At 43.8% G+C, this 62,051-nt stretch overlaps 2 protein-coding genes across 5 annotated transcripts in view; both read right to left on the reverse strand.

Moving 5' to 3' along the window:
* The window catches only part of LOC111975030 (ankyrin repeat and BTB/POZ domain-containing protein 2-like), a 28,134-nt gene extending 3,097 nt beyond the window's left edge, over nucleotides 1–25,037 (reverse strand). For both annotated transcript variants that reach the window (XM_024003175.1, XM_024003176.2), the window contains exons 1-13: nucleotides 23,957–25,037; nucleotides 9,630–9,779; nucleotides 7,334–7,541; nucleotides 6,351–6,503; nucleotides 5,177–5,342; nucleotides 4,866–4,955; nucleotides 3,764–3,865; nucleotides 3,384–3,616; nucleotides 2,977–3,251; nucleotides 1,010–1,188; nucleotides 630–735; nucleotides 319–421; nucleotides 52–199 (exon numbers count right to left, since the gene is read on the reverse strand). In XM_024003175.1, the coding sequence (XP_023858943.1) occupies nucleotides 52–199; nucleotides 319–421; nucleotides 630–735; nucleotides 1,010–1,188; nucleotides 2,977–3,251; nucleotides 3,384–3,616; nucleotides 3,764–3,865; nucleotides 4,866–4,955; nucleotides 5,177–5,342; nucleotides 6,351–6,503; nucleotides 7,334–7,541; nucleotides 9,630–9,779; nucleotides 23,957–24,824 (2,781 nt within the window). In that variant the 5' untranslated portion in view covers nucleotides 24,825–25,037. The remainder of the gene's footprint in view (nucleotides 1–51; nucleotides 200–318; nucleotides 422–629; nucleotides 736–1,009; nucleotides 1,189–2,976; nucleotides 3,252–3,383; nucleotides 3,617–3,763; nucleotides 3,866–4,865; nucleotides 4,956–5,176; nucleotides 5,343–6,350; nucleotides 6,504–7,333; nucleotides 7,542–9,629; nucleotides 9,780–23,956) is intronic.
* Nucleotides 25,038–29,743: 4,706 nt separating this feature from the next.
* On the reverse strand, nucleotides 29,744–59,371 carry LOC111975130 (USP6 N-terminal-like protein). Of its 3 annotated transcripts, XM_070447183.1 has the most exons (15): nucleotides 59,141–59,166; nucleotides 55,526–55,599; nucleotides 54,805–54,886; nucleotides 45,449–45,534; nucleotides 45,320–45,359; nucleotides 44,544–44,624; nucleotides 44,210–44,317; nucleotides 38,503–38,612; nucleotides 35,005–35,053; nucleotides 34,671–34,791; nucleotides 34,314–34,408; nucleotides 33,792–33,857; nucleotides 31,637–31,736; nucleotides 30,923–31,075; nucleotides 29,744–30,611 (listed from the first exon to the last, which is right to left on the reverse strand). In XM_070447183.1, exons 2-15 carry the CDS (start codon nucleotides 55,531–55,533, stop codon nucleotides 29,836–29,838), a joined length of 1,875 nt encoding a protein of 624 aa, XP_070303284.1. In that variant the 5' UTR covers nucleotides 55,534–55,599; nucleotides 59,141–59,166; the 3' UTR covers nucleotides 29,744–29,835. The 3 variants fall into 3 exon arrangements, with proteins under 3 accessions (XP_070303284.1, XP_023859081.1, XP_023859080.1); XM_024003313.3 differs by lacking the exon at nucleotides 54,805–54,886 and having other exon boundaries at nucleotides 59,141–59,371; XM_024003312.3 differs by lacking the exons at nucleotides 54,805–54,886; nucleotides 55,526–55,599; nucleotides 59,141–59,166 and adding an exon at nucleotides 54,237–54,382.
* Between the last annotated feature and the right edge of the window lie 2,680 nt (nucleotides 59,372–62,051).

Raw genomic sequence — 62,051 nt, forward strand, 5'->3', positions numbered from 1 at the left:
GACTGTTTGGCTTTGAAGTTCTATCAGTGTACATGAGGATACATTTCTTACCTCCATAGCGTCAGCCTGTGACAGCCTCAGCCCTTCAGTCCCTCCACAGTACAGACAACTCATCATCCTCTGGAAGGTGCTGTAGGTGATGTCAGAGATGTGGATGGTGCTGGTGTCTGACCCACAGAAACTCAGCAGGTACCGAAACCTGAAAGAGACTTGATAACCATCTTGTGGACACAAAAGCACAGGCTGCCCCTGAAAACACTAGAGCCTGCTCTCGAGGTCATACCAACACAGGTGTGAGGAAGGGAAGTGCTAGCTCACCTCCTGGAGGCAGACATGAGGAGAACCCTGTGGGCGTAGAAGGGACGGCCTTCCACTAACAACATTATGTCAGACATCTCTGGGTTGTTCAGGAAATGAGCATCTGGTGGACGAGAGAGACCGAAGTGACGTTTACACCATTGAGAGTCCGAAACATGCATTGAAATGCATGTACACAACGAAGCACGATTTACACAAAAGTTGGGAGTTACACTTTGCTAAAATGAAGTGAAAACTCGGACCCTAAGGATCAGAATAATTAAACAGGCTACAGTTTGTTCCATATAGAGAGAGTATGCCAGTCTCCATACCTAGCTGTGTGGAGAGAGTGAGGTCCATCTGAGGAACAGCGGGAGTAGGAGCTGAGCCATAACAGTGAGAGAAGATGGCTGACAGTCTCTTGGTTATGGCATAGTCCTAAAGGGATATAATCATGTTCAGAAAGAGTCGTGTGATTTTATAATAACAGCCATTGCAAGTTTGCTACCCATTTTATTACAACAGATTTGAGCATTTTTTGATGTTGGATCGATTTCTGATTCATACTCTGCTTTTGGTTTGAGGTTCCACTGAACATTTACTCAATGAAAACTTCTTATGACATACTGTAGTCTACATGGAAAACCCGACACCGAACAACACCGACTGAAGGAGAAATTGGACTGCCAGGTAGCCTAGCAGTCATGGCTACCTTGCTGGTTGCAAGCATGTTAAACAAGAGAGGTAGAGCGGGCGACACCAGCTCCTGGCAGTAGTCCTGTGGCCTGATAGTTGTGAAGTCTCTGAGGAGAGAGAGGGTCACCTCATCCCTGGACAGTTGTTGGGCTACATGAAAGGACTCCAGCCACACATGGAGCTTCCAGGGGACACCTGGGGATCAAATAAAGGAACAAATGAGGGTCCCAAGAGATTATTTACCTACAGATGAAGTTAGACGTTTACATACACTTAGGTTGGAGTCATTAAAACTCGTTTTTCAACCACTCCACAAATTTCTTGTAAACAAACTATAGTTTTGGCAGGTCGGTTAGGACATCTATTTTGTGCGTGACACAAGTCATTTTTCCAACAATTGTTTACAGACAGATTATTTCACTTATAATATACTGTATCACAATTCCAGTGGGTCAGAAGTTACACTAAATTGACTGTGCCTTTAAACAGTTGATGTCATGGCTTTAGAAGCTTCTGATAGGCTAATTGACATCATTTGAGTCAATTGGAAGTGTACCTGTGGATGTATTTCAAGGGCTACCTTCAAACTCAGTGCCTCTTTGCTTGACATCATGGGAAAATCAAAATAAATCATCCAAGACCTCAGAAAAAAAGTGTAGACCTCCACAAGTCTGGTTCATCCTTGGGAGCAATTTCCAAATGCCTGAAGGTACCACGTTCATCTGTACAAACAATAGTACGCAAGTATAAACACCATGGGACCACGCAGCCGTCGTACCGCTCAGGAAGGAAACGCGTTCTGTCTCCTAGAGATGAACGTACTTTGGTGTGAAAAGTGCAAATCAATCCCAGAACAACAACAAAGGACCTTGTGAAGATGCTGGAGGAAACAGGTACAAAAGTATCTATATCCCCAGTAAAACGAGCCCTATATCGACATAACCTGAAAGGCCGCTCAGCAAGGAAGAAGCCACTGCTCCAAAACTGCCATAAAAACGCCAGACTACGGTTTGCAACTGCACATGGGGACAAAGATCGTACTTTTGAGAGAAATGTCCTCTGGTCTGATGAAACAAAAATAGAACTGTTTGGAGGAAAAAGGGGGGAGGCTTGTATGGCCGAAGAACACCATCCCAACCGTGAAGCACGGGGGTGGGAGAATCATGTTGTGGGGGTGCTTTGCTGCAGGAGGGACTGGTGCACTTTACAAAATAGATGGCATCATGAGGCGGGAAAATTATGTGGATATATTGAAGCAACATCTCAAGACATCAGTCAGGAAGTTAAAGCTTGGTCAAAAATGGGTCTTCCAAATGGACAATGACCCCAAGCATACTTCCAAAGTTGTGGAAAATGGCTTAAGGACAACAAAGTCAAGGTATTGGAGTGGCCATCACAAAGTCCTGACCTCATCCTATAGAACATTTGTGGACAGAACTGAAAAAGTGTGTGCGAACAAGGAGGCCTACAAACCTGACTCAGTTTCACCAGCTCTGTCAGGAGCAATGGGCCAAAATTCACCCAACTTATTGTGGGAAGCTTGTGGAAGGCTACCCGAAATGTTTGACCCAAGTTAAACAATTTAAAGGCAATGCTACTAAATTCTAATTGAGTGTAATGTAAACTTCTGACCCACTGGGAATGTGATGAAAGAAATAAAAGCGGAAATAAATCATTCTCTCTACTATTATTCTGACATTTCACATTCTTAAAATAAAGTGGTGATCCTAACTGACCTAAGACAGGGAATTTTTACTGGGATTAAATGTCAGGAATTGTGAAAAACTGAGTTTAAATGTATTTGGCTAAGGTTTATGTAAACTTCCGACTTCAACTGTAGGTCAGTTGTTGAGAACAAAGTCTCAAACAACCTAAAGTGGATCAAATAATATTGCTTTCGTAATGCTTGATTCATGACAAGTCCTTCACAAAACAACGATGATGGCATAAAACAAAAGAAGTAGGCCTACAAATAATCCATACCCAGTGATCGTAGCTCCATGGTGACATCCAGGTAGCCGTGCTCAGCGCTGTAGTAGGCAGCCTGCTGCAGGGCCTTCAWKCTGGCCTTACATAGCCTGGGCATGGGGCTGGAGCTACTGGGGCAGACAGCAGGGCTACAAGGGTCGAGGCTGGGGGGAGGTAGTGAGCCAGCCTCTTCTTCCTCCTCCTGGAACCCCTCAGCCAGTATCTCCTGCAGAGAGAGAATGTCCTCCTTCCTCTGCTGGGGCTGGGTCAGAAGCCTCCTCAGGATGTTCCTGTAGGAGAGTAGGGGATGAGTATCCATTCATTTATTCAGTTCTGACTGAAGGAAATAGACAAGGAAAGAACGACACTTTAAACTATTGAGACATGGCCCAAGCCTGGACTAGTTAGACAGGTGTAGCTACCTGTGTCCGTGTGCAGCGGCGTAGCTGAAGCAGTTCATGTCCTCGTAGAGCGGGGATGTCACAGCGTTCCAATCATGCACTCTGAGTAGAGGGTCGGCCCCGTGGGCCAGCAGCAGGCTCACCATTTCATAGTTCCCAGCAGCAGAGGCCAGCTGTAGKGGAGTCTCAGCAGAACTCTCCTGGCTGGAAGTAACAGCAGTCCCCTCCACGTCTGCACCCACCTCCAACAGCAGCTATACAACACGGAAACCCAGAGGAATGGTTAGTACTACACTACACACACACACAAAAAAAACTTCCCACAGGGTAGCACTATCAAGTCTGAGATGTGTGATTAAGAAACTGTGTTAGACGCTTTCCACTGGGCAGTGAGGACTCACCTGAGATACTGAGAGGTGTCCATGCAGCACAGCGAACGTGAGGGCCACCCAACCACGACTGTCTGGGTGGACTGAGGGCTGTCTGGGGGAGCAGCATGGAACCTGAGAGAAGAATGAAAAATGTTATATATCTAAGTCTAAAATGTACACTACCGTTAAAAAGTTTGGGGTCACTTAGAAATGTCCTTGTTTTTGAAAGAAAAGCAAAAAAAAATGTCCATTAAAATAACATCAAATTGATCAAAAATACAGTATAGACATTGTTAATGTTGTAAATGACTATTGTAGCTGGAAACGGCTGATTTTTAATGGTATATCTACAGTACATAGGCGTACAGAGGCCCATTATCAGCAACCATCACTCCTGTGTACCAAATGTATGTTGTGTTAGCTAATCCAAGTTGATCATTTTAAAAGGCTAATTGATCATTAGAAAACKCTTTTGCAATTATGTTAGCACAGCTGCAAACTGTTGTTCTGATTAAAGAAGCAATAACACTGGCCTTCTTTAGACTAGTTGAGTATCTGGAGCATCAGTATTTGTGGGTTCGATTACAGGCTCAAAATGGCCAGAAACAAAGACCTTTCTTCTGAAACTCATCAGTCTATTCTTGTTCTGAGAAATTAAGGCTATTCCATGCGAGAAATTGCCAAGAAACTGAAAATCTCGTAGAAAGCTGTGTACCACTCCCTTCACAGAACAGCGCAAACTGGCTCTAACCAGAATAGAAAGAGGAGTGGGAGGCCCCGGTGCACAACTAATCAAGAGGACAAGTGCATTAGAGTGTCCAGTTTGAGAAACAGACACCTCACAAGTTCTCAACTGGCAGCTTCATTAAATAGTACCCGCAAAACACCAGTCTCAACGTCAACCGTGAAGAGGCGACTCCGGGATGCTGGTCTTCTAGTCAGAGTTCCTCTGTCCAATGTTTGTGTTCTTTTGCCCATCTTAATCTTTTCTTTTTATTGGCCAGTCTGAAATATGGCTTTTTCTTTGCAACTCTGCCTAGAAGGCCAGAAAGTTACCAGATTTTTTCAACCCATTACATGATATACTATCTATATCATATTATGCTAATATCTTTCGAGTAGTAGTGTTCACCGCCAGGTCCAGGTTGGCTCCAGCCTCCACCAGTATCTGGACTAGAGCCTCGTCTCCACACGAACATGCGTACATCAGAGGGGTCATACCCTGTAGGTCAGAGAATACACATCTTACTCTGAACAGTCTCTACACTCTCTAACACCAGTCAGGGTAGGGCATACAAGCTGAAGACTGACAAGTCTCTTTTACCTTCCCTGTCAAAACCTGTCAGTCTTATGTCTGAATATGTATATTTCCTACCCCTCTCCCGAACTCCCGCCTACCTCTATCCCCACCATGTATCTCCTATTCCCTATCCCCAGTCCTACCTGGTCATCCATAGTGTTAACCCCTGATGGTCCAAGTAGCTGTGTGGCCTGACCAATCAGGTCTGCTCTGCCACAGGTCAGCATGCGGAAGCCCAGGTCCAGCTGAAGCTTCTCTGTAGCAGCCTTAGAGTCCAGACGCCTAAATGAGCTGGAACAACACTCAGGCCTGGGAGAGAGGGGGAGACAAGAGGATAAGGAGAGAGAGAGAGAAGCTACAATGAAAACTTCTAACATGCATAACTCTTCAATAATGACAGTAGGCCTACTGTTATGTACTGGTTTCACAAGTCAACAGTATGGTTCAGCATCTTTCTATTGCATGTTACAGTAATATACACTCACCGGCAAGTTTTTTAGGTACAGCACCCGTTCACGAAAATGGATCGCTCCTACAGACAGTAAGTCATGTGGCCGTGGCTTGCTATATAAAGCAGGCAGACAGGCATTGAGACATTCAGTTACTGTTCGATTGACCATCAGAATGGGCAAAACGAGTGACCCAAGCGAATGGTGCGAAAAACAAAAAACATCCAGTCAGTGGCAGTTGTGTGGGCGAAGACCGCGTGTTGATGAGAGAGGTCGAAGGAGAATGGCAAGAATCGTGCAAGCTAACAGGCGGGCCACAAACAGACAAATAACGGCGCAGCACAACAGTGGTGTGCAGGACAGCATCTCGGAACTCACAACTCGTTGATCCTTGTCACGGATGGGCTATTGCAACAGATGGGTTCCACTCCTATCAGCTATTACAAGAAGTAGCGGCTCAGTGGGCACGTGATCACCAACACTGGACAATTGAGGAGTGGAAAAACATCACCTGGAACATAACAGCGAGTTCAGTTTACTTCAGTGGCCTTTCTGGACTGCGCAGTCCCCAGACCTCAACCCAATAAAGCATGTTTTGGATGAGATGGAACGGGCTGTTCAAAGAGTTAATGTACCACCGTCCAATCTACAGCAACTGCGTGATGCCATCGTGTCAGCATTGACCAACATCCTTGTGGAACGTTTTCAACACCTTGCAGAATGCGTCAAAGAATTCAGGCTGTTCTGGAGGCAAAGGGGGTTCCGACCCGGTACTAGATGGGTGTACCTCATAAAGTGGCTGGTGAGTGTATGTCATTAAACATGCAAGTGTATGTCATTAAACATGCAATGCTCTGTGTGTTTCTACCTCAGCTGTCTGGGCTCACAGTCCAGTCCTGGGAGGAGCTGTCTGGCGGTCTGTCTGACATCATCGCTGTCCACCAATAGGCTGCGGCGGTGCTCCGCGTGCACCACGGCAATCCGTATCCACTCCATCAGAGGGGGAAGGAGCATAAACAGTCTGGGGGGAGGAGCAAAGATTCAAGCAATGAAGTTATATAATTTATTAACTTTCCTCAATGACTCAAAATCCCACAATGCCTTAAAATCTGGCATAAAGGACCAATTCCTCTGCCTTTTGTACAATAACGACTACTTAACCTTTTCCTGCAGTGGGCTAAAACAGGTTCATGCAGGGTGTTTTTTGGTAGTCTTAATGTGTGTTGATGTAGCAACCTCCCATATCTTTTTCCCTAATTGAGAAAAAGGGTATCATTTTACTGTTAACAAAGGACTATAAAGAGAACACTGTTTCCCTGTTATGACGCTTGTTTTAGAACATGTGGTCTCTTCACCTCCCCAGAGCACAGAGGCAGGTCGTTATGGCAGAGATCTGTTTATAATGTCTAGATTCTCATGTCTCCGCCCTAACAATGGGAGTCGTTGTCCCAAAGGCAGAAAAGCAGACGACAAGCTTAGGTCCAAAATAAGCCCATAGAAACACATTGGGCTAGTTTTGGACAGATTTTGGCGAGAGTGAAACCTCTCGCTTCACCTCTTCCTCTCTGGTTATGGTTACTGAGATCACAGGGCTCAACAGAGACACAGAGCTGAGTCTAACTGGAAGCTAACGGGTTAATGGGGCCTGTGATTATAATTGGTACCAGGTGGAGGGAAACAAATATCTCTGTGTGCCTAAGCATACAAGAAGGCACACACAACAACACACAACACACACACACACACACCACACAACAACACAACACACACACACACACACACACACAACAACACACCACACACACCACCACACAACACACACACACACACACACACACACACACCTCTTACCTCTCTCTGCTCAGGGACATCCTGGGGGGCTCTAGATTTGGGTTCTCCAGTGATTCCATCTGTGGGCTAGACAGGAAGTAGTAGAGGGTACGCATGGCATCGGGCGCCCAGAATACCGGATGCTGATTTGCTGGGCAAATAGGGCTGAGGGAGTGGCTAACTGCGCGTAGGCGCTGTATGTGGTGCATGGACCGTGACACCAGGTCACCTGAGAGGAAACAGTCACACACGCATTTAGTATCACACACATCATCATCTGATACAAATCCCTAAAACCTCAGCTATACATGCTCGATTAAACATGGACGCTGTAGTTGTAGCATGATGTACTGCAGTACCGACATTGCTATGTATACAATATTGGTTTCCTTACCAATGCATTTATAATGCAAAACTGTGGGACTTTCAACTTCTGTCAGTACACTTATAGACAGAGCCACATTGCACGTTTTCCCCTTCAGTTTCTCAGATATCACAGGTAGCAGCCGGATGTAACGCTAGTCTCACGTTAATCAATTCTGTGTCTTATTGTATCTCTTTACAACGAGAATGGTTCAATGATCGAGTCTCAGATAAAGCTCATTAGAAGGCAAGTTTGGGAGCAGAGTTGGGTTTAGCTGGGCTCAACGGCACGTCCTTCCTTATAGACCCTTAAAATCAGCAATAGTCGTCCTCGGCTGTAGCTATCGCAGTCACTTATCCCGCAACATATGTGGAAGGCATTAGAAAGAGGAGACGCTAGCTCTTAAACGTAGCAGCCAGAGAGCAGTGAGAGAGAATCTGCTCATGTGAAAGAGATTAGAATCTTAAAACGACTACTCCTTTTTTTAATGATGCTAAGACTCCTGAAGTAGCCACGGTGTCTGTCAAAGTATATGCAGGTTTTTAGTTCATATCATATTTACAGTATGTACTGTATATCCATATGGGTAGATATACTAGACAATGTTTTATCTCTAGTGATAGCAATAAGCACCACAATTAGGATTGATTTTTTCTTTCTACGGTGAAACAAACTGCATGTTGTCCCGTTTAGTTCATGCACTTGAGTTCCAAGAATGAACAAGTGTGTGCACTGTTTTGCTAGGTGCTACTCGACCAGAGAGGAAAGGACCCACATGGAATTTGTTTGGTTTGTGGAAACAAGGGAGTGTGTGTGCGTGCGTGTGTTTGGGGTGTGTGTGTGTGAGGGGCGGGGAGAGCAAGGGGGTCTATAACACCCTGTGGCTGACATGAAAGTGCCCTTGTGTTTTGGGAACACACAGTAGTCTGTTATATAGCCTAATGTGTCAGTGGATACGACATCCCTGTCTGATTCTAATGAAGGGACCCTAGAGACAGACCAWGGGTCAGATTTTTTTAAAAGACAGTGAACAGGGTCAACTTTATTATGCTATCGTCAGACCTGAGACCAGTGTTGTTATCTACACCAACATCGTCTGTCTGTCATCCTTTCTACAATGCTAGCTTTGACATAATTCGTAAAGCTGTGTTCCCTGACTAGTCCCTACTAGATGGTGGGTAAAGAATTAGGCCGGGATTCAAATCGATCACGCTTTGTCGACGATGCGCCATTTAAAGATCATTTCTGATTGAGCCGACACATGCACTGTTTACCATGAATGCGGTCTCTGCGAGCACGGGAACATTGCCTTTAAAAGGTGCATTGTCGACAAAGCATGATGGGATTGAATCCCGGCCTTAGTTGTTGGCTAGAAACGTGTTTTGTCTATTTGAGAGGCTTTGGCTAGGTGGGGCACAGCACTTTAAAATGTTTCGGGAACAACTGACTTACAGAAAGAGATGTCTAAGTAAGTCTACATTCTAACAAAATACATGAGATAGTTGGATGGATTCTAAATTTGAATTTTGGGTGCCATCTTTCCCAAACACTGTTCAGTGCTGCTCTACTTAGGTGCCCTAGTTTTAATGAAGATGAACAACAGAAGAACAAGACAGACTGGGGATGTTGGAGTTAACAGCTGGTACCTCTCTAAATGTGAAAGATGGCCCTCAGAATAAGGTTGAATATGGCCAGTAGGAGTCTGTGCCCGCTACTGTCTCTTTCTCCTGACTAGATAAGGCTGATGAATCACATGCATGAGGACCAGATAGTTCCTCGCTGGCTAGGACTAAAGCGAGAGGAGTACGCGAGTGTTTGAGAAAGAGTGTGTGAGAGAGGGAATCTTTGAATGTAAAATGAAGAGGGTATTGTAATACGTTTGAGAGTGTTTGAGTGAATGTGAAGCTTGAGAATGTGACACACACACAACGACACACACACACACACACTCACTGAGTTCTGTGATGCTGCCCACGCATGTGGCCAGAAGGGACTGTTCCAGGGTGCGTAGCTCCAGATGGGCGTAGGCATCCTCCCTGCTCGCCATTGGTGCCCGGGGATCCTTTGTGTATGGACTGACATGGGCTGGCAGGGATAGCTCACCTGTACATATAAAAGTACACACAAATATTTGTTTGTTTTTTTATATAAAAAGGTAGAAGACATCAAAGGAACATTTACTCATAATGAGTTACTAAATCCCTCAAAGACCTCAAGTTATTTAAGCATTAATGTAGTGTTTCAACCCACACTAGCGCTGTCAGTGTCTGCCACCGTGGCTCGACATCTGCCCAGAAACAACCAGGACCACAGACGGACTATATAAAACGTTTACTTTGGAGGTGAAGGTTGAATGCACTGCTAGTTACCAGGACAGTTATGTAACCAGGGAGAATAATGAGGGGATCATATCGGATTTAGTTTGTTTTATGAACTAAGATTAACTCTGAGAGAGAAAAGACTGAGGAGACATGGGGTGAGAGGGTAAATGTTTAGTTACATACCACCTCTCTGTCCTCTTTTACGAGCTCTCTATATCCCTCTCTCTCTCTCTCTCTATATATATATWTTTTTTTTTCTCTCCCACCTTTAAAATTAGAATTTAGCCTTTCATTTAAACCTTCAGGAAATGAGACAGATAATGCCTTGATGCATGTGATCACATCTTAACCATACCCCAAAATAAAATTGGATTCTCATCTGTAGGGTGCACTCTTAGAAAAAAAAGGTTCTACCTAGATCCAAAAAAGGTTATCTATAGGGACAGTCAAAGAACTCTTTTGGAACCCTTTTATTCTAAGAGTGTAGTAACAGAGTAGTAATGGAACGCTCAACCATTTACTGCCCTGACCAAAAGGGGTTTGAACTAATCTATTGCTTTCTCCCACAGAGAATTACAGCCCTACAAGCCACAAAGTCAGTCATCTGGACAGTATATGACACACACCCACTCCCAAATAGAAACACCCCTTACAGGGAGGGGTGAAACACAAATATAAAACATGCACGCGCACACGCACACACACACACTCCCACACAGGCAAACACACACACACACACACACACGCACACACACACACACACACACACACATTGTGTGAGATGGGTATTTGCTGACTCTCTGACTCTCTCATTTTTACACAATGGAAAAGGCACCAAAAGCCAAGCTAGGATAGCACTGCTCTCTACAGGCTTAGTATGCAAAGTTCCCTCCCCCAAGCCACTAGTCGTACTCAGCTATTTATATGAGTGTGGGAGAGGGCTGTGTATGATGTATTGATGTTGAATGACTAATGGCACCCTATTCTCTATATAGTGTACTACATTTTGACCAGAGCCCTATGGGCCCGAGTCGAAAGTTGCGCACTATAAAGTGAATGAGGGGCCATTTGGGATGCACCTTAGGAGAGCATTCAGAGTGATCCTGACGAACTGAACCCACAGCCACTGTCCACCCTCCGCCCCGTACTAAGTGGATAAGCCATACACATAGACAGACACACAGTCACACAGTCACACCCCACCTATCTTCCCTCACACCACAGTCCCCACACTGGCAACCCCCAAAACGAATCATGTGTCATCAGTGACTCTAGACACAGCCTCAGACTCACCACCAGCACTAAGTCCGCTCTGAGATATGCGTGTATATTTTTGTGTGTATCGTGTATGTTAAGTGCGTGAGAGAACTTGTCAAGTAGATAGGGGTTACTCTGTAACTTTTATCTAACACAAACTGGAGGATTTCATTTGGATGAAAGAAATCCAATATTTATAAACGGGGACTATTGGTAGCAATTGTAAATCACACCAGAAATTCATTGTTTGGTTCACAAACTAAGCTTAAGCCACAACCAAAGATAAACCGTCTGTAACTCCCAAGTGGGTCTCAATCCAACTGATTTAGTCTAGGTTTTCTAAAAAAAAGACTTATCTTGGTTTGAAATAAATATTTTCTTGGTTGTCGAAGCATAATGAAATATAAGCCTTTTGAATAACTTACATGGATTACCCCTAGCTACTTTGTTAGGGGAAAAAAGTAATGTGTGCCATTTGAACAAGTATTTGTTCATATAGTCCATTCATTCACAACAAGAGGCCAGTCTTCAGGCGGTACAAAGCACAACTGAGTGTTTTCCAAACCCTACCTGTGCTTGCTAACTCCCCAAGGCTACGGCTACTGTGTGTGTGAACACAAGCCATGCTTACTTGCCTAATCATGTATGATTACGTTATTTCCTTTACCTCCCTCCTTCTGTGTGTGTGTGTGTGTCTCTGTGTGTGTGTGTGTGTGCTCTCTGTGTGTGTGTGTCTCTGTGTGTGTGGTGTGTGTGTGTGTGTGTGTGTGTGTGTGTGTGTGTGTGTGTGTGGTGTGTGTGTGTGTGTGTGTGTGTGTGTGTGTGTGTGTGTGTGTGTGTGTGTGTGTGTGTGTAAACAGAGGCACAGTCACCTTTCTGTGACACACAACAGGTCCTTTCTGTGGCAGGGCATAATGCCATGACTGTTTGGTCAGACTAAAACAGCAGTATGGATAGAGGGGAGACATAGGGACCAATCCTACCCTGAGTTACACATATGCTACCCAAACTTTACTGAAACCCCCCTTTTGACACAAGCGCATGATTTACCAGATGTCCTGCACATTTCTCAAAATGCATTAGCTCAAAGGGGTTATGCAGTAATGGTAAAATAACCTTAAATTCTTTCATATTTAAAAAGTAAAGAGTGTAGAATAAGAGAAAAAGGCAGCGAAAGGCAGAGAGGACATAAAGGGAGAGAGTGAGAGAGCGTTAGAATGCGGGTTAGAGTGGAAGGAACCTGTTGGAAATGGACACAGGGCTCAGGGGTCAGTCTGCATGTCCTGTCTTGGTGTTGACATCTGACATCTATGGTCGTTAGGATCATTTGCCTTACAAAAGCACAGTAAGGGTGTTTCAATCGTGTCACAGACACTAGGCACTATGATGGGCTTGTAATCAATCATATAACAGTAGGGTTAAATGTGATCTGATTTCATGAACCAATAGTACATAATCCCCTTAAATTCAGAGGTTGCTGCCTACAGGTGCATGGAAATTCCTGGTTGCCCAGCTTGGCAGCTGAGAGTGCCTGGAACCTGGAATCGCTGTCCGACACGTCACTGCACGGAGTATCGGCGGAAGTAACGGACGAGCTTGCAGCCCGGGTAACTACCGACGGATCTCGACTCATCGCCTTGACCATTTGGATCGATGGGCGACTACGGGAACGAAGGAAGGAGATTCGATTTCACTTGCTCGCCCAAGGATTCCACCTGGTCTCCGAGGCATCCCGCAAGTCCACGACAGCTCTGTTGCCGAGAGAATACGAGGCTACCCGAGTTCCCTTGAGAGTCTCCGGAGTCTGCCTATTCACCTCTTCCCGAGCCAATGCAACTTGACAGAGCTAGTCTGTCTCCAGCCGAACGGCTATACAGGCTTCACACTAAGAGTTTCCTGTATTGCGGGACTACTGGTCATTTCGTCTCCAACAGTCCACTAAAAGACCAGGCTCACCGGTAGGAGCGAGTACTCTGGTGGGCCATACGGAGAACTTTTCCTCTCCTCTTACTCGCACTCCTTTTCATGCAATTTTGCTGTTGGGGAACCAGTCAAAATCTCTCCGGGTACTCATTGACTCTGGGGCCAATGAGAGCTTCATGGATGCTACCCTGGCGTCCGAGCTGGGTATCCCCACTCAGCCCCTCTCCATTCCCATGGATGTTAAAGCCCTGGACATGTGCTCTATATGCCGGGTCACCCACAATATCACCCCCATCTACCTCTGTGTGACAGGGAACCACAGCGAGACGATCCAATTCCTGCTCATTAAGTCTCATCAGTTTCCCGTGGTATTTGGTTTCTCTTGGCTCCAGCGACAATCCCCTTATTGACTGGTCTTATGATGCCATCATGGGCTGGAGCCCGTTCTGCCATGCTCATTGACTGAAGTCAGTGCAGCCAGCCCCGGTAGTCTTCCTGGGAGCTCGGAAGTTGCCTCGGACCTCTCCACCATTCCCGCGGAGTACCAGGACCTCTGGGAGATGTTCAGTAAGGCCCAGGCCACTTCGCTTCCGCCCTACTGACCCTATGACTGCGGGATTGACCTTCTCCCAGGCACCACTCCTCCTGGGGACGACTGTACTCTCTGTCGGGTCCGGAGACCAAGGCTATGGAGACCTACATTGAGGACTGCCTAGCTGCAGGGTTCATCCATTCTTCTGCCTCTCCCGCATGCCCAGGGTTCTTCTTTGTGGAGAAGAAGGACAAAACCCTGTGCCCGTGCATCTACCGGGGCCTCAAAGACATCACAGTGAAGAACCGCTACCCACTTCCACTCATCTCCACGGCCTTCGAGCCGGTCCAGGTGGCCACCGTGTTCTCCAAGCTGGACCAACGGAACGCCTACCACCTGGTGTGTATACGGGAAGAGGACAAGTGGAAGACTGCCTTCAGCACGGCCAGCGGTCACTACGTGGATCCGGTCATGCCATTTGGCCTTACCAACGCCCCAGCTTTGTTCCAGGCTCTGGTTACTGATGTTCTCCGCAACGTGTTGAACCAGGTTCATCTTCGTCTACCTCGACGACATCCTTGGCTTCTCCTGCTCCGCCCAAGAACACATGTTCCAAGTCTGACAGGTTCTCCAACACCTCCTGGAGAACCAGCTTTTTATGAAAGCAGAGACGTGTGAATTCAATCGCTCCCAAGGTTCTGTTCACGTGGTCCCCAGCTGCTGACCGGGCGTTCCGGGATCTCAAACACTGTTTCACCACAGATCCCATCTTGGTTCATCCTGACCAGTCCCAGCAGTTCGTGGTGGAGGCCGATGCTTCGGATGTCGGAGTGGGGGCTGTCCTGTCCCCGCGTTCTACCCTGGACCTCAAGTTACATCCCTGTGCCTTCTTCTCCCATCGCCTCATCGCCACGGAGAGGAACTACGATGTGGGGAATCGTGAGCTTCTCGCGGTAAAGATGGCGTTGGAGGAGCGGAGGTACTGGCTGGAGGGAGCGGAACATCCGCTCATTGTGTGGACCGACCACAAGAACCTGGAATATCTCTGCACCGCCAAGCTTCTCAAATCCAGGAAAGCTAGGTGGGCCCTGATTTTCGCCCGGTTCAACTTCACCCTCTTATACTGACCGGGATCTAAGAATGTCAAGATGGATGCGCTGTCACGCCGCTATAGCCCCACGGCTATAACCTCGAAACCCGAGACCATCCTTCACACTTCGTGCCTGGCGAGGGCACTCAGCTGGGGAATAGGGAAGCATGTTCAGGATGTGCAGCGTTTGTGATTGTCTCCATCCCCCTCCAGGTGTTGCCCATCTTCCCCATTATCCTCAGTGTATTTATACCTGTGTTCTCTGTTTGTCTGTTGCCAGTTTGTTTTGTTTGTCAAGCCTACCAGTATTTTTTCCTTGCTCTTGTCTGTTTCTAGTTCCTGTTTTCTAGTTTTCCCGGTTTTGACCATTCTGCCTGCCCTGACCCTGAGCCTGCCTGCCGTTCTGTACCTTATCACATCACACTGGATTATTGACCTCTGCCTGCCCTGACCCTGAGACTGCCTGCCGTTCTGTACCTTTTAGACTCTGATCTGGATTACTGAGCTCTGCCTGCCCTTGACTTGTCATTTTGCCTGCCCCCTGTTCTAGTAATATACTTTTGTTACTTCGACACTGTCTGCATCTGGGTCTTCCCTAAAACGTGATAGCTAGGAAGTTCAACTGTTTTCCAGATTAGTCAAAAACAACATTTCCCCCGCCCAAAACAGAGACTGTGTGTGAAACACTAGCACTTAACTTTCTCTTCACACTGTGGACTCGTCCAACTTAAAGGACTAAAATGATGTAGCTTCCCAGTTAACACAAACCATGACCCTGTTCAAACAGAGAAGTAAAAACTATAAAGGGATAGCCGCTACTCTGGAAGACAACGAGGCATACAAGATGATACATCTAGAGATGTTATGGTGCAGAGGCAGTATGAGCCTGCTGTTATAGAGATCTGAGAGGAGGATGATGATGAGATATCAAGCTGTGTGTGTGGATAGCGCAGAGAAGAGAGAACGCTGAGAACAGATCCTCTCGTGAGAGGAAGCACCTTATCTAGTTTCACAGTGAGAATCAAATATGTTGGATTTACCTTCACAAAGTTTATGGGTTAGGTACTATCATTTGTCATGGTCATTTGATCATATTGAGTGTAGGTCAGATGTATCTAAAATTGAGAGGGGCACTCGGAGAAAGGAATGTGAAGGGGGAGGGATAGAGAGACAGAGAGAGACAGAGAGAATACTAGATATCCAGTTCCTTCCATCCTTTCCTAGACCTGTTCATGACTGTAGTAACAGCACCTGCCAACCTACCAATGTCAGCTTCACAGTAACATTAAACCTGACACTTTCCCCCATAAAAGCAACAATCAACACCTAGTGTGTGCTTTATTAACAGTCCCTTTAAGCTTTAGCATAACCCAGAGAGCCATAAACCCATGCCCCAGTATAAGAGCGGAATGCTGGCCTCTAGCCGTGTATGTAGTGTTTAGAGCAGTGGTTCCTAACCAGGGGTAGTAGGACCCCTGGGGGTAACCTATCCACAGGGGGTACTTGAGAAGACTCATGAGACCATAGGCTTCCTGGTAAAATGCACATGAGTGGGTACTTCAGGGGTACTCCAGACAGTAGCACACAGTAAAAATAAAAGTGTTAAGTTAACACCTATAGAATTGAATTCAACACTGTTTCAGATAACATTTGGTCCCAGTCTACATAGTGTTAAAGTTACTCTACAGGTAGTGTCACATTATCAGAGTTAATTTGACTCAAAATTGTGTTAAAATTCACACATGAATGTATCCTGGTGGAACATCAATAGGATATTACTCTATAATTAAGTAAATGTCAAAGTGAAAACTTTGCTATTAGTTGTTGACGTCACTTACATGATTATTTGAGGATGTGCAGGAGCAATTGCATTGACATGCAAGTCGAAATAATGATCATCCACAACCACAGCAGTTGATTGCCGCGTTTTTTCATTCCACTGAATTGAGTTGAATTTACACTGCAATCACTGCATAATTTTACACTCCAATTTAATTCTGACACTAGAGCTCATTGACTCCTCATAATGTTGAAAATACTCATCCTGGGTTAAAATAAGTCATCACAATTTTTTTTTACTGCGCAGTCACCGAAAAAGGTTGGGAACCACTGGTTTAGAGCATAACCTACTGTAGTAGCTGCTGTGTACTTATTAGTATTCACGAGATGTTTGTGGGAGGATTGTATACACTAGAGAGTAGCCCAGTTATTACAGACTAACACACACTGTCATTAAAAACTGTTGTTAAAACCTTAAATGAAAGAGGCAATTACATGGTAGAATACGTCTTTGACATACGGTGTTGGTTTGAGAAGTAGTGCTACTGGTTTCTACTTCAGTGATCATGCCTGAGAAGCCGMTGTTTGGAGGATATATTGGCACGGGTGTTGTTAGGCCCGAGACGAAGTCAACGGGTTACCAACATATTCAGATAATGAGTGACATATTTTCATTAAAAACGTTATTTGATTAATTTATTCATACTATTTCAACCCTCCACAAAAGATAGTCCCTAAACGCATTTAGGGTTGCTACCCAAGCTGGCTGGTCGTTGTCTTTTTGTTCTGTATCTATGGACCAGTCGTTCGTTTTAAATGTTCCATTGCCATACTGGCTGGCAACGTTCTTATCCCTTGCTTGCTAACTAGCCAACTACGGCTAACTTACAGTCACGTCAAACAGTGCAGACAGAATAACAATAGTAGATGCATTTGTTTAAGCTGTTTTGTAGTGAAATTTATTTGGATACATCCATAACAATGAGCTAATGAGGCACGATTTCACCTGGCATAGAAAATGTGCTCTCTCGTTAGGACACTGTTGTTCAGAGGAGCTAGTCAACGACACAGCTAACACAATAACTTCAAACTGAAGCTGGAAAGACTACCAACTGGCTGCATTTGGTTTCGTTTTAGCTTTTTTCAATTGACATTTCTTTGTTTATATCCATATAAATTATGCCAGCTGATTCATGATTTTGACTGGCTGAGAAACGCTGCCTGTCTCTCTCTCGTCCTGACTCCCGAACCCTACACGTTCATTGCTGTGGGACAGTTATTTGAATATTGAAACAATGTTGCAAATGTCGGAGACACAGACAGTAAGGTTTATACAAATCTACGCTGTTGAGAAAGAAATGTGAGATAATGTCTAGATGCTTTAAATAGTGGAGATAATGTTTATAACTTCCCTGCCTGGGCTGATGACCTGTTGCACCCTCTACAACCACTGTGATTATTATTGTTTGACCCAGCTGGGCATCTATGAACATTTGAACATCTTGGCCATGTTCTGTTATAATTTCCACCCGACACAGCCAGAAGAGGACTGGCCACCCCTCATAGCCTGGTTCCTCTCTAGGTTTCTTCCTAGGTTCCGGCCTTTCTAGGGAGTTTTTCCTAGCCACCYTGCTTCTACAACTGCATTGCTTACTGTTTGGGGTTTTAGGCTGGGTTTCTGTACAGCACTTTATGACATCAGCTGATGTAAGAAGAGCTTTATGAATAGATTTGATTGATTGATTGATTGATGAGACAGTGGATTGCGCAGTCAGATGGAACAGAGTAAATAGTCATTTTAATGTCATAGATTTAGCCGGTGGTACAGTAACCACCGGCGTGGAATAGACTCCGGCTGGAATGCACTTTTAACCTATCAGCATTTAGGATTAGACCCACCCGTTGTATAATGAATTCCATTAGGACCAGGGGTGCAACTTTCACTGGGGATGGGGGCGACATGACCCCCCCACATTCTGAAATAAAAATGTTGTCCCCCCCAGTTTTAGCATTGCATTGTAATACAAAATCCAGCATCAGTGTGCTTTAGGACCATGRGGACGCCTCAGAGCGGTCGGGTAAGATGTTTGGTGGTTTCAGCCAGCTGGATTTAGGACTGCGTGGACACCACAGAGCGTGCAGAGGCAGCTGTTGTCTGTGTGCTTTTACGCAGTGTTGTAAAAGCAAGCAGAGCATAAACTGGCTACTCTTTATTTGACTAATGTAGCTGGCAAYGTAACTGCTGTTTGACTTAACAGGAAAAATGTATTTATTCCCAGTGCTGAGCTAGTAGTGTAACTGACATGCAACGTTAGCTAATGTTTCATCCCCACTCGACTGAAGTTCTGTCTGAAGTGAATGAACTAACTTTAGCCTAGCTATCTGTCAGGTAGCAGTATCTAACAGCTGTTATGTGTATGGAAATGTTTTGTAGCCTTTGTTTTGTCCGGTTTCAACAGAAGTAAATTAACTTGGCTCGATTTTGCCAGCTGATGTACCATTAGATCAACTGATCCACGTTAGTATCGCAATGTAACTTTACCGATCTGTCAGTTTCCCTAGCTAATTCCCTACTTTTCACACTGACAGTAATAAACAGCTCTAGAGGCTTCACTGTCATGGTGCACAGTCAGTACACAACACTATTCTCATCATGTCTTAGCAGGATCAGATGGTGACAGGTGTCCCAGCAGGGTCAAACAGCCAGAGAAGGCCAGTGTACGGAGCTCAGGTGAATTTTGCAGTATATTATAACAATCAGTGAATGAATACAAAGTTCCATCTTTTTTCTTTTTACCCATTTTTTTCTCTCCCAATTTTGTGGTATCCAATTGGTAGTTACAGTCTTGTCTCGTCGCTCATCCAGGCTCTGTTACAGCGGCGCACAATTGGCCCAGCGTCGTCCGGGTTAGGGGAGGGTTTGGCCAGCAGGGATGTCCTTGTCCCATCGCGCACTAGCGACTTCTGTTGCTGGCCGGGCACAGTGCACGCTGACACAGTCGCCAGGTGTACGGTGTTTCCTCCGACACATTGGTGTGGCTGGCTTCCGGGTTAAGTGGGTATTGTGTCAAGAAGCAGTGCAGCTTGGTTGGGTTCTATTAATTTTATTATTGGATAATATAATGTATAAATGTACACCAAGGTAATTCTTTGTCATGCGTCATCTGAGTATCAAATGGTGACAGGCGGCTGAAGGGAACTTTGGCAGATGCAACACGTTATTCGCTCTGTGTAGCAAACACTGGACAAGCCAGAAGCTTCAAAGATTGAAACTATTTTAAGGCAGTCTGACAAACCTCTAAAGTTGACCTCTAAAGTTGAAAGTTCTAAACTGTATCAGCGGTTGATAGAGGCTTTTCTAGATAGAGGCTTTTCAAAAATGTGAGGAAGACCTGGGAGACACTACTGATGATGGTAATGAATGTATACAGATATGTTAGAACTCCCAGTCATGTTCACATAATCTCAGACAGAAATTGCTGAAGTTTAATTAAGGCCATCCATAGAACATACTATATGCCAGTGAAACTGAATCATGCACTCAGAAATAATTCCTCTCCTGGAMGTGTAAAACACAAAAAGGAACATATTTCAATATGTTATGCTCTTGTGAAGGCTGGCTGAATTCTGGCAAAGAGTGTGTTCTTTTATTTTCCGCATGTCTACAGATTCTCCCTTCTTCCTATTCTTGTACATAGGGTTTAGGGGAGCAAAAGTATTGGGACAAATTCACTTGTATGCGTATTAAAGTAGTAAAAGGTTAAGTATTTGGTCCCACATTCATATCAAGCAATGACTACATCAAGGTTGTGACTCTGCAAATTTGTTGGATGCATTTGCTGTTTGTTTTGGTTGTGTTTCAGATTATTTTGTGACCAATATAAATGCATTGTAAATAATGTATTGTGTCATTTTGGAGTCACTTTTATTGTAAATAAGAATATAATATGTTTCTAAACACTTAATGTGGATGTTACCATGATTAAGGATAATCCTGAATGAATGTGAGAAAGGTACAGACGCACAAATATCATACCCCCAAGACATGTTAACCTCTCACCATTACAATAACAGGTTAGCATTTTGGGGGAGGGGGGGGGGGTATGATATTTGTGCATCTATAACTTGCTCACTTATCATTTTCACAATTCATTCGGGATTATCCATAACCATGGAAGCATAACATTCATGTAGAAGTGTTAAGAAACAATCAAAGTGACCCCAAAATGTTATATTAGATTGTGTAGAAATGCAGAAAATGAGCTTTGGGGAGGACCCCAGACCCCCCGCCAGGTTATGTCCCCCCCACTTTTGAAAGCAAAGTTGCGCCTCTGATTAGAACACACTGTGGGAAGATGGGTGAGCTGAGGCTACTGTGCACAAACGAAGGTACAAATGAAGGTAGAACACATATAAACAGTAACAACACTGTATTCGAGTACCGTGCCATAACATACAATGCTATAAATGGAAAGCCACATTTCTATCCGAACAAACAGAAAGAGACTATTCTGTGTGTGATTGGTTTAGGAAAACAGGACCCCCTAACTGGCCTCCAATTAGGGTTCTGACTGGTGATGTGAACCATGGCTCCTTCCTTTAACTCCTCGTTTCTCAGTCCACCACACACACATGCACGCACGCAAACACACACACACACACACACTGTGGCTTAACCACAGCACCCTAGGAGATCTCCCACTTCCAGTCCTCCGTTACAATATTACACCTAATGACTGTTTCCTGTCTGTCGGGCTCTGTGGGGCTTTCCCCTTAACCTTGACATTCTTGTGGCAGAGCGTAGGTCTATGGTTCTGGGTACTAGACGACCTAGGAAACCAGTGACCTCACCACTTATCACCGTGATTGCTTTTCCACGGAGTCCATTTGTAACAGTTAGGGCATTTAGCCTGCTCGGGGACTTCAAGGACGTACAAAGAGAGGGAATAAGGGGGACATTTGGATTATCACAACATCATTAGTCAACCCCAAAACCAGAACACAATTCTCTCTCTCTCTATAGAATGAGTCTACAAATGTTTTTTTGTGGACACAGAAATATCAATCTTTGCGCTCGGATCAACACACACACACACACACACACACACACACACACACACACACACACACACACAGTGGCATGTATTCATGGATGCCAAGGGAAGCCAGGCTTCCCCCAAAAATGTACCATAATTTTCCTTCAGTTCGCAAGAGGCTGAATGTATCTCAATGGAGAAGGCATCTGAGCGAGCAAAACAGCACCCCTCTGTCTCTGTATGTGTAGCCCATCTATCTGATGCTGTATGGTCAAAAAGAGTATGATATTGTTGCTGCCCGTAGCATTGAATGCAAGGGAAGCCAAGGAGCATTTGGCCTCCCTTGATAAAAAGTATACAATAATAGCCAATCAGCGTTGAGCTAACCTGAGTGAGCTCAACTTTGAATAGTCCTGACGCATTAAAAAAAAGTGTCAAGGGAAGCCATTTTGGATTTGGCTTCACACCAATCACATCACATCACGGCAAACATCATTGACAGAAAAAAACTTGAATTGCTGCATCTCGTTGTGTTGTTGTCCTCGGGTCTTGCTAGCTAAATTTGGACCTTTCCTAAATAGGCCATGGATGGAGATAGGGATTTGGACTTGTGGTTTTACTTCACTCTTGTACTGGCCAATGATTTAACGGCAATTCTGATCCAACCATAAATTCATACATTGTACATCTGGCCTGAGAGGATGGAAGTTCAATATGTAGATAGATGTAGTAGTAGGCTAATGTTAACACGCTGGCTAATCGTTGCCCATGAATGAAAGGAAGTTAGGCTAGCGAGCAAGGATTTTAGCCAGGTAGCCCAGAACAACAAAAACTAAAAGCATGTACTGTTTGACGGTTTCGGCATCATGAAAGAGAGGAGGATGGCATTGGCGTTTCTCTACAAGTAGTGTAAGTCAACATGTTTTTTCTACTTACACACACACAGCAATCAGTACCATGGATAACCACATATTTAGCTTATGTTGATTGGACTAAATCGTTTTTGGAATCTTTTAGACTAAGCATAGGTGATTTAATGATGTTGAAATGGTCCTGGAATAGTGGAGGCAGCTCCTGTTTTCTTTGCGACTGATGGTACAGTGTTCTAAATCAATAGTTGTTTAGTAGTCCGAAAATAACCGAAATATTAACTTAATTGACCATGCTGTAAGTTATGTAACCAGTGGCATAAAGTACTTAAGTAAAAATACTTTAGTAGTTTTTTTGGGTATCTGTACTTTACTATATATATTTTTCACAACTTTTACTTCACTACATTCTTTTWAAAAAATCTTACATTTTCCCTGTACCCCAAAAGTATTTGTTACATTTTGAATGCTTAGCAGGACAGGAAAAGGGTCCAATTCAAACACTCATAAAGAGAACATCCCTGGTCATCCCTACTGCCTCTGATCTGGCGGACTGACTAAACACACATGCTTCTTTTGTAAATGATGTCTGAGCATTGGGAGTGTGCCCCTGGCAATCCGTAAATAAAATATAAAAAACGAAAATTGTGCCGATTGGTTTGCTTAATATAAGGAATTTGAAATGATTTATAATTTTACTTTTGATACTTAAGTATATTTTAGCAATTACATTTACTTTTGATACTGAAGTACATTTAAAACCAAACCTTTTTAGACTTTTACTCAAGTAGTATTTTACTGGGTGACTCACTTTTGGTTGAGGCATTTTCTATTAAGTTATCTTTACTTTTACTCAAGTATGACAATTGGGTACTTTTCCACCACTGCGCTCCAATACGCTCTCCACCAATACGCTCTCCACCAATACGCTCTCCAGTTTTGTGATGAAACAAAGGTGTGGTTGTCTTCTTACTGTCTGGGCCTTAGGCCTCTATATCACGGTCACAAGGCATTTTGAACTAACAGGTTACAGAGCAAACATCGCTATTATCACAACACATAGGTTGTAGTATGGCTTATTATTCCTGGCTTGGCTTCCCCAGTGATTTTACCCAAGCACTGCTACTGACAACACACACATGCATGCTTCTCATATGCGGCGTCAGTTTTTTAGAAGGGCCTCTCTCTCTCTCTCTCTCGAATATTCTGCCTGAGTGGACTTTTGTTTTGTTCCTTTAAATCCCTGAGGTTACATCATTTTTTCAGCTAGACTTCCAAAAGCTGCCAGAGAGAATTATCAGAATGCATGCTCACTGAAGAACCATTCCATTGTGCGCAGTCATAGGAGAAGAACATCATTCTTGGAAAGGGGTGTGTGTATTTAGTGCATGGACAGAGGGAAAGTGATAATTGATTCACATATTGTGTCATCGGGGTTGGGGCGCACGCATACACGCACACACACACATTTACCATTGGCATTTTTCCCGCATATCAGATGCTCGTAGTTCTGCATCACTCCCCACAGCTCCGCGTCGTCATTGACGACCCCATCCAGGACCTCAATATTTACCAGGCAACAGGTGCCCTCACGCTCTCTCTCCCGCTCCTCTGCCATCATCAACACCCGCACGACCACTTCCTCCGCCAGGCTCTCCACGCACGCGGCCAGGCAAATGGCTGCGTGCTCATGCACGCGCACTGACACACGCGTATCCACCATCCARCTGAAGAACCGTCCCACCGGGAGGCTGAGCCCGCAGCGCGAGGACTTGCCCCGTTGACGCAGTGTCTCGCCTGAGCTCATGCAGTAGAGCGAAATGGCCCTCACCGTGCCAGCCACGCACCGCTCAGCCAGCCCCCAGCTCAGCACCAGTCGAATGGCGCTCTGCACCTCAAAGCGCGTGCATCGCCGGTGCAGCTCGCTCAGTCTCTGAGCCTCCCGGGAGATCCGAACCAGAGCCCTCTGCAAGAGCAGCGAGAGACGGCTGACTGCGTCACCGGAGAAAGCCACCTCCTCACCTGGTACTTTACGCAGGACTTCAGCGATCTCCTGGTCGGTCCAGGGGACCTCTTCCAGTGTCGGCAGACGAGGACACTTGGAGAGTATGTCCTCTGGATCCTCAGGCAGCACCGTATTGACTGTGTCCCAGCTGGCGTTCCTACTGCTCAGAGAGCTGATCTGGTTCCACCAGGTCCCCCGGTGTGGGTGGGTGTGGGAGTGCCGGGACCTGGACGAGGAGAGGCTGAGGGACCTGCAGGAGTCCCCAGCTCCGTAGCCCGAGTCCAGACTCAGATCTTCCAGGGTTTTCGTCATCCTGGGACTGAAGGTGCCTGACATTATTGTCGCTTTCTTGAGACGTGCTTCTGTTCTGAGATTCAAAGGTCACTTTTACGCACTGCAAGAAATACACCCCGTGAACGTTTCCTCTCCAAGTATAGATATATGGATTAAGATAGTTAAACGACTGTAGATAAGTCTATTCAATCACTTCTCTAGTAGTTTCGATGTTTGTCCATGGACACAGTCTCACCTGCTGCCAGTCGCAGCTCCACAGGCACATGCACTGCTGGCTCTGTTAAATGTTACCATTAAACGTTAGAGGAGTGAGACCAATGAGAGTTACCCTTTGCGCGCACCAATCGGCTTTGAGATTCTTTTGAACCAATTTAGGTCAGAACCAATCAGATAAATGAAACCTATGCAAACCAGGAGTGGTATCCTGTTACAATACCAGCATACAGATACAGCTTTACAGCGCCATCGTCTGGAAATGATGAAACAGTGGACTATTTCTTAGGGAACTGAGTTTTTCCTGATCACTTGACCTGACCTGACCAGGAAAAACCCTAGACCCTAGTTATAGCCAAGAACAAGGTATTTCAGTAGGGCTCGGAGTCCTGACCAGAGAAAACTAGTCTTAAAATATGTGTTAATACTATTCTACTAAAAAATAGGTTCCCAACCAGGGGTACTAGGACCCCTAGGGGTACTTAGCATATCCACATTGGGTACATGAGAAGACTCATGAGACCATAGGCCTACTGGTAAAATGCACACGAGGGGGTACTTCAGGGGTTCTCCGGGAAGAGCAAAATTCAATTGGTGGTACAGTAACTGAAAAAGTTTGGGTACCACTGTAATATAAAATACTCCTGCATACTTTCTCGCGTAGGTTGATTTGAAAATAACTCAACACAGATTTAACATTTTGATTCTCGACAAAGAAAGAAAGAAACAATCAAAATGTTGAAAACATGTATTTGACAAATCATTGTTGAACAGTCTCAGGGGTTCATTGCATAGATTATACACTAATCATAACCACATCTGTTTTGCTTTGACTGTCAAAAACCTTACAACTAAGGCATTTCAATGTACAAACATGAATTTAGAATTCACACAAAAGCTTTCTTCCTTAGCCTGTTTTTCTGTGGATAAATAGCAAAGTACAAAACATTACCATTGAAATTGCTGTAGACCTATACAGTTTAGTCTATAAATAACCTTTCAATTTCTTTAAAAGGTAAATAAATAGTGGGCTTCTAACAACAAGTTTATGATTGACGATTATAATATTTTAGCTTATGATGAATTGAGGGAACCTAAGTAAACTTTGTATTCACTTAACCAACATCTGCCAGTGGACAAATTAATCACTATACGCAAAATGTCCACTAGATGTCAGCAAAGTCTGTAAATCACGTGGCGCTGGAGTACAATCTACCACTAACCATTTGGAAAAATGTTATGGCCTACTTCAACATCATATTAGGCTATTTAATTAGGCTATTTACAACTACAGAATCTCTGCAGCCAGTATTTAGAACTTAAGTGTGTTTCTTCTACAACACAGTGACTACAAAATATCTACATATTGCTCTTCTTACAAATACAAATTACAAATAAGCTTTATAATACATTACAGCAAAGATCCAATAATCTGAAAATACATTTTTGCTAGATCAATGATAACACGAAATATGTTTTAATTTTAAGCTTAAACATTGCAAGAATAGAAAATGAGATTTAAATATGAATTATTCTTGCTAGATGACAAATCTAAGCCCAAAGTCACATACAGTTGCAGTCGGAAGTTTACATACACCTTAGCCAAATACATTTAAACTCAGTTTTTCACAATTCCTGAAATGTAACAATTCCATGTCTTAGGTCAGTTAAGATCACCAGTTTATTTTAAGAATGTGAAATGTCAGAATAACAGTAGAGAGAATGATTTATTCCAGCTTTTATTTCTTTCATCACATTCCCAGTGGGACAGAAATGTACATACACCCAATTAGTATTTGGTAGCATTGCCTTTAAATTGTTTAACTTGGGTCAAACGTTTTGGGTAGCCTTCCACAAGCTTCCCACAATAAGTTGTGTGAATTTTGGCCCATTCCTACTGTCAGAGCTGGTGTAACTGAGTCAGGTTTGTAGGCCTCCTTGCTCGCACACGCTTTTTCAGTTCTGCCCACAACTTTTCTATGGGATTGAGGTCAGGGCTTTGTGATGGCCACTCCAATACCTTGACTTTGTAGTCCTTAAGCCATTTTGTAAGTATGCTTGGGGTCATCTTGGGGTCATTGTCCATTTGGAAGACCCATTGGCGTCCAAGCTTGAACTTTTTATATCCACATCATTTTCCTTCCTCGTGATGCCATCTATTTTGTGAAGTGCACCAGTCCCTCCTGCAGCAAAGCACCCCCACAACATGATGCTGTCACCCCCGTGCTTCACGGTTGGGATGGTGTTCTTCAGCTTGTAAGCATCCCCCTTTTCCCCTCCAAACATAACGATGGGCACTATGGCCAAACAGTTCTATTTTAGTTTCATCAGACCAGAGGACATTTCTTCAAAAAGTATGATCTTTGTCCCCATGTGCAGTTGCAAACCGTAGTCTGGGTTTTTATGGCGGTTTTGGAGCAGTGGCTTCTTCCTTGCTGAGCGGCCTTTCAGGTTATGTCGATATAGGACTGTGGATATAGATACTTTAGTACCTGTTTCTGTCAGCATCTTCACAAGGTCCTTTGCTGTTGCTCTGGGATTGATTTGCACTTATCGCACCAAAGTACGTTCATCTCTAGGAGAAAGAAAGCATTTCCTTCCACAGCGGTATGACGGCTGCGTGGTCCCATGGTGTTTATACTTGCGTACTATTGTTTGTACAGATGAACGCGGTACCTTCAGGCGTTTGGAAATTGCTCCCAAGGATGAACCAGACTTGAGGTCTACAATTTTTTGGCAAATTTCTTTTGATATTAGCATTAGGTCAAGCAAAGAGGCACTGAGTTTGAAGGTAGGCCTTGAAATACATCCACATGTACACCTCCAATTGACTCAAATTATGTCAATTAGCCTATCAGAAGCTTCTAAAGCCATGACATAATTTTCTGGAATTTTCCAATCTGTTTAAAGGCACAGTCAACTTAGTGTATGTAAACTTCTGACCCACTGGAATTGTGATACAGTGAATTATAAGTGAAATAATCTGTCTGTAAACAATTGTTGGAAAAATTACTTGTGTCACGCACAAAATAGATGTCCTAACCGACTTGCCAGAACTATAGTTTGTTAACAAGAAATGTGTGGAGTGGTTGAAAAACGAGTTTTAATGACTCCAACTTAAGTGTATGTAAACTTCCGACTTCAACTGTACAGTAGACCCAATTGCCTTCGCCTATGCTTGTTTAGTTTTTTTTGTGGATGACCAGTACAAAATCCATCTATACTAGGCCTACACCTAAAATATCAGGCATTTGGCCTCAAGTGACCTCAATTGATGGACTAAGAAATGAGGCCCCTTGCAGCCTTCTGAAGTTCTGAACCCCTGGTATAATAACGTCAGGCTGGGATTCCATCCTGTCGCGGATTTGGACAATTCACCATCTCAAAGGTCATTTCAGATTGAGCCTRTGCTCTAGAAGCGAAGATACACTAAAAGTATGTGGACACCCCTTCAACTTAGTGGATTTGGCTATTTAAGACACACCAGTTGCTGACAGGTATATAAATTCGAGCACACAGCCACGCAATCTCCACAGACAAACATTTGACAGTAGAATGGCCCGTATTGAAGAGCTCAGTGACGTTCAACGTGGCACTGTCATAGGGTGCCACCTTTCCAACAAGTCAGTTTGTCAAATTTCTGCCCTGCTAGAGCTGCCCCGGCCAACTGTAAGTGCTGTTATTGTGAAGTGGAAATGTATAGGGACAACAACGGCTCAGCTGCGAAGTGGTAGGCCGCACAATCACACAAAACAGGACTGCCGAGTGCCGAAGTGCGTAGCGTGTCTGTCCTCAGTTGCAACACTCACTACCGAGTTCCAAACTGCCAGCACAAGAACTGTTCGTCGGGAGTTCATGAAATGGGTTTCCAAGGCCGAGCAGCGGCACACAACCCTAAAATCACCATGCGCAATGCCAAGCGTCAGCTGGAGTGGTGTAAAATCCGCCGCCATTGGACTCTGTAGCAGTGGAAACGCATTCTCTGGAGTGATGAATCACGCTTCACCATCTGCCAGTCCGACAGACGAATCTGGTTTTGGCGGTTGCCAGGAGAACGCTTCCTGCCCAAATGCATAGTGCCAACTGTAAAGTTTGATGGAGGAGGAATAATGGTCTGGGGCTGTTTTTCATGGTTTGGGCTAGGCCCCTTAACGCTACAGCATACAATGACATTCTAGACGATTATGTGCTTCCAACTTTGTGGCAACAGTTTGGGGTCGGCCCTTTCCTGTTTCAGCATCACAATGCCCCGTGCACAAAGCGAGGTCCATACAGAAATGGTTTGTCGAGATCGGTGTGGAAGAATTTGACTGGCCTGCACAGAGCCCTGACCTCAACCCCATCAAACACCTTTGGGATGAATTGGAACATTGACTGCGAGCCAGGCTTAACCGCCAAATATCAGTGCCCGACCTCACTAATGCTCGTGGCTGAATGGAAGCAAGTCCCCGCAGCAATGTCCCAACATCTAGTGGAAATCCTTCCCAGAAGAGTTGAGGCAAAGGGGGGGACCAACTCCATATTAATGCTCATGATTTTGGAGAGAGATGTTCGACAAGCAGGTGTCCACATACAAAAATACAACTATACTAAAATAAGACTATACTAGCAAATATTTCACAAAGGCTCTCTAAGCAAACATAATGTCCATTGTTAGAATATTACAAAAGTACTAAAATGAAGTAAGCTGTAATGCTTTCACTATGATGGGAGAGAATGTGGCACTGTCCCTTGGAACTCCACTATGGCAGCTTCTCCTACAACATAACACTATGTTTCCGCAATGTCTGTCTCGCAGACAACAGGGGGTGACTTAGAAATGCTTTGCAATGCTCTAGAATCAAACTGGCCATTCTGGGTCTCCTGGCTCTCCTTTGTCTCCTGTCTGGGCCCTGTGTTTAGGCAGAGCCATGGCCTGCTCCAGAAGCCTGGCCAGATACCCATCCTCCTCCTCCTCCTCCCTCTCCCCCACCGAACGGCTCTCACTCTGGGCCAGGCCCGTAGGCCGCTGGGAAGCCTGGGCTAAGGGTGCTGACTGAGTCCGGGGGACCCCGCAGGGTGGCTGGGGAGGGCTAAGMGATGAAGGGGCAACTGGGGCAGTCAGGGTCGGCTCCTCCATGGGGCTTTGTGGAGGTGTGTTTGTACCCTGTTGAACTACGACCTGTGTCTCTGGTAAAGCCATTGGASCAGAGGAGCTCTCAACACTTTTTTCTTTGTGGAGTGCCATAKGAATGGCAGGTTGTCCCATAACATTGGGCTCATTGCCACCTGGTGGCTCATAAGGTGGTGGCCCAGCCCCAGCCTGGGGAGGCCCATCGGGGGTAACTTGAGCCTGGATGGTGTGGATGAGAATGGTGTCTGGAGATGGAAGAGAGACTTCCTCCTCTTCCTCTTCCTCCCTATTGAGAGCTTCCTTGTCCTTCCTGTCCTCCTTAGAGGGGCTGTCGTCTTGGGAGATGACGTCTGGCTGGTAGGTGATGATGTGGAGACCCAGWCCCCCTGCTCCTGGTCGTTTGGTACCCGGGTCAGGGGTGACTCCCCTGGGGGGCTTGAGAGGGGTGAGCAGAAGAGGTAGTTCCAAACCCAGGGCCTTCTGTGGCAGCTCATCTGGCTTGGCTAGAAATAAAACACAGGAACATTAAAACTGAGGTAAATTATAGGAACTATGCTTTGCTTTACAGTTCTGTTGCAGTTGGTAAGTAAGTGTTTACCTGGTTTATGCTTAAATATTAAATTGTAATTATGGGTACCCTCTTTCAAAAATACCCCACAACTACCTAACCAGTATCAAATGGTCATTATATGACCTAATTCCTCTCCACAAGGGGGAGCTCATTGAAAAGCCCTCATGAGATGTTTGGTCTCTGCATTTTCTACAGACTTAATCGTTGTCAAACAGTACATAAATCAGCTAAGCAGRGTGCTACCTGGGGGTGMAAGGTCCAGCTTCATCTTGCGTAGTTCCGCCAGGGAGGCCTGTAGCTGATCGATGACGACGTCGTCGCTGTTGAGGAAAGACAGGGCAATCTTCTCCTGAAGGAACTCTCTCAGGTCCTCCAGATTCATCTTCAGGAGACGTTCTGTTGACACACAGATACAGCAAAACAGGAAAGGAGTCAACATCATTGACATTATAACCCAAATGGTGAACATCTAGTCAAATGGCTACCCACACTACTCACATCACGTTGCCCCCCCCCCCTCCACACCACTGCCACTCTCTGTTGTCATCTGTGCATGGTCACTTTAATTAACTCTACCTACATGTACAAACTACCTCAACTAACCGGTGACCCCACACATTGACTCTGTACCGGCACCCCCCCTGTATATATATATATATTGTTATTTTTTTTTACAGCTCCTCTTTAATTACTTGTTACTTTTATCCGTATTATTTGAAACTGCACTGTCGGTTAGGGGCTCGTAAGTAAGCTTTTCACTGTAAGGTCTACACCTGTTGTATTCGGCGCATGTGACTAATACAATTTGATCTGCTCTAAAAGAGACACAACACACAGGACAGGAGTTAAATATTCATAGCTGAGAGCAATATTGTATTAGCAAACAGTTKTGTAATGAGTAGCTAATAGGCTAAAGTAGCTAAAAGGCTACTTGTCAAAGGTAGATGCACTCCTTACTCTTAAATATTCTAAGGATTGTGTAGGACATGGCAGTAAGAATTTTCTCTCCTTCCAGAATGTAGATGTCCCACAAGCGTAGAGTCAGGGTGAACGGGGTCTATGAGGAGAAGGAAAAAAAGATCTCTGACTTCCAAGAAAAATGATTTCCCCATTCACAAAGTGGTAAAAGTGTTCTTAAAACCAGTGGTGTCCAAAAAGACCACAACATCACAAGTAATGAGTTCACATACTGCACATTAATAAGATCGTAAGCGTAGGCTTATCATCCCCCAAAATTACAAGTATCGATCCATGACATAATCATTGATTACTAGGCAAATTCTTTGTCTGCATCTTACTCTTTCTCTCCCTCCCTTCACCCTGCCTCCAGTCCATTGGTAGTGAGGGGGGCTTGGTGGCGCCCCGCCTAAAACACAGCCCCATCTTTATGGTGGGCCCCAGGGGGACTGAGAAGCGCTGACAGCAGCATGTGTCTCTCCAAACCACCAAAGCCACAGGATTGTGGGTATGAACAGAGTCGAGTACACACAGAGTAGTTATTAATCCTCGTGATTATGCTTATGTTACGTTTCCTTTTATACATAGTTAACAACGCTAATAAGTGCTGAAATAAGTTTGACCTTATAAGTTCACCCTGCTTAGAGTTGTGAAATGAATGAACCTCCATGAATACAATTACAATTCTGCTATTTTAAGTTATTATTGACAGTTGAATATGAGGCTCGCAGCATACATTTTTGGACTACTTTCTCCTCTGCTAAAAGTTACAATACGTGACACGTTTCAGGAAACTAGGCGTATGTCGCGGGTCACTACTTCACAGGAGAGACATTTGAACGTAAACTTAAAAAAAAAAAATTAAATGCGTTTTTTTTCTGCCTTCTCAAACATGTGACCTTTTATGTGCCTTAATAACAAACTTGTCTGCCATCTGTAAATACGAATACKAATTTTTTAAATTACGAGCCTAGTTGGTTTAGCCACAGAAAAAGCGAGCAACCTTCCCGCTAGCCATGATTGCCTGAGATAATGAGTGGGCTGGACATACCGAGAGATGAGTTTGGATTGGTCTGCCATAGAGTCCTCTTCTATCTATTTGAGCTGGTCAGTATGTCTAAGTAATCCTGTCTAACGCAACTTTTGTTTTTAATGTAGTAGAACTGCATAAGTGTTGCTCTCCACTTTCTGGAGGACCGAGTTTTGAAATCAGTGGAATTAGAGTATGATAGCTAAGGAGATGGAGAAAAACACCTGTCTTCAGATTACATCTTCAAACTAAGGGTAACCATGGCATCTGACAGGAGACGTGTACATCCATGAATGATGTATACGGACGGGTAAGATAGTCTAGCTAGCTACATTCTCAGATATTGGTTAGCTACCTGCAGATTCATGCAAGGTAGTAACGTCATGAGTTGGGATTATGGTACATTGTTAAGACATTGTCTACATGTCTTAACAAAAGCCTCCACTATGCAAGTACCCATTTTGGGTGCGTTCGTAAATTCAGTCTGGCCATCTACTTCTGATTTCCGAGTCCTCTCGTCTGAGTGTGCCAGAGCGCAGAATAACTGATTAATTTCCYTACGCTCAACACCCGTTGAATATGGCCGGTGTCAGTAAATGTCGGCAAAAAAGCGGAATTCAATTGTTGCCAGCAGCACAGTTACAGTCACCAACGCTCTGGATAACATGAAAACAGCCTAATTAGGGCGAGTAAAATGGTCAGCGTTTGGGTGGGGGCTAAAGTTTAAGAGGGTGTGAATGATGCTGAAMMGGTGTAGACAAAGAAGAGCTCTCCAGTAGGTACCAAAACATTCAAAGGACATTTTCTCAAAAGTGAGGTTACAAGTTAAAAACCTTCAAAGCAAAATTACTTTCCCATTGTTCCTCAGATGCTGTGTATTATATACCATTTTGTAGCTCTGTGTCTCTGCTTTTATCCAATGTAAAAAACACAATTGTACATTTTGCTACATAAGACCGAATCAAGGTGGTCGGTCACATGTGGCAATCGTTGGTCAGCAACCCCAGATCCCAGATTGTACCTTTAAGGAGAGGAGTTCTTGGTTGTCACGGGCCAATAAAAATGAATAATTATTTAAAATCGGCAAAAAATGGCACCGGTTCTTTAAAACACACTTTCTCTCACCCTGTCAATGAAACACTGCAGGAACCATTTAGTGCTATAGATCCCACAGGACATCTGTTCCCTGTCCTAGAGAGACAGAGGGAGAGAGGGATGGAGGGAGAGAGAAAAAGAGAGATGGGATGGAAAGAGAAAAAAAGAGGGAGAAAGAGACGGAAGGTTAGAAAGAACGATGGACAGTTCTACACAGTAACACACATTTCAATGTAACTATATGCAACTARTGTAATAACCTCACTATTATGAAACATAATAATGCCATTACGTAATGTGTGTGTGCACACATGTATGTATGTGCGTGTGTGTGTATGCATGTATGTGGTTGTGTGTGTGTGTGAAGGCAACCTAAACAATGATCTATGTAAAATGTGTATGTAAAATGTGTATGAAAAATGTCTATGTAAAATGTATATATATGTAGCAGAAAAGCTATAAAAAAACAAACAAGATACGTGTCCTCCGAAGAGGGGGGGGTGATGGATGGATACAAAAATTAAAAAAATATTTAAAAAACAGTGATCTAACCAGATGTTTCTTCAGCTTGGGGATGAGTTTGGAGAGAATCTGATCGTGGTGCGTCTGGAAGCGCTGCAGTTTGGGAAACCCAGGAATAAAGAAACCTTAGAAGGAGAGTGTACGATTAGACCACTTCATTACCTTGTGTAAACACACAGATAACTCTTGTGGCTAGAACTCCATAACAGAATGTACTTACTAGTCAATAACTCTAATTCCATATCTGTATGAAGATTGTATTACATATTCATATATTATTCCACTGGTAATGTAGCGGATTCCTATTATTGATTGGTCGGACCACAATGCATGACATATTTGTTCGGTTGAATCAATGTTTACGGGATATCTTAGTGGTTAGCTCACCGTGCATGGCATGCTTCCGATTGGTCAGTAGCTGTGACAGGGCCCAGAAGGCGTCTTCCTCATTCATGTACATCAGCAGCAAGGCGGCGACCTGGCTCATGCCCTGGCAGTAGCTAACCTCCTATAGGGTCAGAGTTCAAACTATGTCACATTGATCACCAGGCTATATTTGTCCTGATGTAGGTTTTGTCTCCATGAAGTTAGACAGCTCAGTTACCACTAGTTTTAGTGTTACCAAAGCAGTTAATTGCTGAACATTGGGCTGAATCGTGATGCAAACATTATGTAACTATTGACATTATTTATGACTGAGGGAAGACTCAAACAAACTCACCGTGTTGTAGACTGAATAGGCAGACAGGACATGAAATAAAGACTGCTGTCTGTGTAGACACAGAGAGGAGAGAGAGAGGTCAGTCATTCAGAGAGAGAGGGGTAATATTATGGTTCAGGCAACTTTCACTTCATACCTTATTATACTATACATACGTAGGATCTGAATTTGATCACTCTTTTGTTGCTGAGAATTTTAAGGAGGGGTGTGTCAATTAAGGAGGGGTGTGTCTCTTTGTTAACAACAGCTGGTGCACGATCTCTAATGTTAAGGAAGTCCCGAGTTTTTGCTCGCCTGAGTTAGAATATCTCATGATAAGCTGCAGACCATACTATTTACCAAGACAGTTTTCATCTATATTTTTTGGAGCTGTCTATTTACTAATAGGTTGTGTATTTATTCCTTGTGTTAAAATGTATTTCTAGAATTTTTTTATCGTTCTCTCTACATTGTTGGGAAGGGCCCGTAAGTAAGCATTTCACTGTTAGTCTACACCTGCTGTTTGCAAAGCACGTGACAAATAATATTTTACTTTATTTGTTCGGAATGATGATGAAAAAAAAAAATATTTGACTGCGTGTATGTGTGTGTTTCTCAATATGCATACTCCAAGGGCATTCTCTTGAGTACGTTCTTATTAGGACAAGAGTGTGGAGAACGCATACATTTTACATTTGAGAAGCACTGCGCGCTCCCATGCAACTGCATTACCTTTGACCTTTTAAAGTAAATTGCATCATCAACATGTCGGCTGTTCATCTACGCGGGACTTTCAACGAGTACCCTCTGTAACTAATGTTAAATGTCAAACATTTGTAGATCTGAACATCTGATTTAGTTTAATATTGCATTATCGTCAGTAAAACAATTGAGACTATGAATCCCTTTTTTTGTTTTGTATTATTTAGCTAAATAGAAATGGGGTTCATTTCGCTGCTTTCCGTGATGTGTGGATACTGTCCACACATCACGGAAACCAGTGAAATAAACCACATTTTTATTTAGCTAAATAATACAAAACAAAAAAAGTGAACTATATTACACAAGCTGAAGTTGACCACATCGAATTGGGGGGCGGGAATTACACATTCTTTTTTTTTTTTTTACCTCAGATTGATGATGTTAGTATAAAAGGTTTATAATCAACACAATGACACAAGATCAATAGCTTAAAAGAGATCAATATCGTTGGTTTTGTCATACACGCTGTGGGCCGTAGGACATAGAACGCAGCTATCGTTTGATTCCTCAAATGACATTGGATAATTCGGGGTGGTCTCTTAATAAAAGTCGCTGGCCACACACCAATACACGGACTTGACAGTCAAACTATCACATAAAATAGCAGCCAACCGTTGATAAACGATGGCGGGTCGTGATTCGTTGAAGTTAACTAACAGAAAAAGGGGTTTGTTCCCTTTTCCATGATGGCAGCCTCCCGAAATTAACATCCGCCGTTCCAAAATATAGTGTCACAGCATGTATAGGTTATTCCAAGTTTCTGTGTGGCCTTTGCGTCGTCTTCGTTTAAACAGCTCTACACCCCAAACTTTTTGTCCCTGTTCTATTGATTTCAGTGTGATATCGATGGAAGTGATTCATAAAAAAAAAGTGTTGCTTTACACGTATCATGTTAGCGACCCACTTGAATCAAAATGCAACACTTCAAAATGTGGCTAGCCGTCTTCTTCAAATTGTGCTCTGACCAGCGATGTACACATTATTTCCACATTCCGTGTGTTTTTTGAGCTGTGTTAGTTTTAACAGGACGCGCAACCTCAGCTCCCCCTCTCGCGCAATCGATTTCAATGTGATCATCGATAGGAGTGATTGACAAGACAGTGTTGTGTTTCTCTTTTTATTTTGGTGACCGCTGTGTCAAAAGCTAAAAGTCACAAATGTAGCTGATTGTGTTCTGCCAGTGATGTAAAAACATATCCAGTTTCAATGTTTTTTTAATCCAGTTTCAAAACAGGGTTTTTGGTGCGTGTGCAGTTTATAAGGTGCTTGTTTTACAAAATAAAAGTAATATGATTACTATTGTTGCACATGTACGTGTAGACACAACATTTTATGTTTAGGTTTCAATATATCACAAACTGTTTCTGCATATTGATTTGGGCACTTTAAAACTGTGTTTTGACATTTGGGCTACTTATCAATCTGTCTTGTCAACAGGAAGCAGTGACAGCATCAAGTTTTAGGAACATAAATGTAACTTTCAACATTCATTTCCAATGGTGTTGCACGTATCTGCTGCTTTAGACGGCCTACTTATCGTAGTGAGAGTTGATGGGAAAAAATCTAGCCAATGTTTGCAATGATGAGAAAATAATCGCTTTTTTGACTGCCTGTCTTGTGTCTTGCTTGCGTTATATGTACACATGATGTATCCAAAGTATGTGGACACCCCTTCAAATTAGTGGATTCGGCTATTTCAGCCACACCCGTTGCTGACAGGTGTATAAAATCGAGCACACAGCCATGCAATCTCCATAGCCAAACATTGGCAGTAGAATGACCTTACAGAAGAACTCCGTCACAGCATGCCACCTTTCCAACAAGTCAGTTCATCAAATTTCTGCCCTGCTAGAGCTGCCCCGGTCAACTGTAAGTGCTGTTATTGTAAAGAGGAAATAGGCTACACAAGTAGGCTACACAAGCTCACAGAATGGGACTGCCGAGTGCTGAAAAGCATAGCGCGTAAAAATAGTCTGTCCTCGGTTGCAGCACTCACAACTGAGTTCCAAATTGCTCCTGGAAGCAACGTCAGCATAACAACTGTTCGTCGGGAGCTTCATGAAATGGGTTTCCATGGCCGAGCATCCACACACAAGCCTAAGATCACCATGCGCAATGCCAAGCATTGGCTGGAGTGGTGTAAAGCTCCCCACCATTGGACTCTGGAGCAGTGGAAACGCGTTCTCTGGAGTAATGAATCACGTTTCACCATCTGGCAGTCCAACGGATGAAGAACGCTACCTGCCCCAATGCATAGTGCCAACTAATGCTTTTGTGGCTGAGTGGAAAGCCTTCCCAGAAGAGTGGAGGCTGTTATGGCAGCAAAGGGGTGACCAACTCCATATAAAAGCCCATGATTTTGGAATGAGATGTTCGACGAGCAGGTGTCCACATACTTTTGGTCACGTAGTGTACTTGCCTAATGACATGAAATAGACTGCTTTTGTGTTGTGCTTATGTTTGTAATACTGTTACAACAGACAACAAAGTTTGTACGAACATGTCGATCGTGTCTTTTGTGTACAACATGAAGTTTCACCCTCCATGTAAATGAGGGGGAAGCAGCAGCGGAGCTACGTAGGCAGCAGAGCAGGCAGCAGCTACGTAAAAATCTACCTATCAATAGCAACACGTTTTCCAGAAAATCCAAAACCGCAGCCACTCTAATATATAATAGACTGGGGGATCTTATCCTAGATCAGCACTAAGCCATACATGAACACCCACCCTTACCGTGGAATACAGCTGCTGACTTACTTGAATCCGAATCGATCCATGAACATGATGTGGTTTCTAAACGTCCTGTTCACGTCCAGATCTATCTGTTTGATTTCCTGGGAGAACATTCTGGCCTGTTCCTTCATCCTCTGAAAATTTTTATTAAAACAATACATACATTTTCTAAATCCCTTGCACACTTCAAAAGCTTATTATAAAGAAATGAACGGCAACAGTACACATGATTAATGCTAAAAAAAATCTAGAATATATATATTTTTTCTAAATCATAGATTCTATAGTATTTAGGCAACATCTTTTAATATTAACTTTATATCAAAAGCCATAATCCCCTGTCAGTAAACCTCTGTTTGTTGTGTGATGCGTGTGTGATCTTTGTAACTCCATGTCAACACCATCTGCCTGTTTTCATCTCACATACAGTAACATAATCCTCTCTCTTTTTGGAGCCGCAACCAACAAACAATGTCACTATTATTAATATTGCTGAATGTAGCGATGGGTGGGTGGGAGTTGGGGTAGTTGTGAAAAGTAATGGTGCTATAAACATGAAATGGTCTCGGTATATAACATGACAATATTTTGTGTTCAGCACTCTGGCTTCTGGCTGCAATATGTGGGGGAAGATCAGAACACTCCTACGTATGTTCCCGTACTGTATGTCTTAGTGCCTTCAGAAAGTATTCAAACCCCTCGACTTTTTGCACATTTTGCTGTGTTACAGCCTGAAGTTAAAATGGATTACAGTTTTATTTTGTGTCACTGATCTACACACAATACCCCATCATGTCAAAGTGGAATGATGATTTTAGAAATGTATAAAAAATCAAAAGCTGAAAATCTCTTGAGTCAATAACTATTCAACCCCTTTGTGAAGCCTAAATTACTTCAGGAGTAAAAGAAAGTGACCTACTGGTAGATGGGTAAAACAAAAAGAAGCAGACATTGAATATCCCTTTGAGCATGTTGAAATTATTAATTAAACTTTGTACAGTATGGTGTATTCATTCACCCAGTCACTACAAAAGATACAGGCGTCCCTTTTAACTTAGTTGACGGAGAGGAAGGAAACCGCTCAGCGATTTCACCATGAGGCCAATAGTGGTTTTAAACCAGTTACAYAGTTAAATGGCTGTGATAGGAGGACACTGAGGATAGATAAACAACATTGTAGTTACTGCACAATACCAACCTAAATGACAGAGTAAAAAGAAGGAAGCCTGTACAGAATAAAAATATTCCAAAACATGCCTCCTGTTTGCAATAAGGCACTAATACTGCAAAAAATATGGCAAAGAAATTACGTTTTTGTCCTGAACACAAAGCATTACAGTGGTTGCTCAACTAAAGGTTTTGAGACTATGCTCCGGGACTTAAAGGTAATTTGTGGTTTAGTACGGTACCCTGCGTCATTGCTTCATTGSTCCAGACCAGAGCAAGGGGGAGTTAGAACACTGATTATGCTTTTGGGTGCCAAGGCGCTAATGTGTCTCTAACTGACAATGAATGGGCGACATAAACCAAATAGAAACTGATAATTATGCACGACTTCAAAATTGAATTTCAATTCACTGAATGATGAGGATGAAGGTGATTGAATTTAGAACAATAGTGTAAGAATTTCTATTCCTCTGTCCCGCAAGCGCACACCCTGAAAAATATTTTTTCCCCCCCCTACTTGTCAGTATTACTTACTGAAACTGTTGTTACACAAAGATTTTTATTCTAAGACAAACGAAAATGTTCAATTATATTCCATGATATTCTTAAGATATATTTGTTGACTGAATATAAGCAAGTGATGCCTGCTAAATAATCAAGTTGATGGCTCAGTCATATAGCCTCAGCACCTACATAAAGCTGAGCGAGTCACTCATTCATGGCTTTGGATCAATATAATTAAGTACCAACATTCTTTCTGATAGTCTTTAATAAAGAAATGTTTTGGTTATCCTGACCTGGACACCATGTATTATAATAGCCCATTATGGGCTGTTAGCAGGACAATAGACTCTTGCCAACACAAGGCAATTGATCAGCATTAAAAACTTTGTGGATGGGGACTCCTGAGTGGCGCAGCGGTCTAAGACACTGCATTGCAGTGCAAACTGCGTTGCTACGGATGCTGGTTCGATACCTGTATCGGCCACGTCCGGGAGACCCATGAGGCGACAGTGGGCTTTTGGTTTCTCTCCCTCTAAAAACAGAAATAAATCATTCTAAATAACAAACTGGCTTTATTTACAAATTAGTTAGAATGGCCTTTTTCTCGCTCACTTTAGGTTATTTGAAAACGAAATCTCCAAAATATTGTTCTTTATTAAAACACAGCGATTATTATTATTATTGATTCATTTAGAATTATATAAAAGCCCCTTAGATATTCTCACAGATCAGATTTGCCCTAATGAAACATGCCCCATAGATATTCATGTAGAATCCTCCTATCCTCTAAATCTAATTATTAGCGGAGTCACGTCATTAAAAAAAAAAACATTTTTCGATATACTGTAGGCCTACTGTAGGCGACATGAGTCTCACTAGTGTTGAGTAATGTGCTGTTAAAAGTGGTGTAGGTCTTATTTATTTAAAAAGCATATTGAAGTAGGAAGCAATAGGATTTGAAGCAATAGCCTACCTGCTGTGGTCAACTATTTCAGCACTGTTTCGCGCTGCTCTGAGACAAGAATGGGGATTGGTCTTGATAAATTAATGAGATGTTTTGTTTTTTGTTTTTCTTGGAATAGAAACACCATAATATTAATCAAATTAATTAAGCTAAATTTCTTAAAATCAATCCCATACACTATGTTCTTACAAAAAAAGGTTTTAAATTCTCTCGTACAGCCAATATTGAAGGCTATCAAATGCTTCTCAAAGATGCCCTCTGGTGGTCAAACTAGCACTAACTAGCATTAATGGTAACAATGGCTGACAATTCAATAACGTACCATAGAATTCTGCGGCAGCCCGCAAAGTGTGCTGCAGTATGACGCAACTAGGACGAAAATCCAAATCCAAATCCAGACAGCTGATGTTCTGATAGAGCTGCAAAATCTGCAAAATCTGGATCCCTACAAATCAGCTGGGCTAGACAATCTGGACCCTCTCTTCCTAAAATGATCCACCGCCATTGTTGCAACGCCTATTACTAGTCTGTTTAACCTCTTTTTCGTATTGTCTGAGATTCCTAAAGACTGGAAAGCGGCCGCAGTCATCCCCCTGTTCAAAGGGGGAGACACTCTAGACCCAAACTGTTACAGACCTATATCCATCCTGCCCTGCCTTTCTAAAGTCTTTGAAAGCCAAGTGAACAAACAGATCACTGACCATTTCAAATCCCACCGTACCTTCTCCGCTATGCAATCCGGTTTCTGAGCTGGTCATGGGTGCACCTCAGCCAAGCTCAAGGTCCTAAACGATATCATAACCGCCATCGATAAAAGACAGTACTGTGCAACCGTCTTCATCGACCTGGCCAAGGCTTTCGACTCTGTCAATCACAGTAATCTATCAGCAGATTCAACAGCCTTGGTTTCTCAAATGACTGCCTCGCCTGGTTCACTAACTACTTCTCAGATAGAGCTCAGTGTGTGAAATRGGAGGGCCTGTTGTCCGGACCTCTGGCAGTCTCTATGGGGGTGCCACAGGGTTCAATTCTCGGGCTGACTCGCTTCTCTGTATATATCAATGATGTCGCTCTTGCTGCGGGTGATTATTTGATCCACCTCTACGTAGACAACACCATTCTGTATACATCTGGCCCTTCTTTGGACACTGTGTTAACAAACCTCCAAACAAGCTTCAATGCCATACAACTTTTCTTCCGTGGCCTCCAACTGCTCTTAAATGCTAGTAAAACGAAATGCATGCTCTTCAACCAATTGCTGCCCGCACCCGCCTGCCCGACTAGCATCACTACTCTGGACGGTTCTGACTTAGAATATGTGGACAACTACAAATACCTAGGTGTCTGGTTAGACTGTAAACTCTCCTTCCAGACTCATATTAAGCATCTCCAGTAATCTATAAGTCTTTGCTAGGTAAAGCTCCACCTTATCTCAGCTCACTGGTCACCATAGCAACAACCATCCGTAGCACGTGCTCCAGCAGGTATATTTCACTGGTCATCCCCAAAGCCAACACCTCATTTGGCCACCTTTCCTTACAGTTCTCTGCTGCCAATGACTGGGTCGAATTGCAAAAATCACTGAAGTTGGAGACTCATATCTCCCTCACTAACTTTAAGCATCAGCTGTCAGAGCAGCTTACCGATTGCTGCAGCTGTACACAGCCCATCTGTAAATAGCCCATCCAACCAACTACCTACCTCATTCCGTATTTGTTTTAGTTTTTCTCCTCTTTTCACACCAGTATTTCTACTTGCACATGCTCATCTGCACATCTTTCACTCCAGTGTTAATTGCTAAATTGTAATGACTTCGCCACTATGGCCTATTTATTGCCTTACCTCCTTACTTAATTTGCACACACTGTATACAGATTTTTCTATTGTGTTATTGACTGTACGTTTGTTTATCCCATGTGTAACTCTGTGTTGTTGTTTTTGTCGCACTGCTTTGCTTTATCCTGGCTAGGTTGCAGTTGTAAATGAGAACTTGTTCTCAACTGGCCTACCTGGTTAAATAAAGTTTTTTTTWTTTTTTTTTAAAGAACCACTATGTTTGGGGCAAATCCAACACATCACTGAGTTCCACTCTTCATATTTTCAAGCATGGTGGTGGCTGCATCATGTTATGGGTATGCTTGTCATTGGAAAGGACTAGGGATTTTTCTATTTTGGATAAAAATAAACGGAATAGAGCTAAGCACAGGCAAAGCCCTAGAGGAAAACCTGGTTCAGTCTGCTTTTCAACAGACACGGGCAGACAAATCCACCTTTCAGCAGGACAATAACCTAAAACGCAATGCCAAATATAGACTGGAGTTACTTACCAATACAACATTGAATGTTCCTGAGTGGCCTAGTTACAGTTTTGACTTAAATCAGCTTGAAAATCTATGGCAAGACATAAAAATAGCTGTACACCAATGATCAACAACAAAACTGACAGAGCTTGAAGAATATTGTACAGAGACTTGCCCAGAAAGACTCACAGATGTAATCACTGCCAAGTGATTCTGACATGTATTGAATACTTATCTAATTTAAAATATATTAGTGTTTTATGTTCCATTAATACTTTGACATTACAGAGAATTTTGTGTAGATTGTTGACATTTTTTTTTTATTAAATCAATTTGAATCCCACTTTGTACAAATGTAGGGGGAAGACAGGGACATTACCGTATCATACCATTGTTGAATCACAGGGTATTCATCTCTGGCCGGGTATTCAGGGTATTCAGTATTGTTGAATAGTTTTTTTTTCATTGACTCTGCCCATGTAGTGAACCTGGTTACTGATTACAGAGCCTAGCACAATGACATCACTTTCCCTGAGACCTGAAGCAGCAGTCGCCTTCAAATCATAACAGCAGAGATTTCATGGTTTAGTGGTCCTGAGTGATCACTGGCTTTAGACTGCATTGTGTTGTTTGGAGCATGGTATCAAATCCCTCTGTGTTGGTAAACGCTGGCTACACCTATGCACTGTTTAGAGTAGATGCTTGATGAATCAACAGTGTGTGTGTGTGTGTGTGTGTGTGTGTGTGTGTGTGTGTGTGTGTGTGCTCGTGTGTTAGATACTGGGTACTCTTTTACCTCATACTTCCCCTCGTTCTCATTCTTCACCTTCTCCACATCCAGCAGCAGGGCCCAGGCCTGGCCTCTCAGCTGCAGGGGGAGACCCTTATACACACGCTTTACCATCTGAGAGGAGAGCAGGGGGACACAGGAGAGACAGGGGTTAGACAAGGGGGAGAACGGGGATAAGCAAAATGGGGAGTTGAGGCAGGAGTGTAAATGTTCAGTGAGCATTTAAGACTATTATAAACATTTATAAACACAAGTGAAGGGTGTGGTGTGTGTCTGTGAAAGCGAGAGAGAGAGCGAGAGAGAGAGAGAGAGCGAGAGCGAGAGAGAGAGAGATTCTCACCCTGTCACTGTTCCAGTATTTATCCCATTTTTTCACCATCTTCAGCCATTTTTCTACCCTTTCAATTTCCAGGTTCTTTTTCTGTCAGGGCGAAACCCGAAAAGACATTTTAAACTAGGCAAAATGTTATGCATGCAAAATGAAGACACATTTACATTAACGAGACGCATTTACACACAGAGTATAGTACAGTACAGAACACAGTATTTACAACGTTTCTTCTAAAACTACAACCAAATTAACTCTCTTTGTGGGATCATATAAAAGATCACTTGGCATGAGAACGTGGTGTCCTGCCCCGCACTGCTATGACTGGCATGTGTTGGTTTGTACTGTATTGACATGTAACATTGAGGAGAGCTTATCAAGTTCTGCCCAAGGTTAAATGTGCTATTAATTGAATCAGTCACGGCCACATGACCAGATCTAAGGTGTGAGGAAGCATAGCTCCCATTCCAGAAGTGTGTGAGATGCCTAAGGATCGGCTTCCCCTTAGATGGATGCCTGGGGCATATGGCCCTGCTACAGGGTTTCACTAAGTTAGCGGGAGGTCATGGATTGGCTAATACATACACATCGAGCACGTACTAAGCATTGACACATTTCTACGCGCACACACACACACACACACACTACAGCTGTACAAGGAACATTACACCTCTATATGTTAGAGGTCACACTTGAAAGGTTAGTTAGTAGCTTCTGTACACCACTTAACGGAAACTGTAGTGTGTGTCTGACTCTTCTGATGCATATATTGCATTTCCACTTCTTACCTTCTCCTCGTGTGCACTAGGGGCTGGCAGATCCTCGTCACTGTGGGAAAAGAACGGACGACAACAGTAAGATTCTGCCAGTCAAGTAATGTGTACAATACTGTACACAGAAACCTCAGTTTGACTTACTGCAGAAACCCAAAACGGTCAGTGACTCTGTAAATACTGTAGTCTGCATCCTCCCATGGGTCAATCTCCACCCCCTCCTGTCTGCCCTGGAATAAAAACACAGACACATCAGAAACAGCACACGGCCCAGGGAAAACATGCAGTAAGTTGGCCTGTTGCTTTAACGTTGTTAAATCAAGTCAGGCATTGGGCCTTTGAATTGGAGCCATTAGGAAAAACACAACACACGCTGTTCTCTAGAGAACAATACATTTGATTTTAGTACAAGCGCATCAGATCGCTGTGCCTGTCTCAAAGATGACACAAACGGATGCATTGTGTCTATCTATGCTGTGTTAAATCGTGGCCAATATAAAAGAACATCTCATCGCCAGCCAGATTGTACATCGTGGAGCAGATATTGCCCAAGGGGCAGAGGACAATTTTCTCTCAGGACTAGTCAAATGGACTACATAGATGTGGCCAACTATTAGAAAGCATAGAAAGCTATCAGAAAGCAGGTTGCGGGCAAAGAGAGAGAGAGGGTCGATACATACAGCCTACAGACACCAAACCATGCCGTCACAGATGAACAATCGCAGCGATGACGCCCTGAGGGCACACTGCAAATGGTGTCAAGTGTGAGAACGTGAGAGGGCTAAAAATAGGTCCTAGTGGAAGTCATTTGGGGGGAGAAAGCAAAGAGAGGAAAGGGGGAGATGGATATAATTAAACAGTGAAAGGGAGATGAGAAGGAATGTGTGGAAAGCGAGAGAGAGAGAGAGAGGGGGAGAGAGCGAGAGAGAGACACATGGTCAGAGAACCTGCTTGGACTTTCTAATATTCCTCCAAGCATACCTATGGCCTGGTGGACACCTGACTCATTCTGCAATCAACAACACAATCAGAGTAACGGCCGGTCGGCTGCTCTGTTAAGGGACAATTTGGACCACCCAGACTTTCAATGTAGCAACTGTTTGCTTGTAGAGGACTACAGGATTGAAGGGACTACTCTTAGCAAACAAGTAGCGAATCTATACAAGCTACTGGGGGAATCCACACCCGCTTACTTTTTCTCTCTTTTACCCCAGTAGCAGGACGCCGCTCTGGCCTGATGGAAGTCTCGCCGCCGTATCGGCTCTCCACAGCCGACTGGCCGGTACTCTGCAGGGATCCCTCCCACCAAGGGGTATCCCCCTTCCCTGGAGGAATGGAGCTAGTAGGACGCTCCTGGATGACTTGGGGGATGTTCCTGTTCTCGATATTACCAACCATCCATGGAGATATGTCACACACTTTAAAGTCATGGAAGTCGAAAACAGCGTCCTCTGGTAACGGGAGCCTCATTGGAGATATTAAGCCCGGACCGGACACAGACCAGAAACAGCTTTGCTGCCCTGGGATCTAGAGGTTCCGGCGCGATCTTCCCTGGGGGATTGTGGTTGGAGATCGGATCCGGAGGTACTCCGGCCTATTCATCCTCCACGATGGATACTACAACTGGCTTGGGTCCATCGGGCCCCACCACTCTTCGGTCCTCGAGGGGTTTGCAAAACCACTCAAGGCGAAAGAACGACCGGACTTCATCAGCCATTGCACCAGTTGTCATCATCGACAGTTCTATTGTAAGAAACACCTTGGTTCCCAGGGCAAAATCCCTGTGCTATCCCGGAGCACAAGTACAGGACATTACAAGGCTGCTTCTGACCGTTCTACGACAGATGCCTTGAGCTGATGCTGTCGTAGTCTATGTGGGGTCAAACGACATCAGGAGGGCTATAGGCTTGGCACACGCATACTCAGGCTGACTGGCTCTCGTTCAGGCACATGAGAAATAAGTGCACTCAGGCTATCCAGAAGGCCAAAGTTAGTTACTTTAAGGAGCAGTTCTCTCTCTGTGGGTCTAACCCAATGAAGTTCTGGAAAATGAATGAAGACCTGGAGAATAAACCCTCCTCCTCACAGCTGCCCATGTCCCTTCATGTTGATGATGTGGTTGTTACTGACAAGAAGCACATGGCTGAGCTCTTTAATCACCACTTCATTAAGTCAGGATTCCTATTTGACTCTGCCATTCCTCCTTGCTAGCCCAACATTTCCTCATCTCCCACCCCTTCTAAATGTGACTATCCCCGGTGCTTCTCCCTCTTTTTCCCCTTCCCCACTAGAAAGTTTCTCCCTGCAGACAGTCACTGAGTCCGAGGTGCAAAACGGGCTCCTGAAACTTGACCCCCAAAAAACATCTGGGTCATATGGTTTAGACCCTTCTTTAAGGTTGCTGCCCCTATCATCGCCAAGCCTATCTCTGAACTGTTTAACCTGTCCCCTCCTTTATGGGGAGGTTCCCATCGCTTGGAAGGCAGCCACATTCCGTCCTTTATTTAAAGGGGGAGATCAAGCTGATCCTAACTGTTATAGGCCTATTTCTATGTTGCCCTGTTTATCAAAAGTTTTGGAAAAATAATCAACTGACTGGCTTTCTTGATGTCTATAGTATTCTCTCTGGTATGCAATCTGGTTTTCCGCTCAGGTTATGGATGTGTCACTGCAACCTTAAAAGTCCTCAATGATGTCACCATTGCCCTTGATTCTAAGCAATGTTGTGGTCTTGTTTTTACTGACTTGGCCAAAGCTTTTGATACGGTAGACCATTCCATTCTTGTGAGCGGCCAAGAAATATTGGTGTCTGTGAGGGGTCTTTGGCCTGGTTTGCTAACCACCTCTCTCAAAGAGTGCAGTATTTAAAGTCAGAAAATCTGCTGTCTCAGCCACTGCCTGTCACCAAATGAGTACCCAAGGCTCGATCCTAGGCCCCACTCTCTTCTCAATTTACATCAACAACATAGCTCAGGCAGTAGGAAGCTCTCTCATCCATTTATATGCAAATGATACAGTCTTATACTCAGCTGGCCCCTCCCTGGATTTTGTGTTAAATGCTCTATAACAAAGCTTTCTTACAGTTCAAAAAGCTTTCTCTACCCTTAACCTTGTTCTGAACACCTCCAAAACAAAGGTAAATGTGGTTCGGTAAGAAGAATGCCCCTCTCCCCACAGGTGTGATTACTACCTCTGAGGATTTAGAGCTTGAGGTAGTCACCTCATACAAGTACTTGGGAGTATGGCTAGATGATACACAGTCCTTCTCTCAGCACATGTCAAAGTTGCAGGCTAAAGTTAAATCTAGACTTGGTTTCCTCTATCGTATTCGCTCCTCTTTCACCCCAGCTGCCAAACTAACCCTTATTCAGATGACCATCCTTACGACATAATTTATAGATCGGCAGGTACGGGTGCTCTCGAGCGGCTAGATGTTCTTTACCATTCGGCCATCAGATTTGTCACCAATGCTCCTTATAGGACACATCACTGCACTCTATACTCCTCTGTAAACTGGTCATCACTGTATACCCGTCGCAAGACCTACTGGTTGATGCTTATTTATAAAACCCTCTTAGGCCTCATTCCCCCCTATCTGAGATATCTACAGTAACCCTCATCCTCCACATACAACACCCGTTCTGCCAGTCACATTCTGTTAAAGGTCCCCAAAGCACACACATCACTGGGTCGCTCTTCTTTTCAGTTCGCTGCAGCTAGCGACTGGAACAAGCTGCAACAAACACTCAAACGGGACAGATTTATCTCAATCTCTTCATTCAAAGACTCAATCATGGACACTCTTACTGACAGTTATGGCTGCTTGCATGATGCATTTTTGTCTCTACCTTCTTGCCCTTTTGCCGTTGTCTGTGCCCAATAATGTTTGTACTATGTTTTGTGCTGCTACCATGTGTTGCTACCATGTTTTTGTCATGTTGTGTTGCTAACATGCTGTGTTGTCATGTTTTGCTGCCTTGCCATGTTGTTGTCTCAGGTCTCTCTTTATGTTGTGCTGTGTTGTCTTTCTTGTCGTGATGTGTGTTTTGTCCTATATTTATTATAATATTTTTTTCAATCCCAGCCCCTGTCCCCACAGGAGGCCTTATGCCTTTTGGTAGGCCGTCATTGTAAATATGAATTTGTTCGTAACTGACTTGCCTAGTTAAATAAAGGTTGAATAAAAAWAAAAAAAAGTAGCTGCATTTGATCACACGGACTGGGATATGTTCCGGGTTGCCTCTGAGAATAACATTGACGTATACACGAACACAGTGACTGAGTTAATCAGGAAGTGTACAGCGGATGTTGTTCCCACTGTGACTAGTAAAACCTACCCAAACAAAAAAACGTGGATAGACGGCAGCATTGCCTTGCGCGAACCACCACATTTAACCACGGCAAGGTGACTGGCAATATGGTCGAATACAAACAGTGCAGTTATGCCCTCCGAAAGGCAATCAAACAGGAAAAACATCAGTACAGAGACAAAGTGGAGTCGCAATTCAACGGCTCAGACACACGCCGTATGTGGCAGGGACTCCAGACGATCATGGATTACAAAGGGAAAACCAGCCACATTGAGGACACCGACGTCTTGCTCCAGAACAAGCTAAACACTTTCTTCGCCCGCTTTGAGGATAACACAGTGCCACCGACGCCGCCCGCTCCCAAGGACTGTGGGCTCTTGTTCTCCGTGGCTGACATGAGTAAGACATTAATGTTTGTTAACCCTTGGAAGGCTGTCGGCCCAGAGAGCATCCCTAGCTGCATCCTCAGAGCATGCGCAGACCAGCTGGCTGGAGTGTTTACGGACATATTGAATCTCTCCCTATCCCAGTCTGCTGTCCCCACTTGCTTCAAGATGTCCACCACTGTTCCTGTACCCAAGAAAGCAAAGGTAACTGAACTAAATGACTACCACCCTGTAGCTCTCACTTCTGTCATCATGAAGTAATTTGAGAGGCTAGTTAAGGACCATGTCACCTCCACCTTACCTGACACCCTAGACCCACTTAAATTTGCATACCGCCCCAATAGATCCACAGATGATGCAATCATCATTACCCTGCACACAGCCCTATCCCATCTGGACAAGAGGAATACCTATCTAAGAATGCTGTTCATTGACAACAGCTCAGCCTTCAACACCGTAGTACCCTCCAAGCTCATCATTAAGCTCAGGGCCCTGGGTCTGAACCCTGCCCTGTGTAACTTGGTCCTGGACTTTCTGACGGGCCACGCCCAGGTGTTGAAGGTAGGAAACAACTCCTACACTACGCTGACCCTCAACACTGGGGCCCCACAAGGATGCGTGCTCAGCCCCCTCCTGTACTCCCTGTTCAGTCATGACACACGCCTCCCACTCAATCATCAAGTTTGTAGATGACACAACAGTAGCAAGCCTGAATACCAACAATGATGAGACAGCCTACAGGGAGGAGGTGAGGGCCATGGCGGAGTGGTGCCAGGAAAATAACCTCTCCCTTAAGTCAACAAAACTAAGGAACTGATCATAGACTTCAGGAGACAGCAGAGGGATCACGCCCCCACCCATATCGACGGGACAGCAGTGGAGAAGGTGAAAAGCTTCAAGTTCCTCTGCGTACACATCACTGACAATCTAAAATGGTCCACCCACACAGACTCAGGAGGCTGAAGAAATGAGTCTTGGCTCCCAAGATCCTCACAAACTTTTACAGATGAACAATTGAGAGCGACCTGTTGGGGTGTATTACCGCCTGGTACGGCAACTGCACTGCCCACAAACGCAGGGCTCTCCAGAGAGTGGTGCAGTCTGCCCAACGCATCACCAGGGGGCACACTGCCTGCTCTTCAGGACAGCTACAGCACCCGATGTCACATGAAGGACAAAAAGATCATCAAGGACATCAACCACCCGAGCCACGGCTCGTTCACCCCCGCTATCATCCAGAAGGTGAGGTCAGTACAGGTGCATCAAAGCTGAGACCGAGAGGCTGAAAAACAGCTTCTATCTCAAGGCCATCAGACTGTTAAATAGCCATCACTGCTGACCTATGAACATAGAGATGGAATCACTGGTCACTTAAATAATGGAACACGAGTCTCAGCAAAAAACGAAACGTCCTCTCACTGTCAACTGTGTTTATTTTCAGCAAACTTAACATGTGTAAATATTTGTATGAACATAACAAGATTCAACAACTGAGACATAAACTGTACAAGTTCCACAGACATGTGACCAACAGAAATTGAATAACGTGTCCCAGAACAAAGGGGGGGGGGGGGTCAAAATCAAAAGTAACAGTCAGTATCTGGTGTGGCCACCAGCTGCATTAAGTACTGCAGTGCAACTCCTCCTCATGGACTGCACCAGATTTGCCAGTTCTTGCTGTGAGATGTTACCCCACTCTTCCACCAAGGCACCTGCAAGTTTCTGGACACTTCTGGGGGGAATGGCCCTAGCCCTCACCCTCCGATCCAACAGMTCCCAGACGTGCTCAATGGGATTGAGATCCGGGCTCTTCGCTGGCCATGGCAGAACACTGACATTCCTGTCTTGCAGGAAATCACGCACAGAACGAGCAGTATGGCTGGTGGCATTGTCATGCTGGAGGGTCATGTCAGGATGAGCCTGCAGGAAGGGTACCACATGAGGGAGGAGAATGTCTTCCCTGTAACGCACAGCGTTGAGAACGCCTGCAATGACAATAAGCTCAGTCCGATGATGCTGTGACTCACCGCCCCAGACCATGACGGACCCTCATCCTACAAATCGATCCCGCTCCAGAGTACAGGCCTCTGTGTAACGCTCACTCCTTCGACGATAAACGCGAATCTGACCATCACCCCCGGTGAGACAAAACTGCGACTCATCAGTGAAGAGCACTTTTTGCCAGTCCTGTCTGGTCCAGCAACGGTGGGTTTGTGTCCATAGGCGACGTTGTTGCCAGTGATTCTGATGAGGACATGCCTTACAACAGGCCTACAAGCCCTCAGTCCAGCCTCTCTCAGCCTATTGCGGACAGTCTGAGCACTTATTTTGGGATTGTACATTCCTGGTGTAACTCGGGCAGTTGTTGTTGCCATCCTGTACCTGTCCCGCAGGTGTGATGTTCGGATGTACCGATCCTGTGCAGGTGTTGTTACACGTGGTCTGCCACTGCGAGGACGATCAGCTGTCCGTCCTGTCTCCCTGTAGCGCTGTCTTAGTACGGACATTGCAATTTATTGGCCACATCTGCAGTCCTCATGCCTCCTTGCGGCATGTCCAAGACACGTTCACGCAGATGAGCAGGGACCCTGGGCATCTTTCTTTTGGTGTTTTTCAGAGTCCGTAGAAAGGCCTCTTTAGTGTCCTAAGTTTTAATAACTGTGACCTTAATAGCCTACCGTCTGTAAGCTGTTAGTGTCTTATCGACCGTTCCACAGGTGTATGTTCATTAATTATTTATGGTTCATTGAACAAGCATGGGGAACAGTATTTAAACCCTTTACAATGAAGATATGTGAAGTTATTTGGATTTTTACGAATTATCTTTGAATGACAGGGTCCTGAAAAAGAGACGTATCTTTTTTTGCTGAGTTTATATACTGTATTATACAGTATTCTAGTCAATGCCACTCGTCCAAATATTTATAAATTCCATTATTTTACTTTTAGATTTGTGTGCATTGTTAGAAACTACTGCACTGTTGGAGCTAGGAACTCAAGCATTTCGCTACACCCGCAATAACATCTGCTAAACATGTGTATGTGACCAATAACATTTTATTTGCATTTGTTTTAAGCTGCTTTCTCGTGACATTTATTTGATACATCCATAACAATGAGCTAATGATGCACTCTCATCAGGACACTGTTGTTCAGAGGAGCTAGCCAACAACACAGCTAACACAATCACTTCAAACTGAAGCTGGAAAGGCTGCAATCTAGCTGTTATTGTTTCGTTTTACCAGTTTTTTTATTGATATTTATTTGTATACGTCCATAAAAATTATGCTGACTCGTGATTTCGACCGGCTGAGAGAAACTGCCTGCCTGTCTGTCTCAACCCGACTCCCGACACGTTCATTGCTATGTGACAGCTGGAAATCGAATTTTGAATATTAAAACATTGTTGCAAATTTTGGAGAGACAGACAGCAAGGTTTATACAAATCTCCGCTGTTGAAAACTAAATGTCAGTCTAAAAGAAATGCGAGATAATGTCTAGATGCTCGTTATAGTGGAGATGGCTGGGCTGATGAGACAGTGGACTTCGCAGTCAGATGGAACAGAGTAAACAGGCATTTTAACGTCATAGATTTAACTTGTGGAATAGACACCGGCTGGAATGCAGTTTTAACCAATAAGCATTCAGGATTAGACCCACCCATTGTATAATAAGTCATAACCTTGTTTGGCAACATCAAAAGGGCAGCCAAGTTGTTGTCTTTGCCAAACAGAAACAGAAATGGCACACTGACCAAGCCATCTGCACATTACATTAAACAGAACACCCATGGTGGATTGTGCTAAAACCATGGTGTCTGTTCTGTCACCACCTGAAGTCTGAGACAGTGTGTGTTTCTTCTGCTCCTCTGTTCAAAGTCAAATACCTCACAGACAGTAGAATTCTACAGACAGAAATCACCTGATTTCTGTTGTGGTTCAGTAGCTTAGAGAGACCATGGTGAAATCTATTGCTATGGTCTTGCTATGGCCGTTGTCACAGGTGTTGCTAAGGCCCGACATGGTCCCCTCTACAGATGTAGGATCTTAATATGATCACCCTGTTGCAGGATAACTTTCCTGCAATGCAGCACATGTTTTACTCGTAGTGTATTTAGGGTTAAAAAAAGGCTTCTAAAGTTTGTCATTTCAACTTTGAACTTTTAATTTTCCCTTGCAAAAAGTGTATCAAACTCTACAAAAAGGTCCATTGATTATAATTAAAATTATAACTCACGTTTCTTGTTGCTGCAGGATTATTTTCCTGCTGRAGCAACTGGCTCGAATTAAGATCGTATATACAGTACGTTCTCATGTCTTGTTGCCTGTGAGCTAAATTCAACTCTGTCTCACTCCTACTCGCTCTCTCTTGCTATTTCGAGAGTCAACTGTCTCCTTCGCTGTAGTTCTCTCTCTCTCTCGCTCTCCCTCCCTCTTGCTCTTTCCAGTGTCAGCGTGTCTGCTGACCCCAATTTGAAGAGGGGACACTGTCAGACAGATATTGCTAGGGAAATTGGGTCGCTTGAAGTTCGTGACCTCTAGTTCGTACTAAATAGACTGCATGACCTCTCATTTTAGAATGTATACTTCTCTAGGTTTTATAGCATTAACAACATACTCTTACGGTATGATTGTGTTTTCCTGGCAACTGACTATTTTAGCTGCTTATGTATGTCTAAATCTCCTCAACATCATATTATAGAATACTTTTCTGTTACACAACAAACCACAAGCATGCTATTAGGCTTCTTCATAAACCCACACAGACAATGCTTAGCAACACACACACACACACAAACACACACATTCAGTTTCTCTTTCTTATCCCTCTTAGAGTGATGGTCGCGCTTTTTAACAACACGCTCAAACAACCGTGAACTCTTCCTCCTGTGTGAACAGATGGACAACACACAGACAGAGAGGACATGTGGTACAGTCAGATGGGATAACTCCATGACATGTTCTGAGAATGGAATGCGTGCTGTTTAAAGTACAAACTCAGGCCAAGTGAATCAGCATCTGATCGTCAAGGATATGCATTACAAAATGCACGTGCTTATGTGTGGACATAACACGACCTTTGCTGTTTGGTTTTGACTGGTGTGGTCGATCTGTTTCCTTGTTTATATGGAGGTGATGGAGGTGGTGCAGTCTACCTACATGAGTAGACTTAGTCTTAATCTAACTTAGACTAACATAAGTCTTAGACTAACTTATTTATGGATACATCAATGCAGGCCTGGAGGTAAACAGAACTATTGCTATGCTATGCTATGCTATGCAACTAATATGACTGTTACTGGAACTTTGTAAGATCTGAACTGATGTCTATGAACTTTCAAACCTTATCTAGGAGTTCTCCAACTGTAGAAGCATTTGTTGGACAGGTCGCTCGGGTTATGTTGGTCATCGGTAAACGAGAAATAACTAAGGTGGAAGTGCGCATGGCAATTTTAGAACTTAAAAAAAAAAAATTTACAGCATCCTGAAACCCTCTGAATGCTGCATTAGATGAACGTCACCCACCGTATCATATTTCYAGATGATGTCGGCGCGTTCCTCCGCTATCAACGTCTCAATGTCTTTCTTCATGTCAATATCTGAAAAGGAAAATAAAGAATGTCAAATCAGAGATGCATTGGGTTTGCATGGTTGTGGCCAAATGTGTTGGCAAAAATATAACAGACAATGCTCTTCATTTTACGTCCGTCTAACTGACTACTGGATACGCATCGGTGATTCATTTAAAAAAAAGCAGCGGTGATGTCTGTATAAAGAGGAGGCGATATCGTTTTTTGTCCATTCAGGTGGTTAATTCCCTATTGTTGATCATAAGCCTGTAACCGTGTCCACTACGGAGCTCTGACCAGCACGTGTCCACTCCTCGGCTAAGTGTTGACACAGTTGTCACACTATGGCCGAATGCACTTTGCACGCCTTTAGTGGTGGCAGAGTTGAAAACAGGGTGGGCCGCTGTGTGTGTGTCCATTGAGTGAGACAAGAAAACCATAGTAAAAACTGCAGATTTMGAAATGTGTGAAAGCTAAACAGAACACAGGGGGTTGAGAAGCAGAGRGCTGTGTGGATGTATTGTGTCGGCAGTGTGCGAAGAGGATGTCAGGTGTGTCTGTCTCTTCTGTGGATCAGTAATATAAGCCCCCTGGGAAGCAAGAGTCCTGCCAGTGTTTGGCTGACAGTACCCACTAACCCCCACCTTCCTCCTCCCTTCCCCTCTCTCTCTGCACCCTCCTACACGGGAGTCTACCTCACACGCACGTCTCTGCACAATGTCATTATGTAACGCCAATCATCCCAAAAGTATGWAGGCAATCATTTCGAGGGTCCTCAAATGTACGTTGTGTGGGCCMGTTTGAGAAGATGGATAGCCATAGCCGACAGCAGTCTGCTTTTGACTGAGAGGTGAATATCGATTTCACGGCCCTCCAACCTGTTACAAAGCTTTCTGACCTCACTGAGTTGACCTTTTCACACATGACAGAGTGTAGCATATGTATGCCTATGCCTCTGTGGTGCTACACCCCACAAGCACAGGTTTTCACTCAATCCAGCATATGAACAGACCTTATCAGTGGGATCCCTACAGTACAAGAATGTTTTATAGTGTACTCTCCAAAACAAAACAGCGGGATGAGCCTAATCCCAGTTAATCCACACTTTCCATGGGCTGCATCATTACCAGTGTCCTGGTTCCAGATCAGTCATAATCTGGACCACAGCAGGACACATCCAACATCTGGATCTTATCACTATCTTTGGGGCCAGGATTACACAACCAACGGTTGTTATTTTCCAACTTGATTGCAAGGCAGCTTCGGAACAAAGGGAATGTAATTCCATCACTCTGGTATCTCTTAACTGAAGTTATGTGACTGGCTTTCAACCACTGAGTGGAGATGTTTCCACAATATTGTTAACAACTACATGAAACATGGGCATGATGGCACAAGTCTAATAAATGATAACTGTACTGTTTAAGGTATTCATTTTGAATACATGCAGCTAGAACAGTCAGGCAGGCACATGCAGCTAGAACGGAGTCCTAGACAGTATGGGGAGGCCCTAAAACATTGGACCTAAAACATCCGATTGAGCTAACCGTGGTCTAACCTGATGATCACAAGTGTTTCAATCAGTTTTTTTTTTTAATGCTGGGCTGGAACAAAACCCTGCACCTGTAACGGATGTGAAATGGCTAGCTAGTTCGCGGGTACGCGCAAATAGCGTTTCAATCAGTTACGTCACTTGCTCTGAAACCTAGAAGTAGTGTTGCCCCTTGCTCTGCAAGGGCCGCGGCTTTTGTGGAGCGATGGGTAACGACGCTTCGTGGGTGACTGTTGTTGATGTGTGCAGAAGGTCCCTGGTTCGCGCCCGTGTTGGGGCGAGGGGACGCCATAAAGTTATACTGTTACATTGATGCTGTTGACCCGGATCACTGGTTGCTGCGGAAAAGGAGGAGGTTGAAAGGGGGGTGAGTGTAACGGATGTGAAATGGCTAGCTAGTTAGCGGGTACGCGCTAATAGCGTTTCAATCAGTTACGTCACTTGCTCTGAAACCTAGAAGTAGTGTTGCCCCTTGCTATGCATGTGGAGCGATGGGTAACGACGCTTCGTGGGTGTCAGTTGTTGATGTGTGCAGAGGGTCCCTGGTTCGCACCCGAGGTCGGGGCGAGGGGACGTACTAAAGTTATACTGTTACACACCCACCCACCCACACACACACACAACCGGAGTAGCCAACTTAAAGGGGCAGTGCAGTTAAAAATTTGATTTTCCTTTTATATATTTCCATGAGGTTGAGGTGTTTTTAAAAAATGCCTGGAATTTCTGTCTGTTCAGGTGGGATGGAACTTTGGGACCACATCATGACATCACAATGTGATCTGATTATAATTGACCAATGACTGTTCATCTGGGTAAGGAGTGAGCTCTAGACCATCCTATCAACCAATCAGGGCTGTGTATGTAAATATCTTCACATTTGTTTCCCAACGCTCACAGGATCAGACTGACCATTTCAAGACCAAAAGAAAGCACAGGGAAATAAAGTATAAAAAATATATTTTGGAGTTATTTTCATGAATATAAAACACACACAGTGTTATTAGACATGATGATTTGAAAATACAATTACAACGACTGCATGGATGCTTTAACTTACCAGACAGGACTGAATGTCTCGAATGTGAATCTAGGCTAGACCTACTGAATAATACAGTACGGTAGAGAACGTAGCACATGTCTGCCAGACAGACAGTGGTCACTCATCGGCACAAATAAAACACAGCAGAGGAGATGACTGAGGCGTCGACGGAAGCCTACACAGTACAGTACACCTGGAACTACATGGTCAGCAGATACTGATATCTGTGACTATAAGGAGAAAGACATTTGACCCTCCTGGCCTCCACCTTGTAGCCTAACATTTGTTTGTTTTTCTTAATGGGCAAAAAATAAAAGTGACAACACACCCGTCCCAACCAAAGGAACAGAGGTCTCAATTCGGGAGACATTCTGGCAGAGGCCAGAAGAGAGACCAGAGAGGGTTTACGTAGCTGGTCGTGCGCCAACTGATTGACCCAGAGGAAGTTGTCCCACACATACATACACAGACGCAAATGGAATGAGTTAGGAACACATGCACAGGAACACACAAACATGCATGAAAAAACACACACACATTAATTCATTCCATAACGAACTGTGCATTACCACAACGACAGAGAGTGCATATGTAATATTGTAAAACGATAAATACTTATTTTTTTTAAAGGAAGGGAAAAAGTGATCCTGTGTATTTTACGCTGGGCAACCTATYCAAATCCATCTATTGAATCCTATCKTAAGCAGGAAATCAAGTTACTGAAGTGGTTCTGTTTATAACCATATTCGCCATGCTACAGAGAAAGGCTACATTGATATCAAGGGGATTATATTAATAGGGTGTCCTCAGRAAAACTGTAGCCTATAGAAAAAGCAATACAGGCAACGCACAAAAGGCCGCACAAGCGAGTGTTGTGGCATTCATCCGCGTTTTCATAACGTGTAATGTAGCATTATGTCATCAGGGGAATTATACACGAATGGCGAAACAATAAAGGAAATATATCGACTATTATTTACCTTTTATTGTGGATATCTCTCTGCGCTATCCGTGCAGTAGAAATATTGTAATTCCCTCTTCTCATTATTCGGTTGCTCCTGGAATTTTTGATCCACTGTCACCCAAATCGCGGAATCACAACAATAGCCGTGAAGTCGACAGTGGGTATATACTGGAGCACACGGGCTTTCTACATCTAACGGGATAGTGGTACATTTGTCACTGAACAGTCTGTGGTAAACTGAGCAGGCGCAGCAGCGTGGCATGCGTGACCGAAATATGTATGTCGTATGATGATGACTTAAAGGTACAGTCCTCCTGCATTTACAGTCCTATTTTGTTTCTACGAACCGACTCACCTCATGTACACTACAGTGGTGGCTGATGTGAAGTATATTATGTGCTTTGGRGCCCTCTGCTGGCTGTGCGGATGCTTTACACCAACCACGGTGTAGTGTACTCATGTGGAGAACTGAGCCCTCTAGCAAGTTCTTCAGGGCTATAAATAAAATATAACATTTGTGTCAATAAACCTATAACCGTTCACCCGGAGTGTTTATTAGCATCATCGATCAGTGATTGGAGTATACCTTGTATTTTAGGCCATGGCATGATATGGCATGATGTTCAGCATACCTCCTGAGTGCAACACAAGCAAGTGAGAATAGTTTTCAAAATATAAAATCAGACATAAAAAACAAGTGATTATCATTGCACACATTGCAGTGGTGGTACTACATAAGAATTGATCAATGACTGATAAGGCYACCTGGTCTCAGAGCATTTCATATTATTCTGTATGTAAATCAGAGTCACTCCATTTAGGATGATATGTATTAATTTGTGGATMTCCATCACCCATTTCAAATMTTATGTTTTGTATGATATGCACAAGAGGAATATCGCGGGCGCCATGTGAATGAGGCGATGGGCAAATAAGCTCTGGATGGACGCCGGCCTCCAGATTGCTCATTGCTAACTGGGCTAATCCATCCACCTGACAGTTGTGGCATATGAAGAAGCTGATTAAACAGCATGATCATTACACAGGTGCACCTTGTGCTGGAGACAATAAAAAGCCACTCTAAAATGTGTAGTTTTGTCACATAACACAATGCCACAGATGTCTCAATTTGAGGGACAGTGCAATGGCATGCTGAATGCAGGAATGTCCACCAGAGCTGTTGCCAGAGAACTGAATAAGCCGCCTCCAATGTCGTTTTCGAGAAATTGGCAGTATGTCCAACCACAGACCACATGTATGGCGTTGTGTGGACAAGCGGTTTGCTGATGTCAACATTGTCAACAGAGTGCATTATGGTGGTGGTGGGGTTATGGTATGGGCAAGCATAAGCTACAGACTATGAATGTTTAGTTCTATTTTCCGCCCTCATTGCAGGCGCTGTCTCGCTATAACGTAAGCTGTATGTCGTACTAAAGTTATTTTAAAAAATCTAACACGACGATTGCATTAAGAACTAGTGTATCTTTCATTTGCTGTACAACATGTATTTTTTAGTAAAGTTTATGATGAGTTCTTTGATTAGATTAGGTGACTGTCCAAAATNCATGTATGGCGTTGTGTGGACAAGCGGTTTGCTGATGTCAACATTGTGAACAGAGTGCATTATGGTGGTGGTGGGGTTATGGTATGGGCAAGCATAAGCTACAGACTATGAACAGAATTGCATTTTATCGATTACAAATTGAATGCACAGAGATAACGTGATGAGATCCTGAGGTTCATTGTCATGCCATTCATCCACCACCATCTCCTCATGTTTTAGCGTGATAATCCACAATTCCATGTCGCAAGGATCTGTACACAATTCCTGGAAGCTGAAAATGTCCCAGTTCTTCCATGACCTGCATACTCACCAGACATGACACCCATTGAGCATGTTTGGGATGCTCTGGATCGACATGTACGACAGCGTGGTCCAGTTCCCGCCAATATACAGCAACTTTGCACAGCCAATGAAGAGGAGTGGGAAAACATTCCACAGGCCAAAATCAACAGCCTGATCAACTCTATGCGAAGGAGATGTGTCGTGCTGCATGAAGCAAATGGTGGTCACATCAGATACTGACTGGTTTCTGTTCCATGCCCTTACCTTTATATAAGGTATCTGTCACCAACAGATGCATATCTGTATTCCCAGTCATGTGATATCCACAGATTAGGGCCTAATATATATTTTTTAATTGACTGATTTCTTTAAATGAAGTGTAACTCAGTAAAATATTTTAAATTGTTGGATTTTGAGTTTATAGTTGTTAATAATTTCAACATAATGGTTGGATAATTTCCGTCCAACTAGTAACTGGTGACCCCATTTACTAGTTGGAGATTTTGCCGCCAATGGACATAATCATTAGATTACTTGTTTTGGTACTGCACATACATTATGTAGCTTGTTTTTGGTCGCAGGTTCAGGAATGGCTGAAGAAATGCACCATTTACCTGGAACTAACTCTGCAGATAGCACTGCTGGGTGATTTGAAAAGTCAAAGTCAATCGATCAATAATTTAATAATGCTCTCAGCAAAAAAAATGTGTATCTTTAATTTGCAATCTGTATAAACTATAAGAATAGAAAGGTTCAGAACTTTTGTGAGACATCACAGCACAGTTGAAAAATATATGGCAAATAGAAATCAAAACTGGACAGTGTTCAGAGATAGATGGGAGGGGTTGAGTGGAGCTGAAGGGTGGACCAAAAAATAACAAATAAACAAGATAACTAATGTAAACTAGATTGTGTCTGTAAAATGTTTATAGTATGTATAATCTGGAAGTAGAAGCCTAACTATTGTTGTCCATTACTTAACTCCAATTAGGGGAGGAGACTGGGTAAAATAATAAAGAAGGAAAATACTGTTTAAAAAAATATATACAGTATATAGTATACACTACCGTTCAAAAGTATA

The sequence above is a fragment of the Salvelinus sp. IW2-2015 genome, linkage group LG15, assembly GCF_002910315.2.
Source record: "Salvelinus sp. IW2-2015 linkage group LG15, ASM291031v2, whole genome shotgun sequence".
Classification (NCBI taxonomy): domain Eukaryota; kingdom Metazoa; phylum Chordata; class Actinopteri; order Salmoniformes; family Salmonidae; genus Salvelinus; species Salvelinus sp. IW2-2015.